Genomic DNA, 60,174 nt, shown 5'->3' on the forward strand with positions numbered 1-60,174 from the left:
TATTGTGTGTAGGAGCTTAAAAACCAAATTTTGCTAGTGGGTGATGATTTAAATGAACTGTGGTGGTTGAAAAAAAGTGAATCTGAATGTACCAATGAGGAAAGATCTCCTAGATGTATTATTTACCAAAAAAGCATGAACAATGTGAATAGTGTGATCTCTAGAGACATCATTTTAAATAGATAGATAGGGGCTTCCCTGGTGGCGCAGTGGTTGAGAGTCCGCCTGCCAATGCAGGGGACACGGGTTCGTGCCCCGGGCCGGGAAGATCCCACATGCCGCAAAGCGGCTGGGCCCGTGAGCCATGGCCGCTGAGCCTGCACGTCCGGAGCCTGTGCTCCGCAAGCAGGAGAGGCCACAGCAGTGAGAGGCCTGCATACTGCAAAACCAAACCAAAACAAAACAAAAAAACCCTATATATATATATATATATATATATATATATATATATAGAGAGAGAGAGAGAGAGAGAGAGAGAGAGAGAGAGAGAGAGAGATGCAAGTATGTACATACAATAACTTTCGAAACAGGTAGACAATATTCTGGTTATGACGGTTGCTTTAAGGAATGGAGGAAGGGATGGGAAAGGAAACATAATTTTTCCCAGATGCAAGCACAGTACTAATTCTTTTTTAAACTTTATCAAATGAATAGTTCTTCAGATAGTAAGTGATTAACACTTTTCTAAATATGTACAAATTGTTTTAACAACTAATACATGAAAACTTTCAGGTTTAACAACTTAGACAAGTTTTCAAGCATTTAAACACTATAACTTAAATACTTCTAAGCATTTAAACTCCCCCAATTAGTACAGTTGACTCTTGGACAACACAGGGGTTAGGGGCACTGGCCCTCTACACAGGCAAATATCTGCGTATAACTTATGATCTATATCTCTGCTCTTTCAACTTTTCTGGATAGCTGAACATTTTCAAAGTAAAAAGCTAAGGAAAATGAAATGAAATGATAAAAAGCTTAGCACCTAAGAACAGAGAGCTTCACGAATCTCCTGTCTTTCTGAGGTAGGTGGAGTTCAGAGGTTGTCATATTAAAACGTCAGAAATCAGGCCTCAAAATCTGAAGTCAAGACACATCGCAGGAAACAGTGACAACCGTCTAGTGGAAGGAGTTCTCTAAAAGGATTTCTGTTCAGGCCTATAAAAAGCTGGGCAACCTTGTTAAGCGAAACCAGACCCTTCAAACTGCTTCATCGCAGTCATAAACATGGTACCTGCTTGGCTGGAGCTGCCGTTTGAAAAATTCAGTTGCCCTATTTCCAACACTCTTCTGGAATCTGATCTTCAAGTTAATGTAAAGGAGACTCTGAAAAACAAATGCACGGGGGATGAAGAGCCATAGGACTGTAATCCATTCTCTCCTGCGTCCTTGGGGTGGTGGTGACTCACGGAGAAGGTTTGTCCCTCCAGGTCATTCTCGGGGAGGCAGGGATGCCGCCATCAGAGTTGACAGCTGCCTCTCTCTGTATCCTTGATGATGCTGCACACAGAGGTTTATGAGTCCTGCCCGCTGAGTTCCATGCAAACCCTGATATTTCCCACATTCATTTCGCTGCAGCCAAACCCTGTCCCCATGGCACAGAGCCGAGGTGGCCGGAGAGAAGGAACCATCAAGGGGTATTTTCCATCATCTGACAAAGTGAATTGTAGCTTCCTCTTTGGGTGGTGAGTGGTGCTTCTACCACGTGCTGGAGACCCTTTTAATGAACCTGACACACGTGCTCCTGGAAGGAACACACGTGGCGTGTCCTTGTCTTTTTCTGGCACTCAGACAACAGTATGGCGGAACCCGTGTGTGTCAATTACAGTGAGATTAACACAGTCATTATTTTTATCTAAGGTAGTTAAGGGAGTTGGTAGGCACCCCTTATCTTTTCCTCTCTCCTTTACAAGGAGAGAAGTTAAACGGCAGAGACCCAGGTCTCAGCAGGAAGGGCCCTGTGTCTGCTTGGCTGGAATTCTTCTACTGCACACAACTTGGAGGTCAGTCTGGCAACCATCCCAGATGCTCAGACTTCATTTTTTTTCCTGCTCTTTTTGAGCTCAGTGCTCACCACTGTTAGCAGACATAAAGCTCGCTGCAATTCTTTCCTCAGACCTAGCTACAAGAAAACTACCAATTATAGCCAAGAAACAGTCTTTCAAATACAAATACACATTGTAATGTGGGCTGGAAACCAATTGGAAACGTTTTGATTTGCCCTTTAAGGCCAGAGGCAGGCACTTAAGCAAACTCCAAAGATGTTTTGAAGAAACGTTATGCTAAATTTAGCATCCGAACCAGCCATTTGGCATATATGTAATGAAAGATTTAAAAGGAAAGACATGCAAACCACAGTAACAAAGACATAGGTTACTAATGGACAAATACTTTTTAAAAAAGATGCTCCAGGAATAACACATAGAGTGGTTATTATCGTTATTACTTCTTTTCTTTACACGTTTGAGATGCTTCGTTTTTATTCATGAAAGTTTTGAATTGCCGAATGGACCGTGAGGTCCCCTAGGAGGAATCTTGTCTTTCATGTTGCCCTCTCCAAGGCTTAGGATGCTGCCTGGCATATATTAAGTGCTAAATCGATGCATGATGGGTAAGTGAACAAATTAAGTGTGTGTGGGTGTTCACTGGACAGAAGCTTCTAGACTTGTGTAGGGTCTGCTTGGGTGGGCCTCTTGTTAGTGTCTTGGACCGGTGTGATGAAAAGGCTCTTGCTGAGAATGGCTGAAGCCAGTGGCGCTCCTGCCTTTGTGTCTTAAGTGTTCACTGCGGATGAGCTACAGAGATAATAGTTTTTGATTTGTTGCTGTGTTTTATAAGCTACGCTTCAAAATTGGATGCATGTAACTGAGTTTAACCTTAGCAAGTCTCCGTGAGTGTCCCAAAGAATCCAAGTTCAGATGATTGGCCTCAGGGGAGAAGCAGATATGCAGTTTGTCTGGGGGGTCATACAAGGAGCCAGAAGTTCCAGACAGGGGTCCCCAGTTCCGTGGGGTGTATGCTTTCTCTCAGGCAAATGACACTTCATCAAAAGGGTGCAAAGGAATCCAAATACAGTAAATTGCACATGTAAAACAAAGACATTTGGGGTTATGTTTATAGAAACCTCTTACACCTTTCTCAGCATCCTGAGCAATGTGCAGATTTCCCAGGTGATAAAGAACTAACGGACCCAATAACTTACAGACTCGAGTGAAGGATGTAGCAAGTTGGGAGCTTTTCCTGTAGCATTTTTTTTTCTCCCACTTGAGATATCCTGGAGCTAGACATTCATCTCCACTACTTTTTTGGTTTTCCTTTCATGTTGCATTAATGAAGGTACTATACAAAAATGATATACCTCAGAGGCGTCCTGTGTTTGCCTTACGGTTTCAGTCGATTTTAAGCAGCTTTCTTTGATGACGTGTATCTCCTCTACTGTTCTTGAACTTTTTAAGAGAGACCCACGATGGCTTTAACAACAAAACACACACAAAAACTCTAATCTCTTTATTAAGCATGAATGGCACGTAGGAAATAATAGTTCCACTATCAACCAAAGGATGTTTTTTAGTCAGGCAGTTCTTTGCCACAGACTACAGAATCAGAGGTGTAAATAATAGAGGAGGTATAAATAATAAGGATGTGTTCCAGATGCCAGTGTGGAAAGAATGACAAGTAAACAAATGGATCTCAAGTGCAGCGAAGACAAAGCAGACTTGGGCTCAGTTAACTGCTGCAAGAGAACATTGCCAACAGCGAACACATTGCCTGGCCCCTGGTGGACCCTCGAGAAATGTTTAAATAGAAGCTGGGGGCCTGCTCGCAGTGACTTCACAATGTTTTTAAATAAAGACAAAAGAGTTACAGGCATGCCTCGTTTTGCTGCGCTTGGCTTGCCATTTTTACAAACTGAACGTTTGGGGCAATCCTGAGTCAAGCAAGTCTATCGGAGCCATTTTTCTAACAGCATTTGCTCACTTCATGTCTCTATGTTACATTTTGGTAATTCTTACAATATTTCAAACTTTTTCATTATTGTTATATTTGTTATGGTGATTTGTGGTCCGTGATCTTTGATGTTACTCTTATAATTGTGTTGGCCTTTTTTTTTAGCAAGAAAGCAATTTTTAAATTAAGGTCTATACATTTTTTAAGACATAATGCTATTGCACACTTACTAGCCTACAGTATAGTGTAAATATAACATTTATATGCATTGGAGAATCAAACAATTCATGTGACTCACTTTATTGCGGTATTTGCTTTGTTTTGGTTTGGACCCAAACCTGAAATATCTCTGAGGTGTGTCTGTACTTAAAAATGATAGATAAAAGGCTGAAAACACAAGAGCAGGGCTCCCAGTTCAATCAGTATGTGTAGATGGTTAATTATTGGATCTTTCTGAGATTTAATGCAAGGAAGGGGTGGAGAACAGCAGAGCTCAGAGTACGGATGCAGGCTCTTGATGGGCAGGGGGTGAACGGTCAAGTGCAGCCCAAAGCGGGGTGGGGTTTGGCTGTGAACAGTCTTCAGAGCTTTGCCCGTGGGATGCCAGGACAAATAGAAGCTTGCATCGAGATGCTTTTGAACAGCTGAAAAGACTAATGGCTTTGCTTCGAATCCTATAAAAAGTTGAAAGCAACCTTCGGTGTGTTAGAGGCCCACCCTCTCACTTTATAGGTGAGGATCTGGGGCGCAGAACACAAAGCAATTTGCTAAAAGGCCATGGACACAACAGTAGCAGGAAGAGAGCAGGAAGCCAGGTCTCACTTTCATTCATTGGACACATTTATCAACAATTTATGATTGTCCATAAACTGTGCGGGTATCATTATTTCTCATGCTGTGTACTTATGTCTCTGGAGATTTTTTATGAGGAGGTTGGTTGTTTCTTAAAATATAATTAAGGGGAAGCTGGGACGAAGTGAGAGAGTAGCATTGACATATATACACTAACAAATCAGCTCGCTGCTTTGTGACCACCTAGAGGGGTGGGATAGGGAGGGTGGGAGGGAGGGGATATGGGGATATATGTATACATATGGCTGATTCACTTTGCTGTACAGCAGGAACTAACACAACATCGTGGGGCAATTATATTCCAATAAAGATATTAAAAAATATATATATATATATAATTAACTTCATATGAAGAATTATTTCTAAGAGGTTCCATTAGTCAGTCCATTTACCACAGTATAAAAATCTTGAGATGAAGATATCTTCAGCTTTGGGGGCACAGTACTAAAAACTTGATTCATCTCCCTGGTATGCTATACTTTACTACAATAATACAATATTTTAATATCCCCCCAATCTTTGATAAATCATTCTCTACCTGGAAAAATGAGGGGTAGGAAATACTCTTCTATTACAACGCAGAAAATTTGCCTTCGAGGACGTCTATTGTGTAAATATCACAAACATAATCCCAAATTCATTGAAAACAGAAACAAAAGAACATCCAGGTCCTCTGTACTACAGAAGCAATTATGTCTCCTTTTGGGCCACCTGAAGACCTATTTGCTACCCAACCAAAAAGTGGGGTAATTATCCTTTTCTGCATATATTAGGAAGTCCGTTTTACTCCTCTGGGTTTTATTTTTTTTTCTTCTTTCGCTGATTCTTCTCTGGGTTGGGTCCAGAGACTGACAGCAAGCTGCAGAGTCCTGAGACTGATATTTTATTGATTTTTTTTCTCATTTCCATTGTGAACCTTTATCACAGTGTTTGAACGGGCAACTGTTTTTACCAAAAAGGAAATGGACAACAGTGAGAGATGTTCCGAAGAGTTACCAGCTGGCTGGTCAACACTTAGCAACGCAGGGCAGGCATGTTTCAACAGCAGGGTCACTTTTCAAACAAAACGAGGAGCGGCTGCTTTTACAACCTCTGCGAGAAGTTTCTGTATGTGAGATTCCTTCTCGCTGGTTGAAAAGAATAAACACTGGGCACATTTTATTTTCCTCAGTTGAGGTTGGCTTATTCAGTTTGGAAAGTGTGGTTTCAAAAACAAGGTGGAAAAGATGACACTTAAATCGTTAACAGGGGTCACAAAGTCAAAGTTGTAAATGCAATATTTCGTCATTGTTTTCTTTTACTCAGACTAATCATTTGTGACCCTGGTAGGTGGGGTCCAGCATTCAGCTTAGTGACGTGGCTGTAAACTGTGCCCCGAAACTTGGATTTGCAGTGGACGGGCAGTTAGGGAAAGTGAAATAACGTGATGGAGAAAATCAAACTACTATTCAAGCATCAACTGAAACTGCGGGCCTCTGGAGAATTTTGTTTCTGTTTTTTGGAAGGAGAGCATTTGTTCGACAAACATTCCTTTAGTACAAGTCTGCTGGGCCAGTGCTGCAGAGATGCAGCCTTTCATGAGAATCTCCTGAGGGGCTTTTGAAACACACCGATTCTTCATTTACTGGGGCTGTGATCTTGGGCAAATCAGTCTGGGCTGGAACAATCTCTGGCTCCTTACTTCAGGGGCCCTTTCTCATCCTGCCAACCTAAAATACTTCAGTCCTTAAGGTAAGGACTAACCAGAGTTAATGCAGCTAGAGATCTGAGCACTTCATGGTGACTAGTAGCTGCTTCTGCCTTGACCACAGCTCTGCCCTCAGATCTCAAAGGAAGATGAGGGTGGGTGATGATCAATCTTAAGACCTCAAAGACCATGAGAGTGAGGAAAACACTCAGGGCACCTGGTCACCTTCCCCAGGAAGGCAACAATGGAAAGGGTGGTTGAATTCACCGCTGGCCCCTGGCTCGCCTCAATCCAGAATCACAACACACGCTCTCACCCATGTTACATTTTTACAGAACGTTAAGGCTTTTTCTTTCCTCCTGGGATTATTTTGTGAAGAAAAGTAAAGCAGTCGATAGCAAACTGCTTTGCTTGCATGGAAACTAGATCATCTTGGAACTAAGCGTTGGGATAAGAGCCCCTCTTCTTCTCCTGGCCACTTTCACTCCGTGCAGGTCAAACTGCTCAGGATGAAGAGGATTTTATAAAACTTTATGCTAAAACGTGAGTTCAAAAGATTTATGGGGATACCAGTGGGCTCATGCTGCAATGTTGCAAGATTAACCTTCACGTGTGTGCACGGCCTGATTTGAAAAATGGGCATACACATGCCCGTGGGCGGAAGGGTCTTGATAACTGTAATCACAGAGAAACAGAGAAGGCAAATTAAAATAACAAACAAAAAAGAAAGAAAAAGGAAAACAAGAAGGAAAGGAAAATACTTTGAAGGCGCTTTTTCCATAGGAAAAAAGTATTTTATTTTTTTAAGAACAAATTCAGTTTGAAACAGATTTGGAATGTGACTTCACGGATTTCATTTTCGGGGGGCTAACTGCAATGTGGAACTAAAGCAGATCAAAAACTTATGACAGGCTATCAAAATAAAACAAAGAAAAGAAAAAATATTTATAACTCAAGCATAATACTGCGTTACTTACAAATTGGACAACGAAATTTTAAATAAATATTCATGGTACATAATTACGGCACAAATATGCAGCAATTTGGCAACCTTTTATACCATTTTTTTCCTCATTACAGTGCAAAGGGGAGTGACACTGCCGTTTAACAAGCTGTAGCTAAATACATTGCAAAATTCAGATTTTATACAAAACATCTTGCTTAGACTTTATAAAAAACCAACATTGCTCTATGTACACAATCTGGGTAAGAAAAGCCATTTCTGTCTTGTTTTCATGTGTATTTTTATTAAAAAGGTGAATAAGGCTACTGTAACACCCCAAATCCATATACAGTAAAATCTGAACCTATTTACAGCATCTTCACTTAAACATTATGGTGCAAATTCCAAAGTCGGATGACTAGGGATGAGAATACAAGGAAGGCATTTACAGTAACTTTCCAAAGCTGAACCAACTTCAAATAAAGGGACAGTTGGTAGATTGTCATATTCTGCACCACACACAAAACAGACGCACAGAACACTGGTCAATTGCTTGCAGGTAACTCTTCAACAACTCATCTGATTTTTCACAGTTTAGCATATACCCAAAATGTAGCCAACCGATGATACACACCTTTGATTTCATTAAAATCAGACTGTTTCCCATTTTTCCCCTACTTGCCCCTCTCCCCCATCCTAAAGGTAATTTTCGATGGCTTACAAGAAAACCTTGTAGGGATGCACGTACAGGAGAGGTTAGGGTGACGGAAAGAATGACATATGTACTGTGGCCGATCACCATGGCAACCGTCCACAGAAATATGATATAGATATATATAATATATATTGCAGATATATATTATACATATATATACACATGTATACCACACACCCACTCAAGCACACACACACGCACTTTGGACCAACATCATTTTCAGGTTCAGAAAATAGAGAAGAATTTCTGTGACAACTCATTTTTGCAGGTATTCACTGGAGGTTTGAGAACCTTAAAATGCTGTTGCTACATTTTTCTTTTCTCCCAATTCAGAAAGCAAAGTGTTACCATAGTAACAGGACTATGTTAAAGATGTCTATTTTGCATAGCACATAAAAAGTAGGTTTCCTGTTTACTCACTTCTTTTCCCAGAAGGGAGGGGGAGAGGGGAGGGGGAGAGAGGAAGGAACGGGGTCAGGCTGAACTTTCAGCCGAAACCCCCTCGATGTGACCCGGTGGATTCTAGCGAACACTTCAGCCCACAGGGCAAGGGAAAACACAGCACAGAAAAGAAATGCCGGCACATCTTGTCATTGTCGAAAACGATGCAGTAACACCGATTTCCTGGTATTTGGGGCTTGCATTTCCTAATCTACGGTGACGCAAGATGCCTTCAGAGGACTGGGTTATTTTTGTGTTTGCTCCCATTATTGTTATTTTTGGAGTGATGTTGTTTTTCCCAGAAGTAGCTGTCCAATTTTTTTTTTTTAAAGCACGCGGAGCATTGGGACCACTTAATGAATTTCCCATCTTCTGGTGTGGACTGTGTGCAATCTTAAAATATATATTAGTAAAACTCTTTCACTTTATATCCCTTGTGTTCTATATACCTATTATAAATACATCCTACCTTCCTTCTCCCCCTCGACATCATAATTTATTTCGGTCCTCGGGACTCTAAGAGGTTTGCCATGTGTACCTCACCTTGATACAGGGCCCCGAGCTGTGGCCTCGCTCAGTACCTACCCCTCGGCCCTCGCGGCCACGACAGCACCGCCATAAACCAAAGTGTCGTAAGGCGCAGTGGGGAGGGGCGCGGCGGGGAGGGGGCACTGGGGGGGCCGGGGAGTCTGACCTACCTTTTATATATGAGAATGCCTTAATAACGTCAAAGATGATGGAATTACAGCCTGTGTGACCTTTGGCTTTTAATCTTCTAGGTCAGATTGGGCTCTCTGCTCATCTCCTACATGCTCTCCCTGTGTTGAATAAAATGTGATAAGTATAGCAGCTGAGTCTGCCTTAAACCTCCCCCGAGGCAGACCGACGACTTTCCGACAGCTTCACCGCTGCGCATCCTGTTGCAGTACCACGGGAGTCCTGCCGGTGCCCATCCATCCCTCCAAGCCTGGCCCTCTACCAACAATGCCCCTTTGTTCCACCCAGCGTAGAGGGACTATTTTTCTTTTTTTCCCTGTGCATTGCTCCTTGATAAGAGTGAATTCCTTCAAATGCACCCGAATCTACCGTGTGTGTCGTTGTGTCTCCTACTTGCCTCTTAAAATCTTAGCAAAACCAAAGTGCTGTGCTATCTAATTGGAGTTTTCCCTCCCAGCGCTGTTGCAGAGGTAGCAGCGCTGAACTGCCTTTGCAGACGGCCTTTCCCCCGCCCTCCCTCCCGAGAACCCCTCCCCTTCCCGGGCTGACAGCCTAGTATCTGGCTGGAAGGCTCCTTATTAGCAAACGCAATTTCTATCCTTGCGTCGCCCATTCGGCGGTAGCTGTTGCAAACAGATGAAGCACGAGACGCCAGACGCTAATGTCTCATTAGTGATACGGAGTGTGGCGTGAGAAGAAATCTCATGTGAAGGCCTGCAGCGCCCCGGATGACAGGAGTGTGTGCAACAGTGAGGACTAAAAGCTAGCGCCCTCCGAAGGCCTCACGCGGCCAGAGTCTGTGCGACAAGTCCGGGGTGCAGCTCGTGTGGGAGGGGGGAAGGGCCACGCCCGAGGCGGAAGACGGCCTTTCCAGGCCCAGCAGCCTGGGGGACCTGGGACACCTGCCCGGGATGCTCCCGCCCACCGACCGCTCTGTCTCCCCTCAGCTCCTGCGGAGGCCCGAACGCCCGTGGTACCCGGAAGAGGAGGGGGCGGGGCGCGTGCCGTCCCCACGCGCATCTTCCACGCGAGTCTTCCAGCCGCTGGGGCGCATCCTTCGTCACCGCGGCCGAAACGCTACAGACTAGTAAGCTGTCCGACTCCACAGGGCTCTCCCCAGAAGGAGTGTCCCCTCTCCCCGCTGTGCGCCAGTCCGTCGCAGACACAGGGGGCCTCGGACCCTCCGCGGGCGGCAGCGGGACAGTAAGTTTCCTCCGGGAAAGCGAAGGCACCGCCGAGGCTCAGACCTTGTAGTAAATGTTCGCCGGGCTCTGCGGCGGCATCTCCTGGACTATGTACACGGGATGCCCGTAGTCCCCGCTGACCTTCTCGTAGTGAGGGCAGAAGACACTGTCCGCAGTCCTCAGCGGGATGATGATGTCGCTGGGCTCCGAGCCGTTGTTGTTGCCGCCGCGCTTGGGCGTGGCCAGCGTGCTGAGCGACAGCGTGGCCGTGTGCTGCGGCGAGTGCTTGCGGTGCCGTCTCCGGTACTTGAGCAACAGGACCACCAGCGTGATGATGATGACGATGAAGATGATGCACCCTGAAGCAATCCCTGCGAATAAGGCCACTTCGGAACCGAGGATATTGTTCCCAGAATGTCCGGCGCTGTTGCCGTCTGTGCTGGAACCTGCAGGGGGTGGGAAAGAGCAGCCAGAAGAGTCACCGCTCTCGCCAGGGCTGGCCGGCTGCTGGCAGGCCAAAGACTTCCCTGGCAGCTAGACTGGCAAACCAAGCGCCTCGTTTAATAGCTAAATGCAGGGGTAAATTTAGGAGGTTGGGAATTAACAGATACACACTACTATATATAAAAGAGATAACCAACAAGGACCTACTGTATAGCACCGGGAATCCTACTCAATATTTTGTAATAACTTACAAGGGAAAAGAATCGGAAAAAGAATATATGTGTGTATATATAACTGAATATCTAATATATATATATACATAACTGAATCACTGTGCCGTACAACTGAAACTAACACGGCATTGTAAGTCAGTTATACTTCAATTAAAAAAATAGCTAAATGCAAACGGCAGAAGCCAGCCATCGGGGAGACGGGACTCCAGGTGGGACTCTGATGCTGCTCCCAGACCTCATCGCTTCCCTTCTATACATCATCATCCATCAGCTGCGTGGACAGGCTGTGACAGCCAGCCCTTGATCTTGCCCCACGTCTTAACCCCGGCCAGCCAGCCTGCAGCCACCACCAGGAGGAAAAAGGGAAGTGGCTGATTCTCCAGGTCAGCATCTGCTGCCCAGGCCACGCTGTTCTCGTGCCCTCTCTGGCTACGGTGGCTTCATGGGAATATCCAAACCGCCTGCCTTTAAAGACAAGCCCTGCCGACGGCTGGCTGGAGAGCTTGCAAAGAGGGATGGGGCCTGGGAAAACGTTCAACCCGTAACTCGTCTGTATTATTTGATTTACACTTAAAATATATTTGGAAGGCAGCAGAAACTCTCACACGGAACAGACTGCCAACCCAAATGTTAAGCACTAAAAAATTGCCTGGCATCATCATATTATCCATTTATCAGTTTGTCATAAGAATTTGACACATCTTGTCATTGAAAGTTAGAAATAACAACTTCCCTCCTTGAAGCTTGGAAAGAAATGGAATATTGCTACAGATGCTAAATTCGCACGACTACCAACCAGGCATGCGGATCCCTAATACGGAACTGCTGACGTCTGCTCAGCGACCACCATATAAAAAATTCATTCCCGTGGTAACAAACACATAGCTATAGCTTTGTTCAAAGACTGCTAACAAAACGAAGTTAAACGGCAGTCAATTTTATCCAGTATTCTAAACTTCTGCCAGGAATCCATGTAATATTTTATTTTACACTGAAAATGTGAAAAAAATTTTTGACGAAACTACCTGAAAAATGTGGCCTTATGCAATATTTTAAGATGTTACCATCTCAAATGTAGAAGAGGATCAATCAGGTGCTCTGTGGATTAGATAAAACTAGATGAAACACTGGTACAATTATATATACATTAACACTGGCCTGAAGCTAGGTTTACAAACAGCACGATAAAGTGTCAGCCAATGAAAGTAGCTTTGATCTGAAAGAGCAGTGCTAATAATTGGCACTTACAGCTGATGAATTCTACTCTTTTGAATGTAAGACTTTTGTGGGAATTAATTATTTTATTCTGGTTGAGTAATTGATAACAACTAACCGAGAGCAAAGCTTACTGACTGCGGGAGCTACAAGTTCATCCTCCTGGTGCAGAAGTACTTGGACTCTGTTCTACCCACTGTGATCCGAGCAGTGTGGAACACACAGACCTAGGCACACATGGGTCACGCTGCTATACCTGGATTTGGTTTGACAAAAGGACTCGTTGTTGAACTTCTCCCATTTGTACCAGCTTCAAGTTCTGGCCGTCTTGTTGGATCATTATGCCTGGTTGACCCAGCGGAACTCGCATCTATATGAAAAACAAGCGGTTACTTACAGCACAGACATCTGATGGGCTCTAGCTTTAGGAGCTGGATCTATATCTCAAGAGGCACAAATAGAAATGAACATAAGATTCTTTATGCAAAGTACTGTGAGATGCAAGAATATAATTTTCCTTTGAAAACAAAACGGTTCTACTAGTTATTTCAGAGGTTTAGATGGTGAGGCCATCTGTGGAAACCGTAGGGATTCTTGCATTTGGCAGGCAGAGCGCTGCAGATGACATTTTAATTTAACTGAGTGAGTTGACTGACTACTATCCCAATTTCTAATTAGAAGAATATTTCTTTCTGCACAAGAGGTCATCTTTGTGTGAAAAGGCTCAGTGAACACAAGTCTTCTGTAGTCACGATGCAGAAATGGGCAAAATGGCAGAAACTTAGTTTGCATTCTGGATATTTTAATGGTGAACCAAAGAGGTGTTTTGCTTTTCAGAAGGAAAAGTATATCTGTAGATACAGACATGGCAATAGACATTGTACCTGGCTGACCTCAACTTTTAGAAGTATCTCCAGTAAAAGAAGTGGGTTGCAACAACTTGAGGAAATCTGTCAGTGGCTCAAGGTGCAGAGAAAAGTTTACTTTGGAAACTGAACTGCAGAGTGAGTGAAGGCGCGTGTGGGCAACACTGGCGCCATACTAGCTGTGGGGGCTCGACCAGATCAGTGGCTCCGTGAAGCAGCAGACGGTCTTTACCTTGTCCAACTTTCATGAGGATCTTCATGGCTCTTGTCTGGCACACCCCTCCCTCCTGGTTATCCAGGCCCTCCAAAGACCCATTTGATGTAGCTGATTAAAAATAAAATGGACAAAACAAAAAAATAAAGAAAAAATCAGGAAATCAATAAGCCAAGTTTACATGAACATGAAATGTCTGAAAACAATTTGGAAAATAAGAATTCACTCTTAGTCACAAGTTTTCTGAAAGTATGGGATGCTGAAAGGCAAAACGAAAAAAATAAAGAAATAAAGAAAGATGGATATCGTCCACACTGCCGCACGTATGACCTCTGGTTTCCAATGTACTTAAGTGCCTTCTCCTCCCTTTATAATTAACGGATTTTGTCTGATACTACAGATAAAAGGGACAGCATCTTCCAAAAACCTGACTAGTTTGGAGTCAACCTCCTAAAAGCAGAATAGTAAATACGGTAATTTCAAAACGTGGTAATCATCACACAGCACCTGCTTCCTCTACTATAGATTTCCTGCCTCAAGAACAATTACCTTGATGCTCCCTGTTTGTCAAGCATCCAAGTTCTATAAACACTTGGAGAGGAGACTCCCACGCCCCTTTTCTTTCCTCAGCTTTGCTTGAGCTTAAAGGTTGTACTAGAATACAAGCGTTCAAATTCTGGAGTTTTCCTCCATCATTTTGTACTCGACCCGAAAGAACGGATGTGTTATTACCACCACCATCGACCTTGGTCAAACTCTTCAACCAAGCTCCCTGGTGCAGAAGAACTCTGGATGCACAGAGGGACTCACAGGTGCCCACTGCTCTATGAGGGGCCTGGGACGGCTCAGGACCTAAGGTGAGGACTTGGCTCAGGTCCACCAGCTTGATGCCCTTTCCACCTCGAGAAGGAGGAGGAGGAAAGACAGAACATTTGACCATTTTCAGTGTCTGTTTTTTTCCAACAGCCTATGCCCTACTCTGTTTCAACCCATTGTTCTATCTTTTTAGGATGGTGAGTTCTCTGAAGAGCGCTGTAACTAAAGCTGTAAAAAGATAGGCTGCCAGGTACCTTGCTGAGGGACAGGTTTTAAATTACATGTCAAGTTTCAGAAGAGAAAACGAGGTGGGGAGTTAGACGTTTTCATTCCTCCACAGTTCAAGGGGCAGGGAACGTAAATGTTTCATAAACAATTCTGCCAGGTAAATCCTTCTCTACTTTAATTATCAAAGTTTTGTCAACTAACTCTACACTTTTAAAAGCACTGAAAAAGGGACAGATTTTCTGAAAAAAGAAAAAACATCCAAAGACATTCTTTTAATGGGCTGTTTGTTTTCCAAATGGTGGGGCAGCAGACAAGTTGGACAGGCATGCATGGAAATATGTATGCTGTGGGTAATTATCTTGGCTGGAAAACAAGGCCAGGATTGACTTGTCTTTGTGTTCTCAAGTTAGCGACTTTTACTTTCTCTGTTTTCCTTAATAATAATCACTGCCTCTTGTGTGCAAAAATATCTCTTTGCTTATCTGAGTGTTTCCTTAAAGTCCAGCCTCACAATCATATCTCACTCTTCTTCTATTGCTGACACTGAGTTTCTCCTGGGAAACTGGGCAAAAATTGCCATCATAGTTTTTTTTTTTTAGGGTGAAAAGTAGATAGTATCCTCTTGTAGATTGTTGAGAAAATGTTTGGCAGATAAATTAGAACAAATACCTAAGAACTCTGCATGCTTCTGCGACTCTTACAAAAAAATCATTTTTTCCCCATTTTCTCCATCTTCTTTCCCTTTTGTTTCTTCCAAACATGTACCTAAACTTGAAAGTATCCTTTCCTCCTAAAGGCTTAGAACAGTATGGATATCTACAAGCTGGCACTCTTCTGGCCAATTTCAGAGCAGTGCTATCATCTTCACTTATTCACAGTTTTCTCATCTGATCTTTCTCAAAATGTAGGATATGCTTTTATATAGAAAAAAAAAAACAGTGGAAAGCTGATGTCTTTATCTGGCTGACAGTTTCAAAGGTTTAGTTTACTTAATTCAAGTGGAATCTCCATGTTTTCTAATTAATATACACATAAATGCACCCCAATGCAAAGTTCAATGACTAAGTTTTTCTTGCTAAAAGTTTAACACTAAGTTAACAAATGATAAAAATAAGATCTGAAGGGTGGTACCCAGAAAGAAAAAAGGTGTGTGGGGGGAAGGAATATAGATTTACTGAATATTTATTTTAACCTTGAGGTAAAAAGATAAAAGGTTCAGGTCTAAAAGAAAAAAATAAAGGAATACGAGAAAGGATAGACAAGGCATGGCAGAGAACAGTCCCTGGTAAATATAATTCAGAACTGCATCTGCAGATGCAGAAACTACAGATGACTTCTAGTTTGTCAGTCTGGAAGTGCAAGAGGTGCACATAATTTGAGTGACTTTTTCTTTTGATTTTAATTCGTAGGTCAGTGCCTTTTCTGAATACCAATCCCTTCGTGGAGGGCTCCCTTTGGTTTACTCAAAGTGATATCTGATGAACTCCCAAATGTAAAGAACTCCAAAAGTATTCAAATTAGACTGCAATCTATAATTTAACATCCACAAACTATACATGGTAGGAAGAAAACTGTAGTGTGACATGAAACTGCTTTGCATCTTTCACAGTGGAAACTTTTTTTATGCCTTGGGGAGGAAAAAATCCCTCAAGCCCTGGAGGTGCACAGAAGGCAATCTGAAAATGCTGCCTTTGCTGAGTTCTTGGAGGCTGAGGCCACTGCTGGGATGGGGGAGGATGAAGGGTGAAGGGGGAGGGCAGGCCAAGAGGCAGAACTTTGTGAGTGAGGAGGGTTCTTCTGCTACATTCTGGACTCTGCATCTTTCTCCTCTAAGTCAACTTGGAAGTTGCAAAGGCTACTGGAAGATACTGAAAAATTTATTCCTAACATCAAAACAGCATTCCCAATACTTGGCTGTTTAAAAGGGGGCTAAACTTTAAAATTCAGAGGAAATTCCCTGGCGGTCCAGTGGTTAGGACTCGGTGCTCTCACTGCTGGGGCCTGGGGTTTGATTCCTGGTTGGGGAACTAAGATCCCCACAAGCCGAGTAGTGCAGCCCAAAAAAAAAAAAAAAAAAAAAAAAAAAAAAAAAATACGGTTAGATGCTCTGCCATGAAAGATTTTTGCCCCAAGTTAGGTATGATGTAAGCAGTCAGGGAAAACCCTGGTTTTTGTTTTTGCTGTTTTAAACATCTTTCTTGGAGTATAATTGCTTTACAATGGTGAGTTAGTTTCTGCTGTATAACAAAATGAATCAGCTATACATATACATATGTCCCCATATCTCCTCCCTCTTGCATCTCCCTCCCACCCTCCCTATCCCACCCCTCTAGGTGGTCACAAAGCACCGAGCTGATCTCCCTGTGCTATGCGGCTGCTTCCCACTAGCTATCTATTTTACGTTTGGTAGTGTATATATGTCCACGCCACTCTCTCACTTCGTCCCAGCTTACCCCTCCCCCTCCCTGTGTCCTCAAGTCCATTCTCTACATCTGCGTCTTTATTCCTGTCCTGCCCCTGGGTTCATCAGAACCATTTTTTTTTTTTTTTTTTTTTTTAGATTCCATATATATGTGTTAGCATACGGTATTTGGTTTTCTCTTTCTGACTTACTTCACTCTGTATGACAGGCTCTAAGTCCATCCACCTCACTACAAATAACTCGATTTCGGAAAACCCTGTTTTAAGATGTGAGCACCAATGGAAACTTCAGAGGGTCAACTTCATAGCAAGTTCAATTATACAATAACTCAGAGTAACTTCAACTTACTTTATATTTGATCTCCTAGTAAAAATTAATGTCTCTTCCCCACGATCTGCTTAACATGGAGAGGAGAGAGCGTGGGCCTAATTCTAGAGCTGCCTCCCCACCTCACCACCTTGAGAAATGGCGCAGCTGAAAGTCTTCTGTCCTCATGGCGCCTCTTTGCTGGCAGCGAATTCTGCAATAAAGCCTCAAGATTAATATTCTGATTTCTGCTGCAACAGTCAGTCACCAAGAAGCTTTAAAAGCCTTAGTGGCTGACTTTGAAATACAACAAGAAATTGCTAATGCTTGGGAATAAAATCTACTTCCATTTCAGGAGACGGTTTTGCAATTATTCTTATTGTTGATTTGAATGTATTGGGAATTTTTAACTTGGAGAAAGTAAAAACAAACGGTTAACCTCATTCTACTTAGTTTTTCTTTGCATCTCTCTAGCAGCAGCATCTAATGCCACCACAATCACAGTATTACTGTACTAAATGGATGAAACTGCATTTAATCATTTAGAGATAGAAAAAATAACATTGTTATATCTAAGCTTTTAGTGCCCAACCTTATTTTTTTCCTTGGCCCAGGGAAAAAATAGACTTTATAAAATTAAAAATTACTAGAAAAGTATATCTAGTTAGAAAAGAGGTTTAATAAAGATACATGGGCATTTTATAGCCTGCTTTTAAAAGCTTTTGCTTCAGGGATCTAACTGAATGTAGTGAGTGTACTGAAATCACTAGATTGTTCCCCCAGGGCCTGATTTTAAGTGGGTGGAGATCATTGCTCAGCAAAAAGTACCCTGAGTTCACAACGCCTAGAAGTTCCCTTCACATCCGAAAACTACTCCGCCAACATCCGGGCGTTCCCATTTATTTGTACACGAACTTATCTGCAGTATGTTGGTTGTCTGAGTAGAAAAAAGGAGAACCAGTGGGCAAAGCAGACCGAAAGGGCAGGAATATCTCTGGCTCTGCTTTTTAGACTGTGCCCACGGAGAGGAAGTCCTATCGCATTTTAATGCGTCTTCATTTGGTTGTTATTGCTCTGCATCCCAGGAGGGGTAAGCTGCTGCCCTGGATCTTGGCTGTTTTGATTTCAGTCTATCACTTCAGTAGTCAGATGGAGAATTAACTGCTGGATGTGTGACGAAATATGGGTCCCATGCACAAAGAGGTTAGGCATGAGGGCAGCAGAAAAAAATTCTACAGAGTAAATGCATCCCTGTGAAGGAATGTTCTTAGGTTATCATGGAAAGAATGAAACATCAAAATATACTATGGAGGACATTTTATACTGTTTAATTAATTTAATTATTTGTTTATTTATTTATTTGGCTGTGCGACACGGCATGTGGGATCTTAGCTCCCCGACCAGGGATCAAACCCGCACCCCCTGCGTTGGAAGTGCGGAGTCTTAACCACTGGAGAGCCAGGGAAGTCCCTATACTAAATGTGGCTTACTGGGATGGGGCCGGGATGGGGGTGGGGGTTTGATGGACACTCCAAAGCAAATAGTTTTTTTGTTTTGTTTAGTTTTGTTTTTTGCGGTACGCGGGCCCTCTCACTGCTGTGGCCTCTCCCGTTGCGGAGCACAGGCTCCGGACGCGCAGGCTCAGCGGCCATGGCTCACGGGCCCAGCCGCTCCATGGCATGTGGGATCCTCCCGGACCGGGGCACGAACCCGCGTCCCCTGCATCGGCAGGCAGACTCTCAACCACTGCGCCACCAGGGAAGCCCCAAAGCAAATAGTTTTTATCAACTTCATCAAAGAGGTCCACCAAAGAGACACAGATAATAAGCATACAGGATCAGGAAAATGAGAGAGCTCAATTTTCTAGTAAGAATGAAAACTTTGTGTTCATATAAACTGCACATGACAAAATTTGCTCTTATTTGATTACGAAACAAAGAGCATTTTATGAAAATCCTCTATCATCTTCTTGGCACTATTCTTGTCCATCATGTCATCCTACGCTGGCCCTGCTAATTCTGATTTCTTAGGGCAGCCTTTCAACATATCAGTCTCCTGAAACTCAACTCAAGAACTAGAAGAACTAGAAGCCTATTACCTGGCAAACTTAGGAAATAAAAGAAGCAGAACCAAGTGGGAAATGTGAAAAGTAAAGCCATGACATTAAAATAAATATGACACATGAACTAGGTTACTGTTTTCTTCTAACAGGGCTGACAAATTTTTGAGTGTCTAAAAACAAAAAATTAACTGAGACATGTAAGTTGAAAACCAGAAGGCTGATAAAAATATAACTACTTAATGTGAATATACAACTCAGGAAGCTAAGATCTACCCTACTTCACACCCTGACAGGAATTCAAATTCAAAATATATGATGCACATTCAAAATATGTACTAAAGAGACAGGAATTCAATTTCTAGAACTCAGTGTAGTTCAATGCCTTGGGTATCACGGTTATCCTTTAAGATACCAACTTAGAAGAAAAATTCTAACCATGGAAATGACAACAACCCTTGACTGCCAAAAATAAATGCCCTTTTCTTTAATTAAAACTTCTGAAGCAAAAACATCTGTATAATGTGCCGAAAGGACGATGAAAAAAATCACTTCTTCTAACTTCTTCCTTTGTATATGCTTTTCTCTGTGGATTTATAGTCAAAGAAATGAGAATATACCACCATGATTTTCCAAAGGCCTCACTATTTTGCTTGGTGTAATATCAAAAAAAAGTTCAGCAGTATTTCAACACATATGGCAGTTTATCCCAGAATGCCTGATCTTAGAGTAAAAGTCTTATATATTCTTCTTAAAATGGCCTCGACTTGACAAAAGAAAAATACAAAGGAAGTTACAGGATGTGTGTGTTTTTCACCCAAGGAAACAGTGTTCCAGAACAATGGGATGAATCACCTGCACTAAACCTGCATCATTCTGGTTGTGTTTTGAAATTTGAAAGCAGTAAGTCAGGCATTAAGAGGTAACAACTAGCTTAGCCCCAGTGACTTCTTTACAGCACAATTAATTAGTTTCTCCACTAGACAGAACGATTTGGAAAAATGCTTTAAAAAACCAGAGTCACAATTTAGCCCCTCCTCTCATATTAAAATTTGAGTAAAGATACCAAGTATCCAGTGTAAATGGATGTTCTCGAATCAAATGGTATAATTTTATTTCCTCAATGTTAAATGGTCACCATGAGCCATGATAGGATATTCTACTGACAGCTTAGAAATGAGAGTTTTGAGAAATGTAACAACCTTGAAACAGTTTTGTAAACTGCTTTTGTTTCTGTATTCACTGAAAGATTGGATGACATATTACTTTGCCACTTTCACTCTTTTGGGAAGAGGGAAGATACAAAGATACTACAAAGAACTGAGTCTAAAGGTGCCAATATATGTTAGTATATTTCCTATCTCCCGTGTTATGCGAGACTTGGACATTGAGGGAGGTCAGCCTATAGAGAGAACGGTGATAAACACCATCCCTAGAACATAAGAAATTCCACCACAGCTTACTCCTTAAACCTCTTCACCATTAAGAAGTATATACAAAAATTAAGGTAGTGACAATCACTGAAGATGCTAAGAGCCACAGTCATCTTTGACGAGATAGCCCTGAAAAGCCACTGACTATATACAACCGGAGTGGAAAAGAACAGGTGGTAAATGTGTGTGTGCAAGTATGTGCACACATAGCAGGGATACATCAGTGACAGAAATACCTTCCAGGCTCAGTGGGTGCTCTGACAGTTTCCTGAGAAAGATCAAATAGGCCTGGTAATAAATCACCTGTCCCCTCCTTTTACAAGAGGCATGCTTAAACACACGAGAGATCATTTACGAGTGGCTTACTTTCTTTCCCCTCAAAATATTGCTTGCAACACCTTGATGACTTGATTTTTCATAAATTCTGTTGCGGGAAAGCATCCCTTTCTGAGTCTAAAATTTTATTGCTACAAGTTTTGATGATTTATGCAGGTAGAATCTCTCATTAGGCAAAAAAAAATTTCAACAAGATTTCATAAAAAAAGCTTTACATCTAGCGTGCTTTCAGGGAGTTAATCTTAGTGTCACAATGATTCAGAATGAATTGTGAGAATGTGATAGTCAATGGTTAAAGCATAATTTACCTTTATACATGAGAGTCAACCTTAATATGGGCTGAAACCTACTAAGAAAGAAGAATCATGTTTTAAAAATAGGGGGCTAGATGACCACTTCCATATAATGACCAAACGCACGTTAAAAAAAAAAAAAGAATGATGTCAGAGTTCTAAAGATAAAACATAATTCCCTATTGTCTATATTAGCTTTACTTAAGCAGTCTGATTTTTTAAGAAAATGAGACTTCCTGGTCAAGAGATAGTGATAACATCTAATAAAAATATTCTGAGCCATGAAAAAACATGTGTTTGCATGAATTATTTCTAGCACACAATTTCTAGCCCACTCCCGAGTTTTTGATGGTCTTCATCCTTGAAATATCTTTGTGGAGATGTGGAAATGTTTAGAGAGCTAAGGGTCAGAGTGAAAAGTTCACAGTGGGGAGGGCACACATCCCAGAAGCCTCGTGCTCAGTCTGCTGTCACTAATCGCCTGCAATGATATTAATGACCCAGTAATTGGGAGACCGCGGCACTGAAGTGGAAAACCTCCATCTGAGGTAGAGTTCACCTCTGGGTGGTAGGGCTTCACCAGTGACTGAATTAATGTTTGCTGACAGTTTAGAACATAACACTGTAGATGAGAAAATGCACCACTCTGATGGCATAATAGCTTCGATGGACATGATGTTATTTGCTTTGACCATCTAGAGACCAGTGGTAACCCCGGTAAAGTGCCCTGTCTGAATTTGCCCTACACATGAACCTAATTCCGTTCAGGGGACGTGTTCTATGCTCCAAGAAGCCAGAGCGATTTTCCACATGTTTGCTTCAATGAAAGAATACCTTCATCTCCTGGTTTAACATCAGGAACAAGGAAACTGGGTTACTCCACTAATGCAAAAAGCCATTTGCGAAGCAGGACTGTCTTTTAGCAACACACAGCCTAGCTCCTCTGTGAAGTGATCAGTTATGCTTCTGACAGAGGCTCTGCCTGTCCATCCATCTGCCCACCCATCCATCTATACATTTATCCACTCATCTACCCACCCACCCATCTGCCCATCCACCCATCCATCCTTCCATCCGTCTCTGCCCATCCCTCCCTCCCTCCCTCCATCCATCCACCTGTCCACTCATCCACCCATCCACCCATCCATCCATCCATCCATCTCTGCCCATCCCTCCCTCCCTCCCTCCATCCATCCACCTACCTGTCCACTCATCCACCCATCTACCCATCCATCCATCCATCCATCCATACATCTGTCTGCCCATCCATCCATCCCTCCCTCCCTCTCTCCATCCACCCACATGTCCACTCATCCACCCATCCATCCACACAAACTGTAGCACTTGTATACTTGGCTAAGGAAATTTGAAGTTTCTTACTACCTCTTTTGTACATTTGAGAGATTTTTATTATTTTTAATTTTACTATTTAGCCACTTCCCATTGAGGGGCTCAAAGTACATTTGACCCTTGAACAACATGGGGGTTAGGGGCACCAACCCCTACCTAGTCGAAAATCCAAGTACAATTTATAGTCAGCCCTCCATCCCCGCGGTTATTCCATATCCACGGATTCAACCAACTGCAGATGGTGCAGTGCTGGAGTGTTTACTACTGAAAAAAATCTGCATCTAAGTGGACCCAAGCAGCTCAAACCTGTGTTGTTCAAGGGTCAACTGTACTCAATAAAACACAAAGCATAGTCTTACTGAAGAAATGGAATTGATTGATAGTAGCTCTAAAAAGAAAAAAGAAAATTCAGGAGACCTAACAAATTGCTATTACACCCACCGTTAACCAATGGCCCTTTCTCCTTTCCTACTGCTCTGTAGAATTTCTTAGGTCAACTTTGGGGCACATGGCTGAAGTTAGTTATACGTTACAATAAAGGACAGGGCCTCTGGCCCAACACGTCTGATACAAACACAGAGTTGTCTGATATCCAGTTCGAGTGGCATCCTTGCATTGTTATGTATGCACTGTGTATGTACATATGCTCTCTTTACTGTTGTTATGTATGTGACGTGTATGTACTCGTACTCTCTTTACCATACTCTGTAAGTAGTGTGCTTTGGACTAGACTATCTTTCCTCTTGCTTTGTATACATGTATATGCTTGGTGACCCAGGAGGCACTGTCATAAACTAATGACGTTGGTCTAAGGGTCTGACAACCCAGTTTGAGTTTTGCCCCCGATATTTCATGGCTGTGTGAACTGCACTAAAATACTCACACTTTCCAAGTTCTGTTTTCTCACAGTGATAAAAATTCCTCTGTCACCTGTCCTTTGAGACTGTAAAGTGACAGTCTCAAAGAGTGTGTGAGGCCGTAACACTTCCCTCTAAGTGATCAAACACCCAGCCTGAGATTTCAGACTGTTAGGAACAAGTGTGGGACTCTTAAAAACTATATAAATAAGTTTTCACCAAGTAATCTTTTCATGTCTGTCTAATGCCTCTTGGCTATTTCTTAAAGTACTTTATTTTGCTTTAAATTTTGATTTTCATGATAAATATTTAAAGGCTATTAAGAAAGAAACTCATTCTCATGCTTGTACAAAGAAGTCTCCAGGACTGTTCAGTTATTTACAAGTCTAAGTAAACTTTGAAAAAGCTATAAATACAGGTGCTGGAGATATTGAGATGTATTTTATGAAACAGTAAAGGCAGTTTTATTCTGAGCAATTCCTAAATAATCCTTTTTTTTCCAAGGAATCGCCTTCATTTCTCATCTGCTCTTATTTTACATAGGAGGTTTTCAGTCTCTCCCCATTGCTTTAAGAACCAGTCATCTTGTCCGTTCATGAGTTATTTTGGGAATAAAGAATAGTGCTCACACGGCAATCTCTGTCTAGCTTTAAATGAGATAAGCTGTCACTACTGCCTAGGTGACGCCGTTGAATATGAACAGAGTCTCAATCTACAATAGCCTAATCCTCCTAAACCCTGACAGATACGGGATAAATATCCCAATGGCCATGACTCCATCAGACCCTCGAGCCAGAAGCTACTCAGCACAAGCTCCAACTGAGCAGAAGTTGAGATTTTACTCCTTAAAGTATAAAGAATTTAAGCTGTATTCATATTAAATTGAACAAGGAGCCTTACTGATATACTCTAGGAGAGAGCCTTCAATACGGTCAGAAAAGGATTTTATGTTAAGTTAAAAAATAATAGAAATTCGGGGGACTTCCCTGGTGGTCCAGTGGTTAAGACTCCGTGCTCCCACTGCAGGGGGTGCGGGTTCAGTCCCTGGTCAGGGAACTAAAATCCCACAAGCTGCGTGGCACGGCCAAAAAAAAAGAAAAAGAAAAGGAAATGATGCTTTTCATTACCAGACTACTGAAATGATGTAGTGTCCCAGCTTGTCTCAGTGACAAGGCATCCCTGACATGTACTTTTTTCTCTAAAAGAATATTTATACTACATTGGAATGCTGCTGAAATGATCAATAAAAATAAGCCTTTCCTTTGTGTAACAAGGAACAGAGAAAAAAAAGGCCCTGGCAAGGCTGGTGAGATGGTAAGTGGGGGATGATTATATGTGTAGAACCCTCCTCCCAGTCTGTCTCTTTTGAGTCTTAGGGAGGATCTTCTAACAAGCTTGGGCAATTCCACCAACAAAAAAAATCCATAAATGCTTGTTTCTTTTGCCCAAGGACAAAAGAACTTTTATAACACTCCAAAAAGACAAAAAAGAGGGAAGATCTTATAATGAAGTTACAGCAGCATTATTGAAACTTGGACAATCTCTGGAATTCCATTTTGTGGACGGTGTTTCAAATAAGTGACAGTTTATGAGCCCATCTTCCCCGCCTGCCAGCTCGCAGGAGAGCACAGGCTGTCTCACACCAGCCCCCCACCTTGCCTCCCCACAAAGAGACCCTCAGTTGTCCTTATTTGGTGCCAGCCATGGAAGCTAGCACCAAATACATCACCCCATTTAAATGCACATCATCCCCAGCTGACAGATGAAGAGACTGAGGCAGACTGGCTAAGTTACTTGCCAAAGGGCATTCAAGAAGCCAGGTCTGCCTGACTTGGGACTCTCAGCTAACTACCATGTTTATCTGTCGTTCTAAGTGCTGTGTGTGTGTATCCTCCAAACACCCAAGGTTATGATGACCATTCTATTACAAAACCAACTGTCGTAGGTTAAAAACAAAAATGTGTTTAAATGCTTGAATTCACCAATGGTATGCAAGGTATCAAACATAAATCCCCACCCCAAAGTCAGATAAGTGACAGGCTGATGTTGTCACATCCTTGAACTTGAAGATGTTTAGTGACGGAAATGTAGATTTTGCTGCCTTTATCATATAAATAATTCAGCAATCAAAGCACATAATCACGTTACAGAGGCCACACATATATTCTAAAATAAATCTAGGGCTTCCCTGGTGGCGCAGTGGTTAAGAATCCACCTGCCATCGCAGGGGACACGGGTTTGAGCCCTGGTCTGGGAAGATCCCACATGCCGCGGAGCAACTAAGCCCGTGTGCCACAACTACTGAGCCTGCGCGTCTGGAGCCTGTGCTCCGCAACAAGAGAAGCCACCGCGATGAGAAGCCCACGCACTGCAACAAAGAGTAGCCTCCACTCACCACAACTAGAGAAAGCTCGCGCGCTTTGAAGACCCAACGCAGCCAAAAAGAAATAAATAAAAAAATAATAATTAAAAAAAATAAAAAATATCTATATGTAAAAGTACATTTGAAACCTCCCATAACAACTTTGCTAGGGAGAGGGCTTACAGTACATTCAGTATATTTTAGTGCTACTTGCTACACTTACTCCCAGAAATAAGTAAATCAAAAACAAAAAAGAAAAACACAAACAAACAAAAAAAGGAAAACAGTCAACAAAAATACAGGAATGGAATCTGCTGTTCTTCTGTTTTGATTCTTTAAGAATAGTGTTTTCTTATATTTGTGTGCAAGCGTTTTAATTTATTTTGCATTTTTGCTCAGAAGTGGAGTTTATGTCTAAAAAACAGCAAAGCTGACTGAGGAGTTTCCTAATTTTATATGCTCTGATAAAATTTTTTTTAAGAATTGCTTTGGAGAATGAAACCAGTGAAGGGCCTAAGAAATGGTTACTCATTCAAATTCATTCAGTGTTTCTCAAGGAAGACTTCCCCAGGCAAGGAAAGCAAGGAGTGGCTTTTGGAAGGACCACTGTGAACACAGCAGGGTGTAGTATCAGAGCAACGTTTAATCAAACAATCATTAGAAATGATGACTTTTAGACTATTCCACAAATCCATGTCTTGGCTACAGATTTGAGGTAAAATAATGTAAAAAACCACACAGGGCCTCCCTGGTGGCGCAAGTGGTTGAGAGTCCGCCTGCCGATGCAGGGGATACGGGTTCGTGCCCCGGTCTGGGAGGATCCCATATGCCGCGGAGCGGCTGGGCCCGTGAGCCATGGCCGCTGAGCCTGCGCGTCCGGAGCCTGTGCTCCGCAACGGGGGAGGCCACAGCAGTGAGAGGCCCGCATACCGCAAAAAAAAAAAAAAAAAAAAAAAAAAAAAAAAAAAAAAAAAAAAAAAAAACCACACAAAGCTAAATTGGGAGGTGCCTCAGGCATAAGGTGTTCTTTCTAACAGCTGGGCTGTGCCCATGGTTCACTTAAAAAGTATCCACACAGTGGCATTCATTTTCATCCATCTCTGACTCACATGATTTTGGTAGTGTGATGACAACCTCTTTGTAGGTATTTTGCAAGGTTTTATGCTGAGGCTGGATGACCAACCCATGGAACCTTCATAAGGGTAGATACTGCAAAGGGCCTCCACACCAGAATTTCTGACTCATTCAGCTCCGGGATATCACTTCTAAAAAGAAACTGGAAACCAAGCACAGAAAGTGTCTACAATAAAAGTTTTTGACACAATTATGAATGAAAGCTGAGAACACAGTTAGGAATGCTTGCCTTGTATTAACTGGTGTGTTTTTAAGACAGAGCTTCCCTTGACAATGGGCCACTTCAGAACAGATAGGTATTTTATAAACTTAAAAAATTTTTTCAAAGACATGATCAAAATAACTGTAGGTTATATAAAATGTTTACTTTCATTTTAAGGCAATTAAGAATCTGAATGTAATGAAAAACAGACCAAATGGTCGTAACATCCCCACCTTTGGATCATTTAATATTAGGAGATTTTATTATGCAAATTAAACCCAAGTCTAATGAAACGGGTCACTTGAAAAAGTCAATTCTCAACATTAAGAAAACCCATATATATCATTTTGCCACATGTCAAAGCAAATAATCATCTAGGAGAAAAACTAATGAGGATGCATATCATTCTGTCGTGTCATTTCCTAGGGGAATTTAGTGGATACTCAGTAGGTTTAAAAATACACTCCCGATTGAAAATTAATATTGACTTCTAAAACTTAAAAAGTGTGATGCCTGTATTTTAAACCTGGTAACACTACAAATCAAATTCAGTGTCTTTTAAGAGTTTAGAGCAGATCCTGTCCATTCAATTGGAGAAGAGCCACCCTGATGAGAGATCCCATACTGGATGTGTATGTCTGACCATAAGATGGTTTGGAACTAGAGACTTCCATCATTAGCCAGAATAACAACAACAACAACAGTAAAAGCAGTTTCTAGAGAAGAAATCAAAATTCAAAGAAATGAAGTGACTTTCTCGTTAAGCTCACACAGCAGGACTAGAACCCAGGTCTCTGGGCTCCTGGCCCAGTGCTCCTGGAATCAGTTAATCTAGGCAATGACTGAACAACACCAATGCCAATTCAGTCCATTGGCAACTTGGACTGTTCCCCTCTGGGGTGATGAAGCACTGCCCCAAACTATCATTTCTCTTCTTCCCTCCTATGGAAAGAAACCAGGACACAATAACAATGCTGTTCATACTAATACTCTTGGTTATGAAGGTGCTTACTAGCTAGACGGGAAGATTTGGAGTTAAACACATGTAATATACTTTGTAGCAACTCAAAAATACCAACATTGTTAACTCTCCCAAAGTTGAAGTGGTGATTTGCAGCGTTAAGGGCAGTGTTCCATCATGCCACCTAGTTCAGTACTGTTTTAAGTGGAGTGTGACTCTGTGTATGTGTGAGTGATCACTGGCTGTGGAAAATACTGACTCTGAAAAATCTCTTAATTGTCGGGGTGCCTTGTGATTCTCGAAGAAGCAATGGAAAGTCAACATTGACTTTTTCAACTCTTTTTGAGAGGTATGCTTCTCATCCTTCTTTTCCTTTCCAGGGAAAGCTGTCCATCCATTGGCTTTGCTGGAGGATGGGTGGGAAATGGGGCCTGCGTTTCCCGAAGTATCTGAAGTGTCTTCCTATGTCTGTGACGTGGTGCAAGTCTTTCAACTCTGTGCTCTGAGTCTCCCTGGGCTCCCAGCCGCCCTCTGAGCCCTGGGCCCTTCCCCACCCAGCCTGTAACAACCACCCAACCAGCAGCATTCAAATTTGAAACCCTCATCTCTATTTTCAGAACAATTCTTTTTATCCCGGGCTACCACGTGCTTTTCCGGGTCTGGTGGCTTACCTCCCTGAAGAGCCAGTCGGCAGCTAGGGCTGCAGGTGCAGTTTTAGAGACATATTTCACTCTGAGGAACATCTATCTTCAGGCACCCCCTCGTCCTTTTTCCCACCCTATTCAGGGGTCTTAACCTGCTTCATGAATTCAGTAGGGTGGGTTTCAGTTCCCTATAAATGCTATGCTAAAAACATTAGCATCCTGGTAAACAGTCCTACTTAAAAAGACTTTTTTTTTTTTTTTAAAAAGACACTGTTGGACTTCCAAAAGCTTAAGGTTTCCATTTGTTTTGCCTAATGACTATTTTATATTTTCAAAGATTTCCCTCTTACTTCATACACTTTACCACCCCATCTGCTTGTTCCATCCCTCAAAATGCTTTTATTTTCATTTTATGATCATTGTGCTTCTAAATCTATAATTCACCACTTCTTCTTTTTGTTACTTATTCTCACTAAGCCACTCTCTGTGCATCACGTTGGTTTAAAACTACGTTTTCAGCCTCTGTGGCATTTCAGATTCACAGCAAAGAACAAGGATTAGATGGCTATGACCATCTTTGTTTTAATTACTAATGAGTGCAATAAAAAACAGAAGATAGTATATTGCTGAGTATTTAATAAGTAGTCAATGAATTATTGATTTTGCACTCTCAAGAGCAGCTAGGAAGTAGAGGAAGCCAGAGTTTCAACCTGATCACCCAGAGACAGGAGAGCACACCCAGCACACAGCAGCTCAGTACCTCTGATGACCTGGAGCTTATCCTGACGAGTGAGTGCAGACTCCCACCAAAGAAACCAAGAAAAACCATTTCACTGCTTGCCTGATGTGAACAGCTATCCTAGTCACCCAGACTGCACTCTGACAGACCCTGGGCCTGGAACAATCCTAACTCTGTGCTGGCTCGTGACCTGCACCTAGTAGGCACGTGTTTCATCAGATTTCAGCCTCGGGAGTGAACAGTATCTCAGATAGGACCCAAAGGATACACAGTATCTGTTCCTAAAACAATGTGTCAAATTATTGTATAGGTAGATAAAAAAGTAATTCATCGAACAAACCCAAGTTTTTTCTTATTCTTCCAAACCTGGTTTTAATGCACCCATGTACTAGTGTGGGTTGCCTGTAACTCCCATTCTTGGAACCTACAAGCTCCATGAGGAATGGGTACCATTTTACCATCTTGTTCACTGTTGAACCCCTAGCATTTATGCAGTTTCTGGCACAGAGTAAATACTAAATGAATGAGTGAGTGGATGGACGCGTGGATGGATGGATGGATGGATGAATGGATGGATGAAGAGAAAAGTCATTGCACAAGATTCACCTATCAAAATCTCACCAATGGTTCTTAAAAATGGTTTTGTCAGTAGAGATGCTGAATATATTCATATATATCCACTTATTTCAATACGACAAAAACTCTAGGAGGCTTTTTCTCTTTGGGTATTTATGTTAATGAGAAGTACTAGTACAGGGGTCCCTCATTCAATTAAGGCTTCTTTAAAAAACTTTTCAGCAAAGATTCCCACCAAATTATTTGCCACAGTAATAATTTTAAGGAAACAAAAATTGATACAAACCTATTTAGCTTATCCTAATTTCTATAAAATAAACGAATAGAATTATACTTACATATAATGTAATAATCTCTGTTCTTCTGAAATTCTAGACCCCAGAGGTTAGGGCTGAATTCTTGGAACTTGATAGTGAATTTTACATCTTGATCTGGTCTGGCACAGTTGAGGAGAGGGGTATTTTCCTTCTTAATAGTGCATCTGTCTGCTTGGTCTTTATCCACCATATAAACTTTATAATATTCATACTGGCCAACAGTTTTAGAGTCCACTTTGGGGCAAATAATATCCAATTTGTCTCCTATCTGTGGGTATAGTACCAGTCCTTGTCCAGGTAGAAATCTAAAAGCATAAAAAAAAGGCGCCATTGAGTTGATAAAAAAATAACAGTATTAATGATAAGGACAATATAGCCAGACAACATCAAGAATTCCAAACTACAATTTTATAGAGCCACACTTTTATTGACCAAACATCTCTGAGTTCAGATCGGCATGGGATGAATGTATTTAGGAATTAAGCTTTAAAGAAAAAGAAAAAGAAAAAGAAAGAAGCCACACTCCTGACTTTACCCAGTAGGATCAAGTCAACCTACTGACATTTCTTTACCACCCCCTCGCTTGTAATATTTCTGTGCTCCTTTGTGTAACTTCACAATGACTTTTCCTTGGTGGTGACTCAGACCTTCCCATCTGTTCGTTATTTTTTAACCACTGGCAGCCTCAGTTTATTGGGCATGCCACAGAAAGAGGGCAGCAATTCCAGGGAACAGTGGATGCACTAAGACTCTGTTGTTCTGTTAGTTTCCATTTGCTGTTGATGCTAATTAACAGACAAGTTTCATCAAGAATGTTTCAAATTACTTATCATAATTAGTCAGTCACTGATCAAATAATGGGTTTTTTTTTATTACCCTGAACAAAAGAAACATCTTACAAACCCATAAAAGATAACCAGAAATAATTAGTTGGAGTACTGATTCAGCTGCAAGATGAAAAGTCCCCGACTCGGGAAGACAACAACTACTGTCCCTGTCCTTGCCCCACAAACCCTTTTTCCCCCCTCTCTTGAGATGTATTTGCTCCAATTAATTCTTAGAAGCAAATCTTTAGAACCCAAACTACTGATACACTATCCCCTTAACGCTTACAGTTCACAGCGCCCTCCTCCCCTTTCTCTTTTTTTCCCAGCCATGCTGCTGAAAGATCTTCCCTAACGGGGAGTTTCTCGGAGAAACTGAAACAAGAGCTTCATAATGAACATCCTTCTACAAGTGCTAACACTAAAAACACACTGAGAAATCTCATCTTGTTCCTTCCGAAGGAGCCAAGCCTGCAGGCTCATTAAAATATTAAAGCCGGAGAACAAAGCATCACGTCTGAGTCCTTCCAATCCAACCTCTTATTGAACCAGGGAAGCCCACCAGCCATGACGATGAATGGGTCATAATTCACAGAGAGAGAGGGAGGGAGGGAGGGAGTGAGAGAGAGAGAGAGGGAGAGGGAGAGACAGACAGACAGAAAGACAGACATGGTGGGGGGGGGAGCAAGAGAGAGAGAGAGAGGGAGGGAGGGAGGAAGAGAGACAGACAGACACAGACACGGGGTGAGAGACAGACAGAGAGACACTGGGTGTGGGGGGAGAGAGAGAAGAGAGAGAGAGGGAGGGAGAGAGAGAGAGAAAACCAGGATGACGGGCATTGCCAATTTCAAATTGATACTGAGGGAACAGATGATGATGAATGCTAATGAACGGTATTAATTTTTCTGAAAAGTGCATGAGGTTGATTATGAAGCATCATAGAACATAACAGAAATTACATTACAGATTTATATTAAAAACCAATACTCTTTATGGCAGGGAAAAAAAATACATGTTGAACACAGTGGCTTGTCACTCTTCCTTGGGAATGTGTTCTTTTACAATCCCAGAGGGAGGGCGGCCCCCTTTCTTATTTTTTTTTTTTAAACTGAGCTTGCTAAAGCAAGGATATATGACATTTATTTTTTTAAAAAAAAGTTGAAAAAGTAAAGTGAATGAGAATCACCTAACAAATTCTTTCTGTGAAGTAGCACTCAAAATGACTATTTTTTGTAACAATGACAAATTTCAGACCATCATGTGTGCACCCTTATAGAATTATCTAGAACTGTTGACAAATGTAGATCACCACTTAGTAAGAGCCTCTCTGTGAACATCTTGGCCATTTCTGCAGTTTTCTGGGGAGGCGCATGGGAAATTCAACTCCAGGGGACTGAAGGTCACCAGGGTCTTCTCCCTGCCCCCCAAAAGGCCAGTGGTCTCCATCATCTTTGTGGTTGAAACACAGCTCTGGTTTCTGATGAACAGACTGAAGGACTGAATCTGAATATCTGAGGCTTTTTAGTCTTTGCCCCACACCCCGGTGCCCCAGTGATTCTGCTGGGCTTGGGAAGCAGGGGCAAAGTGCCTGGCAGTCGATATAAACTAGCTATGGTGAGTGCTACACGGCTCACCTTCCTGACGCATCCTTCTCCTCATGTCTTATTCCTCGACCTTCTTAGGAAATCTTCACTGCACCCAAGAACCAGAGGCCAGCTCCTGCCTGGGGTTTCCCACCCCCATTCCAAACATCTTCTCTCCTAAACCGGCTTCTTTACCAGCCGACAAAGAGCAAGCACCATGTTAGCTGTAGTGAAAAGTATTTCTGAATCACAACAGAAGTCTGCAGCCTGGACACCAGTACCTGCCTCTTCTCAGCTCGGATCTCCACACTGAGCGACTTTGACCCTGGACCACCTCCCCGGGGGGCCCACCCAGGCTTCAGACATCAGGATCCTGAGCAGCCAGATGGATCCATCCTCTTGTCCATCCATTCAATTCCTTTAAGAGAATGCATCAGACCCGCCCTCACCCCCAAGCTGTGTATTGTCTTTGCACATCTTAGAATTCTCCCACATCACACCTATGTCTGAAGCTCGGCTCACCAGACTCTTCATTCAAAATGCTCCCAAGATCCCGTCTCCTTCACAAAGATTATTTTTTCCTGCTTAACCAAAGACTCACTGTTGATTTCCTCCCTGCCCATGTGAGAACCTCATGACTCTCTCTTCACTCACCAAATCCAAGTTCTAGTTTTTGCTGGGGCTGATGGGGTCAAGAACAGAGGACACATGGGCTGGTTTGGCTACAAGGATCTCTGCACTTCAGTCTGTATTTTCAGAAGGTAGTGATCACGCAAAAAGCTTTAACGGTCAGTGACAGGGGAGCAATGTATGCCAGAGGGGTTAACCCATGGGATGGCTTTTCAAAATAAAAGAGAAAGGGAGGAATCTCCATTTCAATAGCGTATTTGATACACTCATAAAAAGTGAATCCTGATAAATCCCACTATTCCTAATGCTTTAAAAAGCATTAGTTCACTTTTCAGAAGACACTGTGGCAAAAAGTTAGGCAAGGATTTGCTCCTTCACCGTGAAAAATGGTTTCACGAGAACAAACGTATGGACACCAAGGGGGGAAAGTGGGGGTGGGATGAATTAGGAGATTGGGGTTGACATATATACACTGATAGCTGTAAAATAGCTAACTAAAAAAAAATTTTTTTTGCTTCCTTATTTAAATCCATATAAAAAAACCCAATATTTGAGTGCTTTAGTGGTTTACTTTTTAAGCGTATATAGGTATACATATATACAAGCTGGTTAGCACACCAGTCTCTTTAATTGCTGACATTATGGTTTCTCAGTAGACAAAGGCTGTGGTTGAGCTGAGAGCCCAAATCATAAGTTTCTTACGTTATCCCTAAGTACATCAAGCCCAGAAGTCTCTTTGCTCCCCTGGGGCCTTCACAGTTTTTTTTAATTGAGATATAGCTGATTTACGGTACTACATTAGTTTTAGGTGTACAACACAATGATTCAAAAATTTTAAAGTTCTCCATTTAAATAATATTAATAATAATTATTATATATAATAATCAATTATATATATTAATATCAATTGTTATATAATTAATTATACATATAATTGATTATATTATATATAATAGTTATTATAAAATATTGGTTATATGCCTTGTGCTGTACAATATATCCTTGCAGCTTATTTTATACATAATAGTTGTACCTCTTAATCCCCTGCCCTGATCTTGCCCCTCCCCCCTCCCCCCACTGTAACCACTAGTTTGTTCTCTATATCCGTGAGCCCTTTTCTTTTTTCTTACATTCACGCGTTTGCTTTGTTTTTTAGATTCCACATATAAGTGATTACATACAGCATCTGCCTCTGTCTGACTTATTTCACTAAGCATGATACCCTCCAGGTCCAGCCATGTGCTTCACAACATGGGAGCAAACAGAGTAACGTGAGTGTAACAACTAAGGCACCTCCACACCAGATGCTCTGAGTGACAGAAAACTAGGATCTGGATCGTCAGGACTTTACAGTCTAGCTTCCTGAGGGCAGGCAGGTCCCACGTGTGGCTGACTCAATACTGAATGCCCAAGGTCTGACATCTGGTAGATGCTTAAAATATGAAAGAACAAATGGCAGCTAAGATACACACAATAAATTTAAGTCAAATTTAGTGCCACAAACTATTGATATTTGCAGATCACAGGCACGGAAGGAATTCTGAAGATAGGATGAGCTCGAGTTGGGATGGGGGTTGCTGAGAGCAGAGCGGGATCACCTCCGGTATGATGGTGCTTCTGGACGGCAAGGAGCACTGTGGATGGAGTTTTGGACCTGTTCTCTCAGGATTTAAGAATATTGGCAGTTTTCTGGAATCCCTTCCTAGTTAAAATGCAAGGCAATTCACCACCTCCAGACGCACTAATAACAGAAGCACTGCTGCTTTTGAGCACTTATTCTTTTTTTTTTTTTTTTTTTTTGTGGTGCGCGGGCCTCCCACTGCTGTGGCCTCTCCCGCCGCGGAGCACAGGCTCCGGACGTGCAGGCTCAGCGACCATGGCTCACGGACCCAGCCGCTCCGCGGCATGTGGGATCTTCCCAGACCGGGGCACGGACCCGTATCCCCTGCATCGGCAGGCGGACTCTCAACCACTGCGCCACCAGGGAAGCCCTGAGCACTTACTCTTCGCTAAACACTGATCAAAGCACCTTCCACCACTGTCTTCATTCAGTCCCTGTACACGTGCTTGACACGCAAACCAGATGAAGACACTCCAGGCCAAAGGTGAGATGCGACAGGAAAAACCCCTTTGCCTGCACACTTCTCACCTCTCGCTGCATCACATTAAAGCATAAATCTGGTTTGGGGAAATGCAGCTTTTTCTAAAAATTGAGCTTTTCATAGACAAGCCATGAAGTTAAGGGAAATTAAGAGAAAGTCCATCCACATGCAGGCATCTGCCCAGGCTTCAGAGATCAGGTTACTCGGCAGCCAGATGGATCCACCTTCTTGTCCAGCACAAGGGCGGCCATCGGCTACCCCTGCCATGTCCTGGGAAGCCAAAAGCCAAAGGGTGAGGAAGAAACTTACCACACATGGAACTTGTGTTTTAAGTGTAATATTACAGATGGATCCAGATGATTCATGAGAATTGCAGAATGTACATGGAAAGGAAACGGGGTGAATTTTTTAGTAATATCATTTTCAAATGGAAAGCAATGCATCCTATAGGTTATAATCAAGCCAGTAACCACAGAGTTCTATTTTTGAAGCCAGGTCACTTATATTTGGATTTTGTTACCTCAGGATTGCTCGGAGACTTTAACAAGTCAGACCACATAGCACATCTATGCCCTGAATATTTGGTAATAGTCAACAAGACTTGTCTTTTTTTTTTTTTTTTTTTTTTTTTTTGCGGTATGCGGGCCTCTCACTGCTGTGGCCCCCCCCCCCGTTGCGGAGCGCAGGCTCCGGACGCGCAGGCCCAGCGGCCATGGCTCACGGGCCCAGCCGCTCCGCGGCATATGGGATCCTCCCAGACCGGGGCACGAACCCGTATCCCCTGCATCGGCAGGCGGACTCTCAACCACTGCGCCACCAGGGAGGCCCAAGACTTGTCTTATTATTGACTTTGGAAATGTTTTTCTATTTTTTTTTTAAGAATAATTAGGGTGGTGACAACTAGCTAATTTTAAATTACTACACTGACTCTGCCTAGTAAATATGAAGTGCAGATTTCTTTTTGTATGACGAGATAATGTCCATTTTTGTGGCCAAAGACACCGAGAGGAAAATCCCCATGTTTGTAACCCATACCACAGAGGTGAGGTTGTTTCTGTTAAACCATATCCAAAAAACAAAAAAGTGGTCAGAAGTCTTCTTTAATAGTATCTGCTGGTTTTTAATTCAAAACAAAAAACAAAGGAGACTCACAGTGCTTCTGTCTTATACAGGAGAGCGAACACAGGAGGCCAGATCTCTTTCTGGGCCACGTACTCAAAGTCTGAGCAAGTCACCCTGCTGTGCTCCTGGGACGGGGAAGCTGCATCTTCCTCCCCATCAAGAGAGTCTGGGGTCAGGACTGCTTCCTGGGCATTGGTGCTGTCGTTTTGCGTCTCTCCCTGGAGGGTTTCCCTGGGATGCCACAGCAGTGGGGTGTGCTGAGCAGAAATAGGCAACTCCTATGGTTTTTCCCAGTGAATCATTCCCAAGCAAGACAATAAGACGTGATGACTCTGAACTAAATCCAGAGACAGTATAACATGGAATAAAATGGAAACTCTGAGTAGGGTTTCCAAAGTTTCCCTGCCCGAAATGAAGTGATTGTTTTTTGTTTTTTATGGGTTTTTCTGGCCACACCATGTGGCAGGCAGGATCTTAGTTCCCCGACCAGGGATTGAACCTGCACGCCCTCTGCAGTGGAAGCTCAGAGTTCTAACCACTGGACCGCCAGGGAAGTCCCTGAAATGAAATGATTTGATATTAGAATCTGTTTTTACCTTCCGATTACCTATCAACCTGAATCCAAGTTTTTAAAAGTTATTCACCAAACTAGATTCTAATACTTCCACAGGGAATCCATCTAATAACACACATTAGACTTTAAACTTTAATAATCTAAATTAGATCTCTAATAGTCTCAATCAGACATTTATACTTCATATTCATCATTGTAGGAACTTCTGAAATAATACAGCCATATGTGACACAACATTCTTTTTTTAAAATCTACTTTGTTGGAGTTGATTTACCATGTGTTCATTTCTGCTGTACAGCAAAGTGATCCAGTTATACATACATACAAATTCTTTTCCAGATTCTTTTCCATTTTGGTTTATCACAGGATATTGACTAGAGTTCCCTGGCGACACAATATTCTTTAATGTTTTAATCCACTCTAGGAACACATGCTCGTTTAAAAAACTAGCATAATATGCATTTAAAGCCCAAACCTGCCACTTAAGAGTTCAGGGGTCACGACACACAGCTGTCTGACTGATCAGAACATCACATGTTTTGATCTCAAGTCTGGACCCTTCTGTCAACCAGCATCGCATCCCCAGGTGTCACAGGGTAAGTCAGATGGGGGCAATGGTTGCTTGATTGACTTCTGAACCTGGCCCGATGGAACAGCAAGATCCACGGGAGCAGGGAGCTGAGATGCTCGGGGCCCGCTGGGTAGTGGAGCCACAGCTGCTCTCCCCATCCCCCCATGGATGCCCCGTTTTCCCTGCTTCTCTTTTTTCCCCTTCCCGCTGCTGCATCTGCACCTGATCATAACACATGCACCTCAGGACAAACGTGCAATGAGTTCTTACACTTGTCTTCAAGGTTGCCAAAAACATGTAGGTGAACCTAGAAGAACAGCCAAATCACTATGGTCCCTTGATGCTGAAAGAGTCTGTGAAAGGAGATTTGAAGTAAGAAGGCCTTGTTCTCCTGAGGGAAATACTACGTGGCGATATATAATGGAAGGCTATGGCAAACTACCATATAAACAAGGGCAAATCAATATATTGTAGCCAAATGCAAAAATATCCAACTGACACAGAATGAAAGAGATCAGAATGAAAGGATGTAGACAGGAATGACCACTTTCTCTGTCCAAACAAATAACTGGGTCACGTAAACCCCCTCCAGACAGACAGGATCACAGTGCTTCTCATTTAAAGCGTGTCAGCTCAGATCCAGAGCCATTTCTGTGTACCGTTGTACACGTACAACTGTAACATCTATTTAAATGTCTAATCTTTCTGCATACTTATGGCAGTTATCCTCCACCTGAGAAACAGGACCATCTTACTCACGTAACAGGACCAATGCAAATCCTGCCAATGTGCAAAGTAGGGGGAAAGAGACCTACAGATGATGACTCTTCTCCCTCTGCTAAGCAAAAGAAGATTCAATGTCTGAGTGAACAGACTTTACTTTTCCATGGAGAACTGATTTTTCCTTTCGTTTCAAAACTACATCATTAGAGTACATGATTATTTTAAGTAAATGGCTAAGTTCAGTTGAAAATATACACACATACACAGTAGGTGGTGTGTTCTTCTGCTCATTTTGCTGGCGATACAGACACAGATTTGGTCAAACACAGGGCCTTTATCTGCGTCTGCTTTGGGCTACTGGATGGTGGACTTGGGGTAATTTTTAGCTTTCTGTATTTTTCATAATTTTCTGCAATAAACATCAAATGCTTTTGCGATCAGACTGGAACATTCAGTTTCAATGTACAGTTTCAAAGAACAAACCATCGTGCTCTTGAGCAACCTTTCGTCACTCTGGTTTAAACAGAATATTCAAGGCCTGTAGACTTTTTTAACTGTTTTGTGACGTATTTTCTGAGAATGCAACTAAGTAAAATTATTCTTCTCTGAATTGTGGTCTATTTAACAATCAATTCTTGAGTCTACAAAAGCTGTAGTAACACACAACTAGTTTATTCAAATAGATGAAAAATATGGGGTACAGTTTATGCTTAATCATTCAACTGCACAGATCTGGGAGTTGGCTAACATTTCAGGGACACTGAATCCCAGCTTTAGGAACAAGTTTATTACCCTAGCAGTTGGCACACCCCAAATCATACCACAGAATAGGTTTATTCTCAAACCAGAGTTGTGTATTAAGTACACTTCGAGTTTACCACATTTTGGAAAACATGCACTTTTCCCAGAAAATGCTTTTAGTTTTAATGAAATGTCACAGGCTGTGGAGGAAGAGCAGTCAGTTTGTAAACTGGTTCGTCTGATGAGGACAAGCCACTGCTGCTTTGCTGTCACCGAGGCTCATCTTCCCCGCTCCTTCCTGACAAAAGATGCTCGCCGCTAGGGATGAGCCCAAAGCCTTGACCCCATAACCTCCCCACGCACTCGGGCCTTCCAGCTCTATGTGGAGCTAACACAGCATTAACACAGAAGCCCGACATTCCTTTCAGAAATGCTCTGTACACTTGGGAACATAAATCCCCCAGAAAAAAAAAATGACTTAAATTCACGAGTAGGTGAATTTGATGGCATATTTCATCAACAGGCAGGATATCTGGGCTTGCCTTACTTCCGTTTTATGTTAGATTGCTGCCATGGCTTAATAAGATCAACTCCAAATGCCCCAAACAGAGGAGTTTGTCATAAATGAATAAAACTGGGGCCCAAGAAAGACTCAGGTAATATCGATCGTAAGAAATACTGGGGGAAACAATTTTTCAGTTTTTGTGGATAGCACTTTACTGCCCCCTTTTGCACTTTCATATCAGAACAAGTTTCTGCCCAAACTTATTCTGAAACCAGAGAGATAGTGGGGTGTCACTATAGGGTGTCAGGCTGATACAGAATTAGGTTACCAGACACCACGCTTGGAGGAACAAGTAATTACCTTAAAACTTCAAGTAAATGCACCACTATCTTCTCAGTGGCTTTAAAGCTCCAAGAAATAAGGTAGTAATTGGAGGCTTTCATTGGCATTTTCTGCTGTATGGGTGCTGGGACAATTGTCTATTTTCACAGGTGCCCCTTCTTTCACACTTTTCTAAAAACAAATATCATCTGCAACATGAAACTGATGTATTCAAGGAAAAGAAGAGGCGCCTAAAAGCAGGCTCTACAATTCAGACCATTACAGGGTTCCAAATCTGAGAGCTGAGAGTGGGGGGCAGGGTGCATTTCAAACTTCACACTGAGGACAAAAGCAGCATCTTTTCAAGGCAAGGAAAGCTGAGAAGCACTGAAATCCACAGGTGTTGTGAGCCTCTAGCTCCCTGATCCGGTTTTGCAACTCTTCCCGGGGAGGTGGCCTCTTCATCTATGCAGATACTTGAAAGAACCCTAAAGTGCAGTATGAAGGAAAGTTTTATTTATAAAATTCTGATCTGCAGGGACAGCACTCAGGGGTCCCATTCTTGGCCCAAAGACCTCCACCTGCACTGGGCAGTCTGTGTGCGCTGTGGTGTATCCTTCTATTTCAACTTAATCCATTTCCCTCTGTCATTCTACAATGACCATACAAGTCAAAATAATATCAAATTTCACAGCCCACGATGCTTCACAATGGAATGGAAGCTGACCCCTTGTGATGTTAATCTTGTTTGTTATTTGCGATATGATGCTCAAAACACTGGGGGCGAAAGTAAATTTCATTTTCCAATGCTCAAAGATAAATAAGATGCTCACCATTCAAATTTTCGTTCAGGAAAATAACACAAGTATGTATTTAATTTTTTATCCGTACCATAATTTCCACTGTAACAAAACCCTCCAATTCACAGAAGGATCGACTGTAACGAGCTGACGCTGGAATAGATATCTTCATTGGTAAGGCAGACTTTAAGCATGTGATGGACAGAGATCATGCTTTTCTTTTCCCAGGTTCACAGAGACTAGTTAATCTCTGGCATGGAATTAAAAAGAAAAATCAAGCACCTAACTCAAAACAAAACAAAACAAAAAATCAAGGTCTTTATTAATGAAAGCGATCCAAACATCTCCTCCCTCAAAACTTTGAAAAAAAAAAATCATGCCATGAATGTCGTAGCTAGCTGAGGCAAAAGTCGGCGGGGAGGGCGGGGGATGGCTGGAAAAGGAGGGCTGGGATGCCGAGATGTGCAGTGGGAAAGTGGCTGGGGAGTGAATCCCGGAGGCCAACCTTTGTCATGCTGGCCTGACCACGCAGCCCCATCATCCAAACGGGGATTTCATAACCCTCGGAGGCAAGAGACGGTGCAAGCTTCTTTCCCAAGTGTAATTTGTTTGCGCCTGTACTGTCTTGTTCCAAACCATGCTCTTAGCAAGAGTCTACAAAGGAAGGTGGAACTCTCACTATTCATAGGTGAGGCCCCAGAAAGAAAACTGGCTTTCCTATAGAAAGAGCTGGTTCTCTGCTGTTTTAGACCTAAGTGTGGATACTCCTGTGCTCATCTACCTAAGTGCGAGCACCGCAGGGAAGAAAAGCATGTGGACGTCATACAGAAAGAAACGGACTGGCATTTTAAGAACCTGAAGAGATGGACTTCAGATCTTGGCGTGGTATGACAATCGAGCGCTCAGGAGCATCTCTTCCATCAACGCTGCTCATCCCTTTCATTTCCATCAACACTTTTTTTTTTCTTTTAACTTCAAAGTATCTTGCCTATTTAGAGAGACCATTCACCCATGTTTTATGGGTGAATGACACCTCTCCCTTTGGTGGGGAAAACAGCCCTGAAAGAAAGTACACACCAAGGGGATGCGATGCCCGCTCTCCAGGCTGGAGTGTGACCCCAGGACTGAGGCTGTCGTGGTCCCCACTGGACCCCGGGAACCCCACCCCAGTGCCTTGCGTCAAATGGGTGTTTGCGTAATCATAGAAGGAGCACTTTCATAAGTAAGGTTTAAAAAAGAGACAAGACTAGTTCTCTCTTGGTATAAGCAGAGATCCCCCTTGCCAGGCAAACATAATCTACCAACACAATTTATGCGGCTGTGCGCTAGCCCCTCACAGCGACCTACACGGCCGCCTTCTGGACACTTCCTTCTTCCTGGCTCCAGAGAGGGTCAGGGACGTGTCTGCCGTGGGCGGGTGACAGCAGCCGTCCCCCTGGACCTCTCCTGGCTCTGCCACAGCCCAGAGAGCAGGGGCAGGAGACAGAAGAGAAAGAAGACAGCTCCACAAGTCAGGTCTGCACCGTGAACGTCAAAAAGGAGGAAACCCGGGACTGGGACACTGACTCGTACACAGATCATCCCCAAACTGCATAAAGCAGAAAAAAAAAAAAATGTGAATGGTGCGCCACTGTAACTTTGGGGACAATACATTTCCTGCTCAGTCGCCCCAAGCAGCCTGGAATGAGCTTGACCAAAAAAAAAAAAAAAACACAACGTTACACACCCTGAGTTATTCAGGCTGCTACTGAACTCAGGGAGGGGGAACTGGACCATGACGGGGTGAGAGGATGCCCGAGGCCCTGAGCTCTGAAAGGAAGGAGGACCCGGTGGTGTGAGACCCCTGAGGGCTGCAGGTGAGCAGACCCTAAGCCCTGGGGAGATGCAACCAGAGGCTGCTCAGGAGTCAAGAGCACCCCAGGCCCACCGATCCTCCCGCCCTGCTTCCTGAAACAAACTGCTCCAAGCTCACAGAGCATCAAAAGCCAGATGGGCTACACTGAGTGAATCCACAGGCAGGGAGCCAGAAGCCCAGTTTGCTGTAGAAATAGGCCTGGACTTGATTTGAGTCTTCTCAGCTCTGACAAGCTGGAAGCTGGCACCGATCCCCAAATCCAAAATAAAATGGCATTTAATTGTGACTGGACTGTAAAAAAGATGTCATACTATCTCCTTAGCTTGACACACGCGTGGCATCGAACCTCAAGGAACTCTCCTCTGAAACCTGACCTTGTCTTCTGCCAGCAAAGAAACAATCAGATGTTCCCATTTTTAAAAGGAAAATGTTAAGAGTCAAAGGAATAGCATGCAATAAATGCATTAATATGATAGACTTTCATAACTATCTAGTTTCCACCGGATAGAACCTCGCTATCAAAGATTCAAAGGATCCATTTAGAATCGCATGCCCGTCATAGGAAAGGTTATAAATCAAGGTGGACAGGGAAGAATTATATGCAGAACCTTCTTTTAATCCACCTCATATGGACCGCTTTGAGCAAATACAGGCTTCATTTAGTTATGTGATTTCTAATCACTCCATGTAACAGCCTAAGAAAGAGAGCTGGAGAATTTCGAGGAAGGACCCCGGAAACAGCATACTCAGGTTCAAATACAGATGGTACCCAGTTATTAGCTATATGACTCTGGGCGAGATAATGAACCAGTCTCTGCCTTGGTTTCCCCATTGGGGATCAGTATCTCCCTCAGATGGTTATTATGAAGGTTTAATGAGTCAGTATTTGTGGAGCAGCTGGAACAGCCACTGATCCCTAGTACGTGCTCTATACCACCGTTATTAAATGAAACAAACTGTGTCCACCAGGTGAGGAGGTTTCTTAATAAGAAACAGCATGTAACGTTAATGCAAAAAGGCTACACTGCTTATCCCTATGGGTTGCCTTCGTGTATTCATTGAACAACCCAATCCCTTACTGTACCCTGCACATAAAGGGGATTCAGCCCAGGCCCTCCCCCATCTACAGTGGAGAAGCTGAATGAATTGAGGGTTACAAATGTTACAACAAAGCATCAGGGTAGGAAGCAGAGGAGAGAGCATCTAACTTGGCAGCTGAAGGGAAATAAAAAGGTGCCTCTTGTAGCAGAGAGGTCTGCAAGAATGAGTGGAAGTCTGGCAGCTAAACAAGGTACCATATAACATCAGGGGCTTGAAAAGGTGCAGGCGCCATGGCATAATCTTTACTAGCATTTTATTTATTCTGCATTTGTATGTAGAAGGCAAACTGAGCCAGAGACAGGCACACAGTAGATGCTCAATTAACTTTCAACAGCATGAGCTGACATTTATTGGTTCGTTGTGCTAAGTCCAGAGCTAAGGTCTTTAAATCCTGACCACAGTTTTATTGCTTTTCTTCAGTCCTGTTAGATTACTGTCCCCATTTTAGAGACGGGACAAGTGAGAGACACGGAGGATTCTGCTCCCAAAGTTACACAGCTAAAAAAATGACAAACCTGGGAGGAGGCTCATACAGCCAGATTCCAAGGCAGCCCTCTTCACTAAACTAAAATAGCACTGGCCCGGCTCGCTTTGCTCAGTTGAACTGCCTGACCTTTTCCATTATCAGCACAGGCCTTCTGAAAACCAAAAGGTACTGCTAATTCTCATGAGGATAAGGCGGCTGAGATCGCTGGGGTAGCTCTCCCACAGGGTCTATTGGTTCATTTGTGGGAATCTGTCTTTGAGCTCTGCTCAGACGTAGGAAATAATGTAGATGATTACAGAAGTACAGTGCAGATACTCGGCTCCCTTACCTGAAATGTGTTTCTTTGACTTGCTTGCTGTGGTTTTTGTTTCGGAGCTCTCCCTGGACCGCTGTCTCTCCTGCCTCAGTTTCCCCTCCCCGGGGAGGAACTCCATCCCCCTCCTTCCTCTGTTTTCACGGCCACACTTGCCACGGACCACGGCACAGAACGTGTTTCTTGCACCAGGTAGTCCCCCTACGTCCTTAGGATTTAAGTCTCTTGAGGGTAGAGATTGCTCTTCACTGTATTCTCAGAGCTTAGTGTAACAGACCTCACAGTTCATAAATGCTTGTCCAACAAATCAACGAATTATCTACCGTCAACAATCAACCAAGCAAGAACGGAGGCCGAGAGTCGGGAGGCAAGGGCCATGGATTTCTTCAGGGATCCACAACAGCCTTTAAGAGGATGATGATCTAATCTTGAGTTGTTCCCCCAAAAAAGTTGTCCCCCCCCCAAATTCCATCCAGGGCAACAGTTCTCAAGGTGTGGTCTCAGAGCAGCATCAGCTGAGATCCTGTTAGAAATGTGAATTTCAAGTCCCACCCAGACCTCAAGAATCTGGATCTCTGGGGGCGGGAGGCAAGCCTGTTTTAACAAGTGATTCTGATGCCCTAAAGTTCTAGAGCCGCGGGGCTGGAGGTAGATCTCCAGTAGCAGGTGATTTGTTAATGGGAGCGGCCAGAAACAGACATCTGGGCTGTGTCTGCTCTTCCGACTAATACTCATTGGATGTCAGTGCTCGCCGGCAGAGACTGATGACATGAAAGCATTCTGGTGCCTGCCTCTTAGGGATAGGCAGGGTGCTGAAGGGGATTAAGACTTGCATATGAATCATGACAGCGCCACGTACTATGTTCCTGCAGTGCCCTCGGTATTTAACTAAAGTGCTGTGGGATTACAGAGAAAAGACTTAAAGAAGTTATGTTTGATCTACACCATAAAGAGAGAGCAGTCATTTCAGGGAAATCGTGAACTTTAAGGACAGTCCCTTCTCATGGAGATCCATTTTCCCATAGACAAAGGGGGATGCAGGGCTTAGGAGAGCCTGTTTTTATCTAAAATGTACCCCAGATATAGTTCTGGTAAGCTAAGTGAAAACTGGCATTTTCTAACTTCTTCTGCAGGTAGATGCCTTCTGAGCGGGACTTGAACGTAACCGGCTCAGCCCCACTCACTCATCAGACAGTTCTCATTCAGGACAAATGTTTCAGACCACAGTGAGCCCCTGAACAGGGGGAAAGAGCCAGGACCGAGATTCAGAAGCATTTCAGCAGGTGGTGGTGTCACGCTGGACCTCGGGTTCCTCAGCTGGAACACGAGAGGCTGGAAGGTGGCATTTCAGACACTGGCTCTGCAGGTCAGAGCTTCTGATGTGCACAGGGGTATGTGGGTAGCACTCATCACTACTCTGGCGGAATACGGGAGTCATCAGTAGGTGAAAAGCACAGAGTAATGCCTCAGAGGCAAGAGAGGCTTAACTAGCAAGTACTGGTAGAAGGATCCAAGGACTGTAATTAAAATGGGATGCAACCAAACGTGAATTGAGAAAATGAACTGGATTGTTTCAGAGTTCCATATAGAAAACATGAAGAAAAGGAAGTTTTCCAAGCACAGTTCATGCATAGCCTTCTGAATGCCTGCCCACCCCTGAGGAGTTAGAACACTTACCTACCCGAGCTCTCGAGAATGGAAACAGCAAACTATTAACACTTCACTACTGCCAATTTTTTCTTCATGTTTTGTGTGCAGGATTACTAAGAGCAGAAACAACTTGTTTCCCTTCAACGGTGCTTTTTCTCCTACTATGGTTTTTTATTTGAAAACAGCATGTCTGTGTCCAAAGCCACAAAACGCTTTGGACTAGAATTACATATTTGACATCTATACATGAAAAGGGAAATAAACAGCCTCTGCTGATTCTCTGCAGGAGCCACAGAAATTGGTGCACCTGGCATTCCGTGTGCACGGAAAACATTTCATAATTTATCACCTACTCTTCTCACTGGGTCGCCGGATCCAACCATCCTTATCCCTCATGCTCCTGCAAGAGGCTCTTGCAGGTAGAACGCAAAGCTACGTGTTGGACGCTGGTTTGTAAACAAGTGGCACGACTTTCCTATATCATTTCTTTAATCACTTTAACCCTGTTCCTCATAGAAAGCTGGAGGCCAGGGCAATTCAGCCCCTCCTTTTGTCCTTTGCCTACCATAAATATGCACCAGTCTGCATCTGAAAGGCGGAAGGAGGCCGCAAGCTTGCTGGACATTTATCATGCTCTGTTCCCTGCTAACAAGCAAATACTCTGGCTGAATGGACCATTAGCAATCATTGTCAGATGTAGAATGCAAGGTGCTGGGATGTGACCAGCTTGTAAATTAGGGAGTGTCCGTTCTCTTTGATGAATCTGGACAAATGCACTGGATCTTTTGATACGTTTTCTGAATTAAATTAGAAAGGAAGGTAAAGTAGCTGGCACTGGGTAGGGCAGGTCTCTGTGCAATGTTTTAAATGTTTTTAAATGGTGAAAGCGACACAGTAATCACCAGAAAAATAGGCAACAAATGCAATAAATTCATAGCTCCAAACAGTTGAGTCAGCTCTCTGAGAATTAGCAACAAGATCCACGAAATGGGTCTGAAATAGAATATTTAGGATTTAGTGAAGATCTTCAGACACAGAATGTGTTCCTCTAGAGAGTCCCCATGTTGCTGTTCAGAGACCAGCCCTGAATCCCCTCCATCCACGCCAGCAAGACAGACACTTGGGGTGTTTGTAAGCTTTCAGTATCGTCAGCGTCTTAAGAGTTCAGACTTTCCTAAAGAAATGCTGGGACTTTTCTAAGGCCCCAAATAGGGGGCAATAAAGCACAAATCTCCCTTCCGGCTTGACGCAACTGCGATGCCACTCTGCCCGCCAATCACAGCTTCAATGGCTGATTTTGGGTAACGACTAAAATGGAAAGTGTGGACGGCCAAAACAAAAGCCCAGCTTATTTACAAGGTTGTTCAGGACAGAGGGCAATAAGATTCAACAGCCTGGCGAGCTTCTGCTGTTTTTAACTTTCAGGCTGGCAGCACTTACCCTTTTATAATCCTATCGTTTACACGAAGAGGGCCCGTCCCATTCAGCTCAACTCACAGGAGTGAAACGCCATCTCCAAAGGGCCCGTTGGTTTGCGCATATTGGATTACTACCGACTGGAATGAAAACTCAATTCCCCCTGTTATTTGTTTTATTATATGTTTTTTTTCCAGGGTGGGAGAGACAGAACTCAGAGGAGAGCTCTCTGGAAGAGGGAGGGGGACAGTGTATCATGTTTACCTCGGCTTCTCCGGGGCTGAAAGATGGCTGAAATCAAAAGGTCTGTGTTTTCTTTTCGGATCCCTCTGGGCCTACCTAGCCCCTCTGGGCTCTGTTCCTCCCCAGCAGGTCCCTGCCTGGAGCCCAAAGAGATGAAGGCAAGCACCGCCAACTGCAGCTAATCCTACAAAACGGCCGCCACCGTTAGGCCAGGAGCTAAAAAGGAAAACCTTGCAGGCCTGAACTAACTGCAGTGATCTGAAGTTTTAATCAGCCCCCAATCTCAATCTCTGGAAAAGGCAGTCAATGGAATCTACCTTTGCCATATTATCCGCCACCAATGAGCAAGAACTGAGCATCTTTTCTTCCCGGCTTCAACCATCCCAGGCCACAAGTGGGGCTTTCATACTTCCTAATCCGAGTTTCCAAGTCTGTGTGGCTCACACATAATAGCCAACAGCCTGGAGCAAGGGCCTTCCTTTCTACACCCTTTTCAGAGACATGTCATTGCCGACATCCAGCTAATCTATATGTTGCCATGGCTTCACCCTTTATCTGCCTTTACATCTTATGAACTGCATGGATTTACCACATTATTTTTATCTGAAAGACAGAAAATGGTGGTTTTATTGCCATACAATCAGATTACCGCTGCTAGTTTCTCTATGCCTTTTTACCATACTTCAATCAAAAGGGATCAGTTTCTTTATACTCTGCCCTTGATTTACATTACATCTGTAAAGACCCAGTCTGGGTTGTAATCCCCTTATTAACTATGACCAGGGTTGATTTGCCTAAAAATAAAAGCAAATTGTGTCAGACCCTTTCACTTTGTTTTTGATTCGGAACTACAAAATGGATTACTAAAGAAATCTTCAGAGTTCACACGGCTCGTATAGTACTGAATTTAAAATGAGAATTAAACAAGTCAAACAGGAGAGCCATGTCCACGGTTTACATTTTCCATCATGGGAGAAGGGCTGAATTGCTTATGTCTTTGTGTTCTTTGGCTTTAGAGAGACAATGAAGCCACAGGAGTTTTTCCAAGCTGTTCGGAACCCTGTCCCATACCCGACCCTTCCCTCTTTGCTTTTCTTCCACCCTTCTCCCAGCCTCATTCTAATTCCTCCCCTAAAAAAAAAAAAAAAAAAAAAAAAAAACTGGGATGGGGGAGCTCTTCCCTGAAATAACTAATTCCCGACTAGAAGCTTCTAGTTCTATGGGTTCTGCATATTTTAACCAAAATATTTTAAACAGTTGAACACTCCTATTTAAGGCTCTACCCCACCACACAAAGGGCGAGCTCGTAAGCAAATCTATGTAGATATATGATAAATGACCTGAAAAACAGGCTCTTTAGTTCAGCAGCCAGCGAAGGCGGAGACTGGGTGGGCCCGAGTACCATTTCAATGATTAGTTTCCTTACAAGAGCCCTCCTTCTTTTTGTCTAATTTGCAGTGGGAGAGTTTAAGAATAAAGTTTTCATGAAATGCTCAAGAAATGTCCTTCTTAGATTTTTTTTTTCTTTTCTGACGAGGGTCTCCAGTCTGTATTTCCTTCCCCCGCCACTCCTATTCCTGTGACGCGTCACTGCAGTCACGCTGGGATCTCAAATCATTTCCCATTAGGTGACCTCGCTGGGAACCGCTGCCAGATGGTGGGTGTCACCCTCAACCTCCCCGGCGCTACCTGAAGCATTTCAGTGCAAGGCCAGGTAGCGATGCCCCTCTGCAAGTAATTATCACGCTGACCCACCGACCAGAGGAATGATTCCTCTCTGTAAATTTCTAGATAAGAGGTTTTACCGATAATCATTCTAAACATACCATGTACTCTCCAGCTGACTCTGTATGGAGAAACCATGCCCATCGGCAGTTCTCAACTGGTCTGGGGCTTGATAGCTAATTTACCTGTCTCCCTGCTTCAGCCTGGGAGTCAGGGACACTTCGGAATGCTGGAGTCATTTGCATTTCTTTGCATCCTGGGACAAGTGTCAAGAGCTGCGCTTTGTGAAAGATTTAGAAGCAAGTGCTTAACAGAATCATCTTAACCTCCAGCTCCCGTTTCTGAGGCTCCAAGCTGTAATTGCTGAGGTTACAAAGTACAGTCCCTGGACACACGATTCCCAAATAAATTCTGTTCTCATCTGAAAAGACGGCTCCCAAACATGTTGTGCGACCTCGCGGCAGCCCCGTCTTTGTGCTCCCTTCTCAGTCGTCCCGTGGAACAGCGACAGTCCATTACCTACAGTTTATCATCCTGACAAAATGTGAGGAATGTGGATGTGAAAGCACTAACAATTCCACCCCTTGGTGCTTTGGGCTTTTTTCCCCTCTCTATATTAAAACCGACAAGATTAACCCAAACGCAAACTGGGGAGCACAGTTCAAGGAGCTATTCAATCCGTGCTGAATGTGCATTTGTTTACCTACAAAAATAAGAATTTCAGACACAATGGAAGGCAGGCTGGCTTATATATGGTACTGAATGGACTGTTTAAACAGCACTATCCATTGTAGTTTATTTTATCAATCTCTGACAGGTCCGTATTTATTCAGAGCCTGACTGTGGTGGAGCCCATGTATTATAGGTTATCTGGATATTATCCAGCCATTCTTTTGTATCAAGGCAATCAATACCAGGAATTCACCATTATGTAGAAGAAAATGACCTGGGAAAAGCAAAATGCTTGGTTAACTAGTATATGGTGCCTAGGGAATAGCACCCCTAGACATAAAAAATGAATGCTCTGCTGAAATTTTCAACAAAGTCAGTGTAATTCACTCTAGAATACCATACCAATACTTTTTAAAAAAAGAGCCAACCATTTTACTTTGGCAAAAACATCGTGCTGGAAAAAAATTATTCTACTGAAATGCTAAGCCAGGCTTTGCTTTTCTCTCCAGAGTTAAAAAAAAAAAAAAAAAACAGAAAAAACTCAACAAACTACACAACCTGAATGGCTACAACTGACACAACTCTTCCAGAATCTATGGGTGCAGTGATTACCGTTTCAGTACTTGGAACTTCTTCCCGCTACTGCAAAAACTCTCGGGGGTGGGAGAGGCAGACAGTGCGATTAAAGTAGTTATGGAGACGGTGAATTTACAAAGGATTTTCTGGACCCTGTATCCAAACAGCTGCTGCACGCTCCCTCTGTCCACCACCTGCTAAAAAAGCTGACCTCGGAATGAAACAAATCTAATTACTGATGGCTGCTTCATTACAAATGAATTGTTCCACAGTTCCGAGGAACTGATGTGCAACTTCAATGCCTTTGATTACCTTCCTGCCACATCCCATTTACTGACCAAAACTTTTCCCTGTAAATAAACATGAAACTTCCCCAACAAATAGAGCCAACTCCTTGGCACCGGGTTTTTTTTTTTTTTTTTAAATTCATTCTCAAACTTAGAAAAGGCTCTTTCATATCATTCCTCCAGGAAGAAATCTTTCTGATCTCTCAAGCTAGCATTCAGCTGCAAACTTTGTTAAGCAGACCTTTTCCAGGGGACAAATTATCCCTTCCTCTAGGCCAGCCATTACGTGCGAATTTTAAAAGAAATTCTACGCTTGAGGGCAGGAGCAATCACGCCAACAGCAACATCGTCTGTGCGGGGAGGGAGGCTTCTCCAAAAGCAGGCCTCCAGGAGGGTCTAAATCAGTGGCCACAGCTCAGAAAACCAGCCCGACCCTCACAGGAGGCTAGTGAGTAAATATCAGTCACTCCCTTCCCCCAGCACACGAGGGAAAGAAGACATTCGTGTCGAAACCTTAGGCTGAAATAATGACTGCTCTCCTTTTTTTTTTTTTTTCCAAGTAGGTATTTGTGATCCTACCAACCAGATAACGTCTACTGAGCCGAACGTTGAAGGGATTAATGGGAATTTCTTTAAACAAGATAGAAATGTAAAAATTAAATCCTGTTGGGGGGCGGGGAGGGAAACCCCAAACCAAAAACCGGCTCCCAAAGACGGTCGGCGAGCGAAAGCGCCAAGCGGAGCAGAGCAGGAGGCCTGGGGGGCAGAGGCGCGGCGAGCATCGCGCAGGAAAGAGCGACCCCTGGAGGCAGAAAGCGAAGCCGGCGGCTCCCCCGGCTCCCGGCCCGGCTCCCGGCACGGCCCCGGGCCGCAGGTCCCAGCCCCACGCTTTCCCGCACCACCCGGCGCCTCACGCTGCAGTGGTGGACGAGAGCCGTCACTGCTGCGACTTTCTCAGCAATTACGATGATCTTACACCCAGGGAAAAAAAAGAAGTCCATCCAAGATCAGGCTCCAGGGAAGGAGGCTGCATTAAGTAACTTCTACACAGGAGCAGTGTTGCGAAGTGCCAACCAGCATCCTGCAAGAATCTCTGTTTCATCCCATTTACAGCGGTGACGTCTTTCGCCCTTTAATAGGGAATTCTTGGTTAACATGTTGGTGAATTTGAAACTGACCACTCTTAAGAGTGGATGTAATTATTTAATTACGATGTGATCTTTAAATCGATCCCCCATCCCTTTATTTCTAAATCCATGGCCGATTTGCTCAACTTCAAATAGGTCATTGATTTTGCTTCTGACAAAGTATGAACAGCCAATGTCTTCATACTTTCCCCAAGTTCCCCAAGGTTAAAATTCATGATTCTGTAAAATATTTTTGGCTAGGATTCGAAATGTATCCCCAGAATGAGGTACTATGCAACCCTGAAAGCACAGATGACTACGAGTCACGGCCATATATATTTATGCATGGATCGCCTCTTCTAAATTCTAAATGTACTCTGGTTGCTCGGACTGAAAACCTCCGCAAGGCCTGGCTTTCTCCCGGCTGCACAACTGTTTGATAAAAGCAAGTCAGATCCAAGGACCCCATTCCCGCCCAGGCTCCCCAAGCGCGAAGGCTTCAGGAGCTGTGTCGACTGGGCAGGGCCTTAATTAAGCTTTTGCAGACGGCGTCCCTAAAAAATCAAGTTAGCTGTCGGGACCACGGAATTCGGGGCCATCGGTTCAGAAGCGAAGGGAGAGGCCGACGTGCGGCCCGTCTCCCGGGCGAGGAGGAAAGGGCCCGCCGCCCGAGTTGTCCCGAGCAGGCGAGCTCCCCGCGCACCCCCCGGGCAGGCGGCGCGGCGCCCAGGAGCGCGAGCTCCGGGTGTGCCAGGGAGCACAAGCTCCCTTCCCCGCGGTGCGCTCCACTGCCCCCGGCCCGCGCTCCGTCGCTCCTCAGGAGCGCAGCATCCCTGCCTCTCCGGAGCCCGCCAGCCCCTGCGTGCCGCTCAGCCTGTTGGTGGCCCGGCTTCCCGTCCTCTGGAGGAAGTGAGGGTCAGGCCTCGCCATCGGACACCTTCCCGGACGCGACACCCGAGTCAACAGGGCTTTTTTTTTTTTTTTTTTTTTTTAGCGCCGGGGAGCTCCCAGGGGGAAGGAGAACGAGGAGAGCGCCCCTTAGGGCCGACTCTCCGGCTGGAAGGCCGAGCGGAGTCTCCACGAAGTAAAACGTGGTGGGGGACCCGGGGGCGCGAGGAATCGAGGGTCCAGAAACAGGCTCCGAGGCTCCGCAGCCCGACCCTTCCTCCCGCCGGGAGAGCGCGACGCGGCGATCGAGGGGGGTCGTGGACGCGACTTACTTGGAGTTCGAGGAATTCCAATAGATGGGCTCTAAAACTATCGATCTGGAAATCGCAGTTCTGCATAAAACCATCAAAACTCCCCAGCAGTACTTCCACACGGAGTCCCTCCTTACGGCCATGGCCAAGCCGCTCCCAGCTCCGCGCACTCCTGGCGTCGGAGGGACAAGGTGCGGGCCGGGAGCCCCAATCCTCTGGGCAGACAAGGGAGAGACTGCAGGCAGTTCCGGGGCGCGCCGAGGAGCTCCAGCGGGCGCCGAGGCCGGCGGCGCTCCCCTCGGGGCCCTCAGAGCGCGGGGCGGGAGCGCACGCGAGGGGCGCGGCGGCGCGGCGGACTCGGGGCTCCGGGGCGCCGCGCCGGACGCAGATCGGACAGCCGGCTCCCGTGCGGCTCCAGGGTGCCGGGAGCGGGGCGGCAGGGAGGGCGCTCGGCCGGGACACAAAGGCCAAGAGACGGCTCGGCGGAGGCAGCGGGCTGTCTCGCACTATAGATCCAGGGGGGCGGGCAGCGGCCCGAGCGCGCGGGCGCCGCTTCGGCGCGGTTCCATGTCCCGGAGCGCGGAGCGCGGTGCGCGGGCGGCGAGGGGCGTCTCCGGGCGCACAGGAGCCTCCACAGTCCTCGCGGCTCCCAGCCCGCGGAGCAGGCAGGAGGGGCTTGGTGCTCGCCGCGGGCGCCGGATGCGCGCGGGCCTTTGTGTGCGGGGAGGGAGCCGGGACCAGCTCCGCGCGCGTCTCCTCGCCTCAGCCGGCGCCGCCGTCCCCGCCGAGGAGAGTCAGCTCGGTCGGCGCGCTGTCAGAGCACTATAAACGCGGGGCCCCGCCCCGCACCGCGCAGCCCATTGGCCCGCCGCTCGGCAGCCGCGAGCCGGTTGGCCGGCCGGCCGGTCCGTCAGCAGCCCCCGCCCGACATTGGGCGCCGCGAGGCGGGGCGAGGGCTGACAGGTGAGCCCCGCCCCCTGTCCCGGGCGGCGGCGCGAGCGGCGCGCGGGGGAGCCCGCGAAGGAGACGGGCTTGCGTGTGCACCCGGCGCCCCCCGAGATGGTAGGGGCGGGCGAGTGGGGAGCGGGACAGCCCGGGGCACCTGCCCCCGCGCCCAGCACGCGCTCTCATTGCCCGGCAAGTGTCCAAACTTCAGCAGAGGGACAACGTCGAGGGCGAAACTTTCCCTGCGGAACAGAAGGCAGTGGGCTTCCCGTGGGTCTCCCTCCTTCACTGCAGAGCCCCCTCTGCGTAGACTGGCTCACAACCCGCTTGCGCAGCCCTTCGCCGCGCCCACCAGGCCTCTCAGTGATGCGTTTCACACCTGGTTTCGGTACCGAACGTCGGCTGGGGCCCGAGCTAAGTCAGTGGGGCCGGGAGACGCAAAACGACTCCCGGGGACGCGGCGCCGGCGGGGCAGCGGACTCCCGGGGCGCGGCCGCCCGGGCCCCGCTCCCTCCGCACCTCGCATCCCCCGAAGGCAGCACCTCACCCCCGAGTGCGCGGCGGCACACCCGCGCCCGCCGCGGGATCTTCTCCTTAATTAGCCTCCGGGCCGCCCTTATACCTCCCCAGAGTGACCGGGAATTTAGGGGTGACCGTGACGAATAGCGCCGAAACAGAGAGGCGGCAGAAATTCTTCCGTTGGATTCCCGGCGAAGCGCCGGCCTAAGAGCCTCTGGGACGAGCGCCACCGCGCCGCCGCTTCCGCGGACCCACAGCGCCCACTAGCGGCCGGCCTGCGCGCTCTGCGGGCGAGAGCACGACTCTTCGGGCCACCCGGACCCAGAGCCCGCGCAGCTAACCGCGCAGAGGGTCCGAAGGAGAGTCGGCAGAAATGACCTGACCAACAGCAGGGAGAGCTCGGCACAAATCAGGCACAGTACAAATGGAACAGTTCGCATCTTTAACGTTTTAAAAGCAAAGGACCGGCCAGTATTCCTACAAATTCTACTTTTTGTTTTTAAGGCAAATTATCCACGAATTTAAATTTAAAAGAAAATATATATGGTAAAAACATCTCGTTTAGATACGTATTAGTTTTCACTCTTCTTTGTAATAACTTTTGTAGGGCTTTATGGTGAGTTAAGTATTCGTTTTTTGAACATTAAACGTTAATGTACATTTCAACTGGGAGTGTTACATACTTGTGAAGACTAGTTTGTTAAGACCGAAAACACTGAGGCACGCGAGGTACCGAATACATTCATATTATTCCAAGTAGATCTGTGAACGAAGAAAACAACTTTATTTTCTGCAGTCCCTAGTTTTAAATGAAAGCCTCCACTTTGAAGAATCATTTTTCTTTAAAGGCTCAAAGACAGTAAACCGATTCGAAGTCATCGTCAGATTCCCAGAGGACTGAAAAACCAGGAAGGAGCAGGAGGTATTATTTCACAAAGGCAAAAGAGTCGTTTTCTAATAAGCTTACAACATTTAAGGGATTCATTTGAAATTTAATATAAAGCTAGTTTAATATACTCTTTTAAAAGAACTAAAACTGAGTGTATCTCAGTAGCTGTTTCACATTTAGCAAACCTATATTGTGAAATTTAAGTTGTGAACTCTTAGCACCTACATGCTCTCTCGCCAAGTAAACTAGAGGAAATAAAGGAAATTTGCATTGTCTGAAAATAACCCTGGCTCCCATTTTTAGTAAATCTGATACTCTCCAATCCAAAGCCCTTTACCTTGGGAAAAATGTAAATGTACATGTTTAAACGGCTTCCTTTTTTTAAAAAAACGAAGTGTGTATTTGACCAAAAAATAAAACCCTACACAAAGATTCCTATTGTATAATTTAGTGTGTGAATATGTATTAACTTACTTTCAGTAAATATAATTAGCTGTAGAAACTATGTGAAAAGTATCAGCAGTAGCAACTCCACTGCTCTTTAGAAAGTAATTTCAGTAATTAAAAGCATCACCTCAAGCCACTTGTATCTATTGTACATACATCATGCGAGGAAAAAAAATCAACATCTGCGTGTACAAGACAAAGTTGAAACTTTAAATCCTCAGTCACATCAGTTGAATACATCTTTGTATTTGGACTTTTGTTTTACAATTGTTGGAGAAACGTGGTTATTTTTGCAAATCTGTAATTCTACCGTATTTAACCTGACATCAAAAAATGAGATTTTATTTCAGCAAAGAAAGTTACTTCAACTGTTTCCAGAGTTAAGGAAGAAATTTCTAAAAGCCTAATTAATAAAAATTGGGGGGATTTCAGAGACATAGCCAAGTATAAATGTTTATGGATATAAATTTGAGTAAATGTAGAATGAAGTGACAAATGTAAAAGTTGGATAGTTCCAGTTTTAAAAATGAGGGCAATGAATTTTGCCCAAGTAAGTGTGCCTTACTAAATAGTCAGGTTTCTGCCCCTTTTGAATCCATACGCAAGCTTTGGTCTTTAGAACTTATACTTGTTTCTTACATATTCCTTGTACAGTAATCCACTGATTCTAAGATGTACTTCGAAAGACATCTTTAACTCTTATAAAAACAAAGAACAAAAGCTGTATCTAAATGTAACGTTACAGAAAGATTACTGTGATTTATGTATGTTGATTAAATCTTGTCCAAGCCATGAACTTTCTACATAGCTGGAAGACTCCACTAAACTGCATGCAGTTTACCTCGTACAAGTCACTGAAGTTTTTAGAACTCTCCCACAAATGACACTTTACTCGGTTTATTCCACGGGAAGACCTTTCAAAACAAGAGTAAAACTCTTTAGATCAACTTCGCCATACATTTCTGCCCACCTATCTGCTTCTAAAATTCCTATTATTACACATTGTAGCACGTTAGTATCTACTTATTAGTTTGGTAGGAAAAGTATTAGTCATTACATGGGACTCTTGGTCAAAAGAATCATTTTTCCCTTTGGGAAGTTTTGTAACTCATACCTTACAGACCATACCTATTCTTTATGGAATCAAAATAACCATTATTTTCCACTACAGTAATTTAAATCTCTAGCTCAAACTATCATTGCTTTTATAACATTAATGCAAAAGCAGCCTATGTGGAAAGAATACAGGTTTGGCTCCAACTAGGTAGGGTACCTGGCTCAAGACCTCATTTCCTTATATGCAAACCAACAAGTTGAGAGGGCCAGCCATTTCTAGTCACCATTCCAAATTGGCCTAGGTAGTTCGGTGGAGATAAACACGCAGTTTACAGCTAGCTGTGCAGTTTTATCACTCATTAACTTCGGCATTTCTGTGACTCCCACTTTGTGGACTGATATGATATAGACATACTGTATGTTATAACAAAGTTAACTTCTGCTCTCAGCATATGAGGGGTATTACTGACAGCCGTCATAAGGAGACAACCCATCCCCTATTACGGGTCCATCAAATCATTTTTGCTCCTTTATCCCCTTACAATAAGCTATTCAACAGAACCAATTGCAATTATATATTCCTTTGTTAATTCATGTTGTCATAAATTTGATGGTGAAAGCCTGGAAAATGAGGAAGGCAACAATCATCATGCAAATGTATACAAAACAAGCCCACTTTATTCGAACCCTAATAAACCAGGTTTAGTGATCAGCAGTTGGATTCATCTTAGAAGATGCTGACACGACTGAACACACACACTTGCCTGAGTGACAGTAAAACTACTGAACGTTGATTTTACTCTTTTACTCTGAAACTTACTGGCTTCAGACGTGGAAAGATACATATGTCTAAAAAACAAGACTGTTCCAACATCCTCTGGTCAACCACTGGAGGCTCAAGGAAGGAACAATCTTCTTTTAAAATGACATCCCATGAATCGCAATCACACACACACCAACTTTAATTTCTATTGGGCCCACTGTATCCCCCTTCCACTGCTTCCTAGCTGCAAGTCAGTTACTCTAGTAATTATAGATACACCATATATAATAGATCAGACAATGCCATCTAATATCTAAAAACCAACTATGGCAAATCTGCTACAAAACATACAGTGCAGTGTTATTAACAAATTACTGCACCACTAGCAACTCCCTATGGACAACAGGATGTTAAAACAAACAAACAAACCGGGCTTCCCTGGTGGCGCAGTGGTTGAGAGTCCGCCTGCCGATGCAGGGGACACAGGTTGGTGCCCCGGTCTGGGAAGATCCCACGTGCCGCGGAGCGGCTGGGCCCGTGAGCCATAGCCGCTGAGCCTGCACGTCTGGAGCCTGTGCTCCACAACGGGAGAGGCCCACAACAGTGAGAGGCCCGCGTACCGCAAAAAAAAAAAAAAAAAAAAAAAAAAAAAAAAACCACACTCAAGACATTAAGAGTAAACAAGAAACATTACAAATAACAAAGGTGATGGTGAAGAATCAATGCTGGCAATTCAACAAATGAAAGAGTGGGGCCACCTGCTCCGGCTTCAACACCCGTCCTAGATTTTTTACCTTCGGTGGTCCTTCTGCTAATTAATAACACTCTGGTATTTGAGTGTTTATAAGACTCCTGGATGGACTGGCAAGTCTCAAAAGAATAAGATATACTGTTTTCAGCATTTCTTATGGCCAATACAAAACAGATGGATGGTTCTGGGGTAAAGGAGCAGAAAATTGGGACAACTGATAACAGAAGCTCTGGTTTTATTAAGAGCGTTGGAGAAATTTTAGTTAAAAAGGACCCGAATATAAAATGAGGTATTAGAAACAACATACAGAGTTCAATTGGCCAGGATTCTATACTTATTTTACCTCAGAAAATTAAAAAGTACAAACTTCCTTTTGCAAATTTTTTTTTTGTAAACTTGTTATTTTTTGGGGAAATCCTTGAAGTAGTGGTGGCCATACAGAAAAGCTATGGACATATGTTACTAGCACAACTAACTCGGAAATTAACTGAGGACACAGAGAGCCTAATTTGCTACATCTTCGTAAGAGAAACTGGAGCAGTAAACCTTTAACTACAAACCCCTTCCCCTCTTTGCAAGCATTAAAGAGTCCTCACACATAGCTAATTTAAAGGTTTAGTTTATACAATTGATTTAATTCTGCAAACTCCACAATATAAATGGCAATAACTACATATATTAAATACTGTAATAAAAATAAACAGTCATTAATTCTATAATGCATTAAGAGCAACTTTAAAAAACAAATGGTGAATAAAGGCATACTTAATAAATTAGGGAACATCTGAACTGCTAATAATTTGGGAAAGAATTTGAACTTTTTACAAAACCAGTGGAAACAAATGAAGAAAACAAATTACTACACATTGCTGTAGCACAGAAAGGAGTGGGTGAGTTTTATTAACAATGACATCCTCTTTCCTGCAGCCTGACACAGGAACAATTCCATTATCTGATGTGAGTCTCCAACAGCAAGCAGATACTGCAGCATGTTACTAAGCAACTTACTGTGATTTCACACCATATGTGGCAGGAAGAAATTTTTTTTAAATGAAAAGGCAGGCATAAGCTGATTTCTAATATTTTTAAGTCCAGGCTACTCTCTTAGATACAATGTTTAGAACACTTGTATACCAAAACAACTTTTAAATAAACATTTCCAA

General features: G+C 43.8%; 1 protein-coding gene across 1 annotated transcript; it reads right to left on the reverse strand.

Moving 5' to 3' along the window:
- Positions 1 to 9,856: 9,856 nt before the first annotated feature.
- EFNB2 (ephrin B2) lies at positions 9,857 to 53,934 on the reverse strand. Its single transcript, XM_060079937.1, has 5 exons — positions 53,663 to 53,934; positions 30,516 to 30,799; positions 13,478 to 13,570; positions 12,636 to 12,749; positions 9,857 to 10,933 (listed from the first exon to the last, which is right to left on the reverse strand). Exons 1-5 carry the CDS (start codon positions 53,782 to 53,784, stop codon positions 10,545 to 10,547), a joined length of 1,002 nt encoding a protein of 333 aa, XP_059935920.1. The 5' UTR covers positions 53,785 to 53,934; the 3' UTR covers positions 9,857 to 10,544.
- Positions 53,935 to 60,174: the final 6,240 nt, after the last annotated feature.

The sequence above is a fragment of the Mesoplodon densirostris genome, chromosome 17, assembly GCF_025265405.1.
Source record: "Mesoplodon densirostris isolate mMesDen1 chromosome 17, mMesDen1 primary haplotype, whole genome shotgun sequence".
NCBI classification, from domain to species: domain Eukaryota; kingdom Metazoa; phylum Chordata; class Mammalia; order Artiodactyla; family Ziphiidae; genus Mesoplodon; species Mesoplodon densirostris.

Coding starts and splice junctions, on each gene's coding strand:
- EFNB2 (XM_060079937.1), bottom strand. CDS start 53,784: ATGGCCGTAAGGAGGGACTCCGTGTGGAAGTACTGCTGGGGAGTTTTG. Junction 30,800..53,662: donor TGGAATTCCTCGAACTCCAA/GTAAGTCGCGTC, acceptor TTATGCTTTTAG/ATTTCTACCTGGACAAGGAC. Junction 10,934..12,635: donor TTTTGTCAAACCAAATCCAG/GTATAGCAGCGT, acceptor CACCCCCTGCAG/GTTCCAGCACAGACGGCAAC.